Raw genomic sequence first — 72,089 nt, 5'->3', positions numbered from 1 at the left:
CGCTGGAACCATGTAGCCATCTGATTTGACATCTCATTTTTTCCTGCTTGCTTTCCTCTCTCTCTGTCCTTTGATTTCCAGTGTGGTTTCATCCCCTCGCTCTCATTCCCTTCTTTAGAAAAGAAGAGGGAGAGAGGGGAGAAGGCATTGATGCCCTATTCTCTTTCCAGTTTTCAGTTCTTTTGAAGACAAACCCTTTTCTAAAAGTACTGAGCACCATAGTCCTGGCTGGCCATTAACAGTATCAGAGAAGTGAGAAGTGATGGGAAGGCGTTAAGGGGCTCATTAGTTTCATAAAAGGGTATTTCAAGACAGGCAAGTCTGACTGAGAGGAATGCAGAAGGTGGTGGGTGAGGGCCCACTTAGGGTAGGGCAGGTCTTTCTTCTTTGTCTTTCCTGAGCCCTTACTCCTTCATCCCAAACTTCGACCCCAGCCTAGCTTAAAATGTTGGTCCTTCTAGGTCCCCAATAGAGAAATCAAAATGTTGCTCTGATCCCCTAGAAGGAAGAAAAGATGGCATCTGTATTCTACATCTTAAGGTTTAAGGCTAGAAGGATCATCTGTTGCAGCTCCTTTTATTTTACAGATGAAATGACTAAAGACCAGGCAGGTTAAATGATGTTTACAAGGCTCTGAAGGTTGTAAGTAGGGTGGGTCACTGGCAAGAAAAGGGTCAGGGGACTCAAGGACACAATTTAAATCCTCTTCCCAGATAAATTGGTCCTTCTCTGCCCCCAAAGCTGGTTTGGTGGCTTTGTCTCAGGAAAAACAGCCCCCTCCCCAACAACTGAGCCATTCTTGGAAGCCCTGTTAACATTCACACACCAGCTGGCCTATATCTCTTTATTTTTCTCATCCAACTTTCTGTTCCTGGCTGATGCTTCTATCTCATCTTCTGAACTCCAAGCAGAGGCCTAGATGGGCACTGGGTTCTATCCTCCTTGCTCCCACTTTCAGGAGTGCCAACTTCCATTCTGGGCAAGAAGCCACCAGAAGAGAAGGGACATACTCTCCCTGTGGGGGCTGGGAGAGGGAGAGGCCTCTGTGGAGGGTCTGTCTGTTCTGGTCTTAGAGCACTGGAGCATTCTGCACTAGGTGTATGAGATCAAAGGTACCCACCAGTGTCTGCTTCTTCACTCCTCTGGTTTTCTGGACTCTGAAGAAGCAGGTGCCTCTCGGGCCAGGCAGCTTCCAATCCTGGACACTCGTCTCACTCTCCTTTATTCTGGCCGCACTCGGTTGCCCAGACTCAGGTGAGATAGCAACACACTGAATTCTGCTCAGGCAGGGTGCCCTCTTGGGAATGACCAACTTTCAGTTTCAATCAAACTGCTCTGGGATGAGGGTTGGGGGAGGGGAGTGGGGGAGGTGAACATGATAGAGAAGGAAACATTCATCAACATCACACCTGGAAGTCTTTGATCACTGGCACTTATCTCTGTGCCTGACACACAGCAGCCACTTCACACTTGTTGACGGATGGATTAATTGATTTATAAAATCCTGCAAGTTTTAATCCTATACCGACTTTCCATTTCTACATCTGGGTTTCTACAGGGTGCTTCTAGATTTTCCAAGGCTCTCTCGGTATTCTAGAGAATGGTAAGGCAAACTAGAGCCCACAAGCCAAATCTAATATACTGCCTGTTTTTGTATGCCCAGGAGCTGAGTGGTTTTTACATTTTAATATTAAAGATAAATATATACATTTTAAAATTAAGTAAATGGAATTTTATTTTAAGATATAAAAATCATTCTTAGCTCACTGGCCATGCAGAAGGAGATGGCAGGCTAGATTTGGCTCTCAGTGAAAGCCTGGGGGGTCATAATAACTCATTCATCTATTCATTAAATCATTCTTTCATTTTAAATTCTACTCATTCACTTCAGCAAATATTTATTGAGAACTTGCTCTGTGCATGACACCCTATCAAAATCAAGCAGGACTCCCTCTTGCCCTCCTGGAGCTCACAGTTTAGGTTCAAGAAAGAAGATATGGGCAGCTACATGGCCCAGTGGATAGAGCACTGGCTCTGAAGTCAGGAGGACCTGAGTTCAAATCCAGCCTCAGACTAAACACTTGATACTTACTAGCTATGTGACTCTGGGCAAGTCACTTAACCCCAACTGCCTGGAAAAAAAAAGAAAGAAAGAAACAAGATATGCATGTGACCCAATGAAGGAACAAAACCATGTGGTGTGTGCTAAGAGACAAAGGAAAGTTCCAACCAACAAGGGTTAAGAGAATCAGAATCTAAATGTTCACTGAAGCCTCCAAACTCCTTTTGGACTCTTCTCCCCCTCTAGGAGTCCATGTATAGGTTTCAAAGGGTCTGTGAACTTAGATGAGGGGGGAAAAAAATTACATCTTTATTTTCACTAACCTTTGGTTTCCTTTGAAATCCTACATATTTTATTTTATACATTTAACAACATAATTCTGGGAAAGAGTCCATAGGTTTAACTAGACTGCCCAAGGAGTCTGTTGTGAGGGTGCACACACACACACACACACACACACACACACACACACACACACACACACACACACACACACATACACACACACATGCTAAGAACCTCTGCTCTGGTCCAATATAACGCCAAGCTTCCTCAGGAGTTCAGAGAGGAAATGAAATAAGCATTTATTAAGTACCCACTCTATTCCAGGCTCTGTGCTAGGAACTTTACAAATATCATCTCATTCAATTTTTACAACAACCCTGTGAGGTAGGTGCTGTTATCATCTGCATTTTATAGTTAAGTGACTCGCCCAGGGTCACAAAGCTGGTAAGTGTCTGAGGCTGGATTTGAACTTAGGTCTTCCTGACTCCCGTACCACCTAACCACCCAAGGATCGCTATTGGTTGAAATAAAAGTGAAAGGCCTGTTGAAGGAGGAGGGACTTGATTTGGACCCAAAGCATGGGTACTTCAGGAAGATTAATCAGGTACCTTGAATAGGTTATGAAGAGGATTCCTGAAGGCTGTGAGACCAGAAAGGAGGCCTTTATGAAGTAATGAGCACCTAGACTATGGTGGTGTCTGTGAGGATGAAAAGGAGTAGATACAAAAGCATTGTGAAACAGGAATCCACAAGACAGGTTGCCTATCTGGACATGGGGAGATGGAGGAGAGGAAAAAAGACAAAGAAGGCTCTGGATTTTCAAGTACCAAGTGCCTCATGGGCTGCTGCTGCTGCTGCTGCTTCTTTTTTGTCTTCTATCTTTTTAACAGTTTCTATGTTGAATTTTTATTTATTTTGTTAAATATTTCCCAATTATACTTTCATATGTTTTATCTCATTAAATACTTCCAATCACATTTTTAAAAAATTTAATGTTCTTTTTTTTTAATTTTGAGTTCTACATTCTCTCCCTCTCTCCAGTCCCTCCCCCACCCCTTGAGAAGGCAAGCAATATGAAGATTATACATGTGAAGTCATGTAAAACACATTTCCATATTAGGCATGTCACAAAAGAAAACAAACTACACCTAAAGAAACATAAAAGAAAACATACCGAAAAAGGAAAAAATAAAGAAAGTGAACGAGTGTGTTTTGCTTTGCACTCAGAGCTCCTCAGCTCTCTCTCAGAGGTGATCAGCATTTTTCACTGCGGATTCTTTGGAACCATCTTGCTTCCTTGTGTTGATCAGAATAGTGAAGTCTTTCACAGTTGATCAAGATTACAACATGGCTGTTACTGTGGACAGTGCTCTTCTGGTTCTGCTCACTGCACTTTGCATCAGTTCATATAAAACTTGCCAGGTTTTTCTGAAACCATTCTGCTCATCATTTCTTATAGCACAATAGTACTCCATCACAACCATGTATCACAACTTGCTCAGCCATTCCCCAATTGATGGGCATCTCCCCAGTTTCCATTTCTTTGCTGCTACAAAAAGAGCTGCTATAAATGTTTGGTACAAATATGTCCTAGACTTTTTATTGAGAAACATAACAACTTCTGCAAGTAGGCCATATTCCCTCAGGGACAAAGGTTTCTGTTGGCCAGTGTAAAGTACCAGTGGCCACCTTGATCAAGGATGATTTTTCATGCACTTTTTTTCAATATTTTGTCCAAGTTGAGATTAGCCACAGAATCAGCTGCTATCCATTGAAGGAACTGAGGGTGCTTAGCCTAAGGAGGAAAACACTAGGGTGAGACAGAAGGGACAGTGATAGCTATTTTCATGTATTTAAAGGGCCATTCTATGCAAGGGGGATTAAACTGGCTGTTTGGCCCCAGAGGGCTGAAATGGGAGCAGTGGGTGGAAGCTGCAAAGAGGCAAATTTGGGTTTAAAGTCAGGGAAAACTCCCTAAAAACTAGAGCTGTCCCAAAGTCAAATGGGCTGCCTCCTAAGGGGAAAGTAAGAGTGGGGAGGGGGAAAAGTAGGAGTGGGGAGGGATCTTGCTTTTCTCTGAGGTCTCCAAGAAGAAGCTGGATGGTCACTTGTCAGGTATGTTGTAGTAGGGAATCCTTTCATGGATAGGTTGGAGTAGATAGTCACTGAGGTCCCTTCTAAACCCATAAATTCTGGGATTCTATGTTGGTTTTGTGGATTGAGTTGAGGGCAAGGGAAGGTGGTTAGAAGTAGCAGATGGGGGCAGCTGGGTGGCACAGTGGATAGAGCGTCAGCCCTGAAGTCAAGAGGACCTGAGTTCAAATCCAGTTCAGACACATAACACTCAGTAGCTGTGTGACTCTGGCAAGTCACTTAACCCCAACTGCCTCAAAAAAAGACGAAGAAGAAGTAGGGGATAGTGCAAGAAAAGGGAAGAAAACATGGCCAGAGGAAACAAACGGCCATCAAAGTTGTATCTTGGGCACTACTCTCTGGGGTGTGCACACCAGCCACCATCACTGGGTGCGTCACTCCAAATATGCTTCCTAGAAGATGTAGATGGCTTCTCCAAAAGCATTTTTTTCATCTGTTCTAAAAAGCCTTAGCTGAATGAAAACAGAATACAAGCAGTGCCTCCAAAGTCAGGGAAAAATAAGGCCTCAGAGCTGGCAAGGACCTTAGAAGTCCATCCTTCCAGGGATTTGCTCCAACAGGGTCACAGGGCAGCTGTCTAGGAGTGCACGTGTGGTCTCCAAGCCCAAGCCAATCTCATAAGTTAGATGTGCCAATACCCTTAACTTCCCTTTCATAATCCATGTTGAACTAATCATCTAAGAATTTATCTAAACTTTCATTACTTTGCAAATCTAAACCTAGGGTCATTAAGGAAGGCACTAAACTCTGTTGCACCCATAGGGCATAAAGGAAAAGGTTCTTCCAATTGCCTGATGAATCATTTCAGTGCTATTCATGGCCCACTGCAAATCAACAAACACATTGGCAGCATCATATGCAAGAGCCCTCACTGGGGCTGCTAGGGTGCTTGGGTGCTTGTACTTGGACCCCAATTTCTCCCTAGCCTCAGAAACACTGTCTCTGGCAGTTTCTCCCCAGCCCAAGGACACTGTGCCTAGCAATTACTCATGAGTGGGCCCCAGCAAGACCTTTATCTCTCTCACTGGTGCAATTACAAACAGCACCTGAAGGAATTATTAGTTTGAACTGGCTTTGCACTGGGTCATAAAGACATTCTTACCCACTGGACTATCTATGCTGCCGCCCTACCTCATTATCTACATCTTGGACTCCTCATTATATCTGCATTCTAGACCTAAGACATATGGATACTCCCTACATCTATCTTGTCAAACAAGACATTGACTGGTGGCAGACTGGACAACTCTCAGTTACCCTGAACTCTGGTTGACTTAGTGACGTAGCAGGCCTAAAACCACACCTCCATGTGGCCCCCCTTGTGGGCTTTTCCTAGTGAACTCTGGGTAAAACGTCTGTGCAGTAGGTACAAGAAGTGCATGTTCCCTTAAGAACTGACCACTCCTTAACCACTCCCTAACCCCACCCTGAATCACCTCATTAGCATATTTGACACATGTTTTATTATATTTTATCCTATATAAACCTTAACTGTACCCCTCTAAGGTTGCAGGTTCCTCAAGAATCCTTGCCCACTGAAAAGCATAACAATAAATCTTTGCCACCTTGACTTAGAGAATGCTTGAGTCTGTGAATTCATTCCAGATGACCCAGTCCTGTACTTCGGTCTTTAAGAGGTCTCAATCTCTCAGACCTCAACAAGGCGACAATTAAAAAATACCAAATATGCAAAGTAATTTCAGGAGGGAGAGAGTGCTAACAACTAAGGGGCTCATCTCTCATGCAGGAAGGACAACATGGGCTGTGTTTTAAGGCAGCTGGAGTTCTACAAGGCAGAGAAGGAAGGGGAATGAATTTCAGAGGACAGGAAGCACTTATGCAAAGTATGGAGATATTGGATGGGTATCATATATGGGAAGAACTATTGGACCAGTTTGTCAGTCAGTCAAAAAGCATTTACACATAGTAAATTTACTATGTGTAGGGCAGTGTGCTAAGAAGTGGGGATATAAAGAAAAGCAAAAAACAGTCCTCAATGAGCTTACATTCTAATGAGGGACATAACATGGAAATCACTAGATACATACAAGATAGATACACAGTGGATGAAATGTAATATGGGAGTGGAAGGCATTAGCAACTGGGAGGAGCAGAAAAGGTCTCCTGAAGAAGACAGAATTTCAGCTGAGTCTTGAAAGACGTCCAACAAACTAAGAGGTGAGAGGGTAGCCTACTACAGGCCTTGGCGCCAGCCATTCAAGGACATGGAGACAAGGGATGGCTATTATGCTTGTGGAGCAGCAAGAAGGCTAGTGAAGCTATATTGCAGAGTGTGTGAAGGAGAATAAATTGTCAAAAGTCAAAAGTCTAGAAAGATCAGAAGAAGCCAAGTCATGAAGGGCTTTAAATGCCAAACAGAGAAGTCCATATTTGTTCCTGGAAATAACAGGGAGCCACTGAAGCTCACTGAGCAGAGAAGTGGGAAGGGGCATATAATTAGACTTGCATTTTAGAAAAATTACTTTGGCAGTTGGATAGAGGATGGACGGGAGAGGGGAAAAACTCGGAGGAAAATCAGTTAGATTTATTGAAGACTATTGCAATAGCCCAAGTGAGAAGCAATGAGCTCCTGAACTAGGGTAGTGCCTGTGTGCGTATAGAGAAAGGGATATACACAGGAGATGTTGTGAAGGTAAAAATAACATGACTTGTCAATGGATTGGATTCATGGGGCAAAAGTGAGGAATTAAGGATGACCCTGAGGTCTCAAACCTAGGGAGTGCTAGAAGGACGGTAGTGCCCTTGACAATAATGAGGAGGTTAAGACATGGGAAGGATTTTGGAATGAAAGATGATGAGCTCTGCATTGGACATGTTGAGTTTGACATGCTTATAGGACATCTAGCTCAAGATGTTCAAAACAAAGGCTGTTCCGATGCAAGGCTTGAAGAAATCAGATCAGCTCCATCTTGTAAATGATATTTATTTTGTGACTTAAAGTTTGGTACTAGCTTTTGTTCAAGTGATTTCAGAGAAATATTGTATCACAAAATGTTCTGGGACAGCTTTTGCAAGAATACAGAACTTAGCACAAACCACAACTGTTCTGGAAATGTTCTGTACATCGCGCAGTTGTACCCTTTGGTTTTATCATGCTCTGGCCAATCAGAAAAATGAAATGCCCTTGTTGCTCAAAATTATGAAACTTTATTCCTCATTATTGACTATAAGAAAGCTTTGATGACTTTCATTCAGTGTCCTTGGGCCTACTGAGGAGCCTTGGATCCAGTTTGTTGTACAAGTGCTTAGCCTCGCTAATAAATTGATTTGATTGGATTTTGTTTCCTCAGTCCTAAATCAATTATATTTGCAACAGACTGTAGCTCAGGAAAGAGACTAGGGCTGAATATACATTTAACATGGTTAATTGAACCTATGAGAGGTGATAAGATCACCAAGTAGATGGCACAGAGCAAAAAAAGAAGAAAACCTTGAATGACACCCATGGTCAGTGGGTGTGACATTGATGCAGAACCAACAAAGGAGACTGAGGAGCAATGGGATGGAGAGAAGAACTAGGAGAGAATAGTGTCACAAAAACCCATGGAGGAGGAAATATCCAGGAAATAATCAACAGTGCCAAAGACTGCAGAGAGGTTAAAGAGGATGAAGATGGAGGGAAAAGCCATAAAAGTAGGCAATTAAGAGATCCTTAGTAACTTTGGAGAGGACAGTTGCAGTTGATTAGAGAAATGCAAATCAAAACAACTCTGGGAGCCAGATTGCAAAGGTTTTAGAAGAAAGCCAGAGGTGTGGAGTCACTGAGTGCAGATAACTTTTTCTTTTTTCTTTCTTTCTTTTTTTTTTTTTGCAATATTGCAGAAGATCTTTTATTATTTTTTTCAATTTTATTAATTTATTGATTTATCAACAATCACTTCCATATGCTTTTGAGTTGAAAATTTTTCTCCCCCTTTCTCCCCCCAACCCTCCCCAAGAGGGCACATAATCTGATATAGGTTTTACGATTACATTCCTATTAAACATTTTCACATTAGTGAAGTTGTAAGTAAAAATTAAAACCAATAGGAGGAACCATCAGAAAGATGAAACAAAACTCAACAGGAGGTAAAAATAAGTGATAATGATTCAACTTCCATAGTTCTTTCTTTGGATGTGGACAGCATTTTCCATCCGAGGCCTCTGGAGATGTCTTAGATCCTTGTAATGCTGAGAAGGGTTCAGTTTAACAATATTAGTCATCGTATAACATGGCTGTTATTGTGTACAAAGTCCTCTTGGTTCTGCTCACTTCACTCAGCATCAGACCATACAAGTCTTTCCAGGTTTTTCTGAAGTCAGCCTGTTCATCATTTCTTATAGCACAATAGTATTCCATTACATTCATATACCACAACTTGCTCAGCCATTCCCCAATTGATGGGCATCCTCTCAATTTCCAATTCTTTGCCACCACAAAAAGAGCTGCTATGAATATTTTTGTACATGTGGGTCCTTTTCCCATTTGTTTGATCTCTTTGGGATATAGCCCTAGAAGTGCTATTGCTGGGTCAAAGGGTATGCACATTTTTGTTGCCCTTTGGGCATAGTTCCAAATTGTTCTCCAAAATGGTTGGATCAGTTCACAACTCCACCAACAATGTATTAGTGTTCCAATTTTCCCACATCTCTCCAACATTTATCATTTTCCTGTTTTGTCATGTTGGCCAATCTGACAGGTGTGATGTGGTACCTCAGAGTTGTTTTGATTTGCATTTCTCTAATCAATAACGATTTAGAGCATTTTTTCATATGACTATAGATGGCTTTAATTTCTTCATCTGAGAACTGTCTGTTCATATCCTTTGACCATTTATCAATTGGGGAATGGCTTGTGTTCTTATAAATTTGTCTTAATTCTCATATATTTTAGAAATGAGGCCTTTATCAGAGAGACTGGTTGTAAAAATTCTTTCCCAATTTTCTACCTTCCTTCTAATCTTAGTTGCATTGGCTTTGTTTGTGCAAAAACTTTTCAATTTAATGTAATCAAAATTATCCATTTTGCTTTTCATAATGTTCTCTATCTCCTGTTTGGTCATGAATTCTTCTGTTCTCCATAGATCTGATAGGTAAACTATTCCTTGTTCTCCCAGTTTACTTATGGTATCAGCCTTTATATCTAAGTCATGAACCCATTTTGACTTTATTTTGGTATATGGTGTGAGATTTGGGTCTATGCCTAGTTTCTGCCATACTCTTTTCCAGTTTTCCCAGCAGTTTTTTTCAAAGAGTGGGTTCTTATCCCAGAAGCTGGGGTCTTTGGGTTTATCAAATAATAGATTACTATAGTCATTGACTACTGTGTCTTGCATATTTAACCTATTCCACTGATCCACCTCCCTATTTCTTAGCCAGTACCAAGCAGTTTTGATGATTGCTGCTTTATAATACAATTTAAGATCTGGAATTGCTAGGCCACCTTCCCCTGCATTTCTTTTCATTAGTTCCTTTGATATTCTGGACCTTTTGTTTTCCAAATGAATCTTGTTATTATTTTTTCTAACTCTATAAAATAATTTTTTGGTAGTTTGATTGGTATGGCACTGAATAAGTAAATTAGCTTAGGTAGGATTATCATTTTTATTATATTAGCTCGGCCTACCCATGAGCAACTGATGTTTTCCCAATTATTTAGATCTGATTTTATTTGTGTGAAAAGTGTTTTGTAATTGTGTTCGTAGAGCTCCTGGGTTTGTTTAGGTAGGTAGACTCCTAAATATTTTATAATGTCTACAGTAAGTTTAAATGGGATTTCTCTTTCTATCTCTTGCTGTTGGGCTTTGTTGGTAATATATAGAAATGCTGATGATTTATGTGGGTTTATTTTATAGCCTGCAACATTGCTAAAGTTGTTTATTGTTTCAAGTAGTCTTTCACTAGGTTCTCTAGGATTCTCTAAGTATATCATCATGTCATCTGCAAAGAGTGATAGCTTTGTTTCTTCTTTGCCTATTTTAATGCCTTCAATTTCTTTTTCTTCTCTTATTGCTAAAGCTAAGGTTTCCAGTACAACATTGAATAACAGTGGTGATAATGGACATCCTTGTTTCACCCCCAATCTTATTGGAAATGTTTCTAGCCTGTAATGATTGCTGAAGGTTTTAGATATATGCTATTTATTATTTTAAGGAAGACTCCATTTATACCTATGCTTTCTAGTGTTTTTAATAGGAATGGGTGTTGTATTTTATCTGCAGATAACTTTTTCAAGGAGTTTAACCATGAAGGGGAAGGGAAATTTAAGATGATAGCTAGTAGGATCAAGTAAGGGTTTGTTTTGTTTTTGTTTTTTAGACTGGGGGAGCCATGGGAGTGTTTATAAGCAGGAGAGAAAGAGCTAGTAGAGAGGAAGATAAGAGTGAAGATGATAGTAGGTGCAATCTGATAGTGGAGAAGATGGAAAGAATAAATCACTGATGTATGGGAGTTTGCCTTGGCAAGGAGAAGGTCTGCCTCTTTATATAAGACCAAAGTGATCATGGAGGAAGATGTTTGAAAGATGTAAGGTAAGGAGGAGTTTTCAATGAATGAGCTCAATGTTTTTTTCAATTAAATATGAGATAAGATCCTCGGCTAAGAGGGTAGGGGTGCTGTAGAAGGTTTGTGAAGAGACAGGAAGGTTTAGAATAGCCACTGTGGAGAATGGGATAGTCAATCAATTGTGGAGGAACAGAATGTTTGCTTTGCCATAATGAGTACCCAGTTAAGGTTGGATAACATAATTTGGTAATGTGAACTATCAGTATGGTTTTGTGATTTCCTCCAGCTCTGTTCTGTGGCACATTAGAAAGAGGAAAGGAGGAATACTCAAAAACTGAAGTTCAGGAAGGTATGATCAATGAGATAGAACAAAGGATTGGAGAGTAGAAGATAGTGTAAATTCAACTGTTTCACCAGTTCAGCTGGTCAAGATGGGAAAGGGAGGAGACTTTAGCCCATACAGGGCTAATGGCCTGGGAAAGAATTGACGGGTGGAGGGATTGTAGGTCAAGTGAGGTGAGGATGAAGAACTGGATTAGAAGTTGTAAAACAGAGGGAAAGGTAGAATGATAAAAGATCACAACCAGATAAAAGAATTTCATAGATCATGAACATAGAAGTGGAACATTTGTGGGTAGTGGCAATGCCAAAGGGATAACCATCCCTATGTGTAGCTGAGATGGAGTGTTAAGTCATGGGAACTAAGTAGATTGAACAGCTGGAAAGTTAGGGAATTTGAGGGAGCATCAATATGTATGTTGGAGTCCCCTAGTACAAGAGTAAGAAATGGGGAGGAAAGAAAGTGCTGAATTCACTGAGGAAAGGAGAATTTCCTTGGGAATAACAGATATTAACCACTAGTTTCTGAACTAGGTAATACATTTATAATAATAATAAATTTGTATAATAGTAATAATAAATTTAACAAGTAATAAGTACTAGTATAATAAATTTATGATAGTAATACATTTGGATAGTATGAACCTCAAAGGAAGAAAAGTTGTTTGGTTAAGGTGGTAGAGGGAGAGATTGGAAGTGGCCACGGAAAGCAAGAGCGTTTCAACTCCTCTACCTTGGCAGGTGCTTAGAGAGTAGACTAGGAAAAGGCAATATGAAATAGCTTTAAATATGAAACCAAGGATTTTGTACTTTATCTTAGAGGCAAAGAGAGCCACTGAAGGTATCTTGGGGGACAGGGGAGGTGTGACACGCTCAGATCTGTGTTTTGGGAATATCAGCTTGGTAGCTGTTGAAGGATGGATTGGACTAGGGAGGCTACAAGCAGAGAGACCAATTAGAAAGCTATTACTGGAGGATGTTAGGAAGCTATTATGTTCTGATCTCAAGGAACCTTAAGGATGTCCTGCTAATCCTCATTATCATCCCCTGAGGAGGAAAGGAACAACTATGTTATCTCCTACAGTGGAAAGCTGCCCAAGATGGAATTGGGCATGGTGCGCGGCACTGGCCGCATGATGTAGTCTCCGTTGAGATTCCCTTTTGGCCCCTGTCCCGAAACACCAGACACGGGGGCTGCTACCTTGGGGTTCTATTTCAGACTGCTGCCAACTTGCTGTGTGATGTTGCCCAAGTTGCTTTCCTTCTCTTTGCATCTAGGGCTTCATCTGAGAAAGGGAACATGTGCTACTTCCTACCTCCCCCTTTTCTGGATATGCTAGTGAGGGTTTCTATGAAACCCTTAAAATTTCTGAGGGTTTTGTCTTTGTTAAGCATGTGACCTAAGGAGAGGCTGAGAGAGAACCTGGCCAGTAGGTCCCTACTCACTAAGTACAAAGCTTTGCCCCCAAAAGTTCTATGACAGACATATCCCTACCTTAGGGAGCTTATCTCTAACGAGGGAGTCATCACACACATATAATACTTTAAGGACACTTTCAACACTGTTTATTAGCAAGTGCAGATTAATAAAATGCAAATGAGGCACACCAGAGGTAGTGTGATATGATGGAAAGAACATTAGATTTGGAGTCAAAAGCACTGCATGGGCTGGAACGCTGACCCTGCCACATATCACCTGTGTGACTCAACAACCCTTTTTGGTTGTTCAGTTTCCCCATATGTAAAATGCAGGTTTAGGATTACAAGGCCTCGATGATCTCTTCCAGCTCTAAATGCCATGGATGTTTGTAGAGATCAAGCCATACAGATTGGAGCCCTCTCCAGCTCCTGTCTCCATGTCTTGGCACTGGCTGCCCTCGGTGCCTGGAATGCTCCTCCTTCCATCTTCCACCTGCTAGAATTCCCAGCTTCCTCCAAGACTCGGCATGACATCTTCGGGAGGAAGCCTTCCAGTCTCCAGTGCCTCCAAAGTTACCTTTTACCTACTCTGTAGGTATCTTACATGTACCTATTTATATATGTCATCTCCTGAGGGCAGGAACTGTCTCTTGCTTTTCTTTGTATCATCAGCTCTTAGCACAGTGCCTTGCACACAGTAGGCACTTAATAAATGCTTGCTAACTGATTTCCCAAGTCATTTTAACCTGCAAAGGCCATTGCAGGTTTAACTCTGTGACCCTATCCAAATCCCACTAATCCTCCCAGGCCTAGATTCTTGGAGTCCATTTAAATCTCCCTTCTCTGACTCCCCACATCACTTAGTCTAGGCCTACATCATACACCACTTTACAGCAGAGATGCTACTAGCCCTTCTCTTAAATAATCCATATTGAAGTTAAACCTTTATTAACTCTCCAGCATTAGTGCAGATTTGCTGGATAATGTCATCCAAGGTACTCTCACGGCCTCCAAGCATATCGTTCCATGTGCCTTCTTTGCTTCTCTAACACTAAGTTCTGAAAGGGCAGGAAGCAGGACTTCTCTCGCCTCCTCTATCTGTAGCCCGTGACACCAGCAGAGTCACTGCCCATGGCAACATCTGGGCTAACGAGAACCCAAAGTGATGTGACTTCAGATTTCTTGTTTGTCTGGAGTGGGATGTGCTGAATCATCCTGAAGAGGGACTAAGTGTCTTAATGCTGCGGCATCATCTGGCATTCAGATCTGTGGCTTTCATATACATACCCTCTACTTCCCATCTAATATACATCTGCAGCCCTGGGCAGTTGGGTGGTTGGGAAGCTAATTAGCAGCAGCCCATCACAGACAAAATCCTCCTGCTTAAGTTACTTTTGCCAGGACTCATGGTCATTGCTCCTTTAAACCGCACCCCCACACACACACCCCGTGAAAAAAAGGAAGCATAGCTCAAGCTATGAGGACAGCAGGCAATGAGTCAGGTGGTAAACAAGAATTTAAATGTTACTATGTGCTAGGCTAGCGCAGCGTGAGGCATACAGAGGCCAGTCTCAAGAGACTAGAAAGCATCAGTCTCAGCTCTACCACTGACTTATCAGTATTTTGATTTCCCCATAATGGGTCAATTCAGCTGCCACTCATGGTCTTTTGGAAAGGTATGGATTGGGCAAGGGGGAGGTGATAGAGATGAAGGGAGGAGGAATAGTCACTGGGTGGATGTGCTATAAGTTCCTTGAAAGAAGATCACTAGCAATTTGGGATATTATTAATGAAGACCCAAAGAACTGCTCTCTTTTTTATTGCTGAGGAGAACTAAGGCATGTAGAGATGAAGGAAATCAGGCAAAACATTTTTTTTAAATGAGATCTACAGGAGAGAGCTAGGTGAATTTGTGATTTTTCTCCTAGAGAAGAAAAGTCTTGCAGGATGGAGGGGCTATTTCTACTAAAGAAGAGCATCAGATGCAGGATAAGACCACCCAGGCCCTGTCATTCACTATCTGCATGACTTTGGGCAAGTTTCCATCCTTGGTAGTGCTGACCCAGCTCATTAAAATTCGGTGTGTTTTTTTGTCTGCTCTTTTCAGCCACAATCTTCTCCCCACTCCCCACCAGCTCACTGCTTCTGTTGCCCTCCCACACCCCTTCACCCCTACATGCCCCCATGCCAGCACCTTCTCCCCTCGCCCCTTTCAGCTTTTTGTGTGCTGCATTCCCCCGTTAGACTGTAAGCTCCTTGAGGGTGCTCCAGTCTGTGGATGTCCCTTCTAGAATGTGGTGTGCAGAACAGAACCCCATATTCTGAAGGTGGTATACCCAGCACACACTGCACCTCCTCCAGAAGCCCTCCCAAACCACTCTGGCCAAAGAGTCTCTCCCCTTCCTCCGAAGCACTAATGCACTGAGAGCATCTGAGTGTTTTCTAACTGCCTCCTTTGACCCCTGGGGGTCTGCATTGATGCCAAGCAGCAAGGTCCACTAAAAAGCGGTGAATTCCCACTCAGAGAAAGGACCTTTAAATCCTGCCTCACTTACTGACCTGTGTGACCTCAAGCAACTTACTTAAAGGTCCCTTCCAGCTCTAAAACTGAATTTTTCACATTCATGGCATAAAATTAATACAGTTTTAACTTGGTGGTTACCTGAGAAGAGCCTGGAAGTAGATGCATAAAACAACAACTCATGTTTATCTAGAACCTTAAGATGTGCAAAGCCCTGTGACATTAGGAGAGTTTAAGTACTGTCTCCATTTTATAGCTGAAGTCAAGTTACTTGCCTTTGGCCAACAACTAGCTTTGAACACACCCTGAGGGAGTGGAGGGGGTATCAATTATTTTATCCACCTGCATCATTTTATCAAGATGAACCCAAGGACCCAATAGCCCAAGTCTGCCTTGTTTGGAGGGAAGGGGACAAATAAATTGTGTTTTGAAGAGATCGCCACTAGCCTGAGGGCACCACAATTCAAAGTTGGGGAGCTGACCACAGAGACAGAAAAAGATTGCAGAAGTCTCACACTGCTAACTCCCATCCCCCTGTCCTACCATCAAACCCCATCTTCCTGCTAGACACAGCAACAAACCATTGCGTTAGAATAGCCCCTATGGAGGAAAAGAAGCTTAACAGAAGTAGAGGCAGGACCTACTGTCACCTAAAAGCTCCCTCTGACTCACCACAAAGTATACACATTTTCCTTTTCTTGTATTTGGGGTTTTTCTAAACACAAATTTATTATCTCTCCCTCACCTTTTCCTCTACCACCAATTGAGCAACAATAATAATAAAACGAGTTAAAGCTGTCATAGCAAATATGTCTAGTCCAGCAAAACAAATTCCCAAATTGTCCGCATTTCACTCTGCATTTTAATTCCATCAGTTCTCTGGCAAGAGGTGGACTGCTGGTTTCTTCTCCAGTGCTCAGGCTTCCTGGTTTATCACTGCATTTATCAGACCTTCTAAGGGGTTCTCTTGCATTTGCAACTTGGTTTTCTAATAGACAGTGAGAGAGGGGTGGCCAGGCTCCTCCGGAAGCACTCACTCCCTTGCAGTCACAGCCCCTCCACCTCTTTTCAGCCTGGCCACAGCTCGGCACATGCTACACATCCATTTGTACTTTTCAGAGTAAAACTACATGGTTCTCTTCAGAACAACCATTTCTTATTTGAGTTGTTTTTTTTAAAGACTCTTCAGGTTATTTTCTCCAGTTTCCTCTCCCTCTTCATTCCAATATTCTCCAAGTCATTTCCAGATGAGGGGCACTCCTCAAACAGTCATCTTCCCTTACTGGAGAAACACTTTTGGGCAGCTCTCATTGACCCTGAAATGCTCCCAAAGGACAGGCTGAGAATCCCCAACCTGAGGTCTGGCAGACGAGGAGCTCAGCACCACTGGACAGAATCACAAGGCCGATCCAAGCTCTCAGCTGATTCCAACTGTCCAGGACCCAAGAGATTATTAGCTCTGCTTCTGCCCTTCCAGGGTATCTCAAAGGCCTTCCTCCCCAGCGTGCACTGCATCTGTCTCTGTTGGCCACCAACCTCGTTGCTTTATGAGACATCAGCAGCTCCCCTTTTGCCCGCACAAAGACGAGGCACCTTTGAACTTTCACTGTGCTTCCAAGAATCCCAATTATCTCATGGGAGTCTGCTACAGGGTTCTGTTATGTAGGTCAGCAGGCAAAGGGGCAACCATGTGATCTGGATAGATAAGCTTGTGGTGAGATTAGCCTGTTCCAGCAAGAGGGCAATGTGTTTGGGAACCACACTTCTGCAAGACAGCTCTGTGAACTTCCAAGCTCTTCAAGGTATCAACTGGTGGCCCCGTGTGGCCCCTGAGACTGGAATGTGCTGCCACTGTACCCGTGCCCACCCACTGCAGCCAGGCCAAGCCTTCCTCTAATGGCAGAAGCGAGGCCCAGGCCCAATGCATTGCTTCAGTGACATGTGCAATGCCTTATAGAAAAGTGTGGCTCTACCAGGAAGCCTTCAGCATACCCAGTCATCCCTCACCAGGGTTTGCTGGTCTGACTCCCCAACTCTTCCCTCACATGCAATTTCTCAACACTTGGTTTATCTGCTGTTCTGGAAACAACAATAAATGCTCAAAGGAAGATGAGGAAAGGGAGAGGGGAGGTAGAACTAGGCACACACACTTATCCGGGACCTTATAAAGAGCTACCTGCCAGATTTCTCAGATAGGCTTTAGGAAAGTTGGATTCTAATAAGGTAAGCGCACTTAGAGTCAGGTCACGGGTTCTACAGGAAGAGGGGTCCATCTGCCCCCCTTTACAGAGACAACTGTAAGAACAACACACAAGCAGGATGCTTTTTTGTCCAATTTCCAAATGCCACTGATTTTAGTGGAAGTGACACTTCGGTACGCTCCCACAGTCCTCTTCTTAACCCAGGCCTTAGTCACCTCACACGCAATCTTTGCTAAGTGAGACTGCTATGACAGCCCTGGCTGGCGTCCCTGCTTGCTCAAAGTCTCTGTCTGTACCAAGGATGCTTTAACTATCCACAGACTGGTCTGCAGATATCTTCCTGAGGGTTCATGAACTTAGGAGAAATGTATATCTTTGTTTAACTATATTAGGTTTTCTTTGTAATCCTTTGCATTTTATGCATTTAAAAACATTATTTTGAGAAGAGGTCTATAGGCTTCTCCAGACTGCCAGAGGAGTTCATGATCCAAAAAAGTCTCAGAAGCCCTGATTGACGCCAACTTTCAAGACTCCTTCAGTTTCCTCATCTCCTACAACACAGGATTAGCTCGGGGGAAGAAGCTGAGCCCAAGTTGAATGACTTGTCCAAGGTCACACTGGTGGTATCACATCCCCCAACTCCAAGTTCAGAGCTCTTTCCACTGCCCCATGAAAATCTCCAATCTTTCAGCTGTTTTTCTCTAATACGCCTCCAAATCAACTTGCCCAATAACCACCAAGCACCTCCCCAACCCAAACAGGCACCTTCCATTCAAGTCAGGCTAGTCTTTACTGTTCATTCTATTGTCATTCCTTCAGATGTTCCTCTTACCTGGAATGCCCTCCTTTTCACCTCCACTCTATGTCAATCCCACCCAGACAAGGAGGTCCAGCTCCATTCCTAGCTGCTCCCCAACCACACCAGCCCTCCCCCTCTGAACTCCAGCTTTAATAGAGCACGTGATTAGATATACTCCAATAGAGCTGTGATCTCATCTTGTGGGTATTGCCTCCAGCAATGCTGGTCAAAATCCCTCTGGGTTCACACTTCCTGTCTTATCTTGTTTCCTAATTTGTGAGTCCTGTCACTCTGGCTAGGCTTTAAGGTCCTCGAGGGCAGGGACCACAGCTAATATTTCTCTAACCCAACAGTACCTAACAGAGCTGAGGGCTTAACAGGTGTCCACTGACACCGTGTGACTAACCAGCTCCAGCTCCCTGTAGGTACAAACAGATCTACGGCTGCTGCCACTGCCAGAGCTCCTCAACGACTCCCCTGCCCTGACGGAAAGTCACAACAGTCATTTAAAAGGACCTTTGTGCTCATATCAGCTTTCCCAGGTAGGGTCCACAGAAGTATAGGAAGGGCCCACATTCACAGAGAACATAACTTCTCTCAATTCTAGGACGAACTCAGCATTAGCTGAGATATTTTGCAAGTCATAGCTAATGCCCTGGGCCTTGGTTTCTCTGTACTCAGAATGCAGCCAAAGCCTTTGGAAGAGAAATGACATCAATAAAAAGGATGACTGAGAAAGAAAGCTAAAATGGTGGCTCCCCCCAGTGACTTTCAGCGCCAAAACTCAAACACAGCCTGGATGCCAGCTGCTTCCCCAATCACCGGACCCTCTTCTCATGCAGCAGTGGGGTCCTCCTGACATTCACCTCCATCTGAGGAACCCCCTTGGGGAATGTTCCTCTCCACAGTTCCAACAGGGCCAGTTCTTAAAATTAGTGCTTTACAGTGGAGGATACTATAATGACCTTTCAGTAATTCAATCAACCACCCTTTTCTTTGCCCATTTAGTGTGGAGATGGGTCTGAAAACAATGCTCTCCGAAGAAGGGTTGGGAAATCAAAGGATGGAGCCTTAACCCTAGAAAAGAGAAGCCACGAGAGTGACACAGGACCGCTGTCTTGAGACACCTGAAGAACAATCACGTGGCAGATGGTGTGGCTCCAGAGGGTGCAGGTCCACAGAGTCCCTGGGCCAAGCACTGAAGAACCAATAAAAGTTGTGTGGAAGCCAATTTCAGCTCAATGGAAGAATCTTCTAAAATGTGGGGAGCTATCCCACAATGCAATGAGCTTCCTTATGAAGTTAGTGAGCTCTCTGGCCTCGGAAGAACACGAATGCTGTGCAGATATGGCACTTGTCTTGGGAGTCAGGAAGACCTGAGTTCAAATGTGATCTTAGGCGCTTAGTAACATAATGTGTGACCCTGGACAAGTCACTTAACCTCCCTTAGTGGTAGAAAAGGAATGTGCATATGCCTGTGAAATTTTCAACTTAATAATTCTTGAGATAAATTCTTGGAGAGAGGAAGAGAGTTTGGAACTAATATTGTCATTTGGAATGACACCTCATCTTCTATTTCATTGATCCATGTGTCCTCTTGCTTCGGATCATTAAGTTGACACTCAGTGTTCTTTCCTAATACTGATTAGGAAGTCAACGTTGTTGTTGATTTGTCTCAAACAAAAGCATTGGATTCTCCCTTCATACTTGTGCCCTAAGATGATTTTATTCTACTGGTACAATTTTATTAAGCAAAAAAATAGAGAAATAAAAGCAGCTGAAAGGGGTACGCTGCTGTGGACAATGCTGATTTCCCCACATGCCTACCCTGATGAGGCCCCTTGGCTACTCTTGGCCAACAAATCTTGTGACTGAATCTTCTGTTATGGTCACCACAGCTCCCACCTCTGGGACCAGAAGTCAGGAACCAACAGTAAACTTCAAGAGGAGAGGAATGAGAACAAGACCTGCCCTACAGTGGAAGGACAAAAAGCAGAGAGTAGCAAGTGGGCTGCTGGAGAAGTTTGGGGTCTTCTCTGCATTTTAGCATAGCTGGCTTTCTGTGTGAGGTATGGGGACTAAGCCCACTGAGTGTGTGTGCTATGGGGGAGGCAGGAGAAAAAGCAGTGATGCAGAAGGAATGGTGAATACAGAGGACCCCAGTGTAGGAGTCCTGGACTCTACTCCTGACATGCCAAAAAGGCTGAATCCCCTGCCTGGTATCTGTGAAGTGAACATTTGAGTGCAAAGTGTGGTAAGGGATTTAATCCTCACCACAAGATTTTCTTTCTCTGGTTTTCACCATCCCCATTCCCTCTCATTTTCCCAAATCTCTTCCTAAAGGGTAGTACAATTGAATACAGGTACTATTTTGATGGAAACACAGGAAGCATTCACTTCCAGGAGGGCCACTGTCCTAGGCATTAAGAATGTCTGCCTAGCCAACCCACACTCTTCCTTGGGCCAGAGTTTATCAGGTAGGGTCAAATCTGCAGACTTTGTAAGTGACCCATAGACACACATTGCAAAGAAGGAATGAATGATATTTTTCATTCCAGTTAAAAAACTGTTGAGGCACTGTGCTGGGCACCATGGGGCTATCAGGAGGTACAAGGCATAATTTCTAGCTTCAAGGAGCTTACAAGAGAGGAAAAAGATGAGAACAGAAACACCAAGTTCCCTGATCTCAAAAGGGGTCTGGGCCCTTGGGCTGCAAACCCAGACACCAACCAAACAGCAAGGGGTTCAGCTGCCCTGTGGATCTCTAGACCAGAATGAGTCTAAAGCCAGCTCTTACACGACACACATAACTCTTTATCACAATTTCCCAACCCTCCAATGCATATGAAACACTGTGATGAACACCCGCTTCCCCACATTTCAGGAAAACAGTCCAAACCCCTATGAGAGACTGTCCTCCACAGAGGCAGTGCTGGGGTGAAGTGGCTGGAGAGGACTGCCATCTGTACCCCCACCGGAGCCCCAAGAGAGAGCCCAACGGCCCCGGATCACAGCTCCTCTGTCCTGGGGCCAATCTGCTCCTGGGAAGGGCACAATGCTCTACACTGGCCCAAGCACCAGACCACTCCAGCCGAGTCTTTGTCAGTGTTACTGCTGCTTCTCCCTGGAAAACTGGCTGAGCACACCTGGTGCGTGAACTGTTTCTTGGGTCAACTCTGGTGCAGCAGCTCCCGCTCCAAAAGGACCTCTTTCACTTTCCCCACAATCGTCCAGACTTCAGCCATGGCCCCCAGACCTGAGGAGCAAAGCCATCCAAAGTGAAACCTAGGATAATGCACAGGCGCTGCAGCCTTGGTGGCCTTTAACGAAGCCACATGCGTATCCCCAGATATCAGAATTGGAAAAGGAGCCAGGGAAGCTGTAGTCCTGGTGCTAACCAGGAAGCCTGTGAAGAAGGTGAACCCTTGCAGAGACCAGCATGGAGCCCACCTGGCCTGACCATCCCAGATCTACCCCCTCCCCACCTCTGTGACATCCCAAGGACTTGAGGCCCCATCTCTTCTGGGATGGGGGTAGAACAAGCTTCCTGGAACAGGCCAAGTGGAACAAGTGGCTGGAGTAGGGCCTGAGTTGGGGGCTCGTGAGGCCTTACCTTCATCTCCACATGCAAGTTTCTTAGCCACACAGGGGACTTCAGTGTAGCCAAAGCCCTTCAGCTGTTCCACATGCTGGGCCGTGATGGGATGCTCCCACATGGCAGTGTTCATGGCTGGACAGAAGAGAAGAGGCTTTGCCCGATCCCAGGCCCGGATGACGCAGGTCTGTGAGGAAGGGGGACAGGGTCATTCAACACTAGTTCTTGCCAGAAGACCTTTGATTCCAGCCAGGTGCCCCCTATCCCCTCCTCAGGCAGAGGCCAGTTCCATCGCCTAGAACGTCTTAGCCTGGCCATATGACACTGCTAGTTAAGGTCTTGTCTCTTAGTTGACCTCTTTGTTTTCATGTATATTAGTCCCTTCAGCCCATAACACCTTCTCCTCTTCCCTTTGCTTATCCCTCAAGGGCTGGCTCAAGCCACACCTAAGATGGCAGCTCCTTTAGATCTCCTAATGCATTTAGGGTCTCTAATCAATCATCTGACACTTAGTAAATACTGTCATACTATTTGTTAACTATTACATGAGGATCACATCTTGTCATCCCTACTTCACAGTGAGTGCCTCAATAGTAATTTTCACTAATTTACCCAGAGCTTTAGAGTCTGCAAAGTGCCTTTCTCACGACCACCTGGGAGGCAGAGAGGCCACCTCTATAACCTGCCCCATATATACAAGGAACCTGAGGCACTGAGAAGTTCAATTACATAGCTAGTAACTGCCCAGATCAGAATTCAAACCCACACCTCCTGACTCCAAGGGCAGAGGTATTTCCACTGTGCCACAGGGCTTTTCTCTTTCCGTCTTTCCACAGTGCCTTGCTCACAAGACGGTATGGAAGCTCAATAATTACTAGGGGATCAGTCTCTTCTCCTCCTAATCTCTCCCCTAACTTTGTCCTCAGCTCTGAGGAGGCTAAAAACTGTGCAGGATTCCCAGTGGGCGACAGGGTACTTGCCCCAGGATCTCAGCTACAGAGTTGAAAGAGACCTTGGCCCTCATTCATCCAATCCTTGCACTTTTCAGATGAGGAACTGGTGATGGAAAGAAATTGGGTCTCACAGGAAACACATGGCAGAGGCAGGATTCAAACCCAGGGCCTTGGGAACCCCCATCCAGTGCTCTCCCCACTGTACTATACTGCCATTCCCTAGAGGCCTCTAGCTAAACCATGAAGGGTCATGGCTAAACTGGTCAGCTAAGCCAGTCGACTGCAAGCCACACAATTAAAGGCAGGGTGTCTGACAGGTCTCCACACCATCTTACCAAACCATAGCCAAAGATGGGTAGAAAACAGGAAAGATTCCCAAAGGAAAAATACTCAAGGGACCAGGGGCTTCTCTGGTAGAAAGGGAGGCTGTGACAGTTCCCATTTATCTATATGTTAAACTTTATAATTCTCTTAACAACTCTGAAAGGGAGATAATGCATTGCAGAGGGAGAGGAAATGACCTGCCACATTCCCATGGCTAGCAAATAGCAGGAGCCATGACTCAAAGCCAGATCTTCTGAGTGCCAGGATTGTCCTCAGGGACACACTGTGTCTAGTGCACAACCCACCACACCACACAAGGTGACACATCACTGCTGGTTTGCAAACTGTTGTTGGTTTTTTTTTTTAAAGATGAGTCTTTTTGTAGTCACACCTCATATGATGTGGTTATTTTAAGTTACAGATAGTACATGCCAAAGGAATTTGGGGTGGGGATGGGGACAGAGAGAGATAGCCACAGACAAAGAAAGACAGCAATATTCTTAGTGAGGATTTCACCCAGAAGGTGGGACTTGAACTAGCCTTTGCAGGCTGGGTAGGATATGGCTAATCAATCAATAGCCATTTACTAAGCACCTACTATATGCCAGGCACTGTGCTAAGTACCAGGGATACAAAAAGAGGCAAAAGAGAGTCCCTGCCCTCAAGGGGCTGGATGGCCCCTTGTTGCAGAATACTAGAGCAGGGGATCTCATTTATGTACAGACTGGACGAGATGGCCTTTGAGGTCCCCTCTGACTCTGAGATCCTGTGACCGGGAGCGCCTCCCTGAAGAAGAGGATGCTCCTCTGTCCAGGGAGCTGCCCAGATTCGTTTTGTACTTCTTCAGTCCTGGCTTCAGGGCCCATGGTGGGAAACAGCGGTCTGTAGGCTGCTTTCCCTGATGGGAAGGCTAAAGCGTGACATGCTGATGAGGCAGTCACTGGTCCTGCTCTCAGGGCTCCAAGGTTCCACCCTGCAGGAGGGGAGGGAAGAACTGCTACCTCCGCAGGCCTGCCTGAAAAGCTACCTCAAGCACCAGAATTTCCCTCCGGTCTCCACCAAGGAAACAACTGAAAGAGGTGCAGGGAGTGAGCAGTTTCAGTTGCATTTCCTCTTGGCTTCCAGCCAAGCTCCTTCTGCAGAACCTGACTGTGGGCCTGAACAAGCCCTTTCCATTTGAATTGGCTGGCCTCAGCTTCAGGACCAGCCACTTAGCACATGCCATTGCTGGCAGAAACACAAGACAACCCAAGCATCTGCTTTAATCTCTGTTAAACCTCAGGCCCCCAAATCCAAGACCTGCTCACAATCACATGGTACACAGAGGGCAGAAAGAACTCATTACCACTATATCACCTTCTGAACAACCCCCCTCCCCAAACAGCAGGACACCTTGTCTCTGCTAGAGGGAAGCTTGCTAGGCCAGTGGGGGGTGCAGGGGTGGGGGGGGAGGTTTGCTCACCAGTTAGAAGATCTAGATTCTGGTGTGGGCCCTGCCTTCCCTGTTCCACTGTGACCCTGAGGACGTCACTTACCCTCTGAGGATCTCAGTTAATCTCTTACGTGGCATGGAAGGAACTCATTGCTACTAACCTAAATGAGGGGATAGGGATAATCTCTGGGCAAAGGCTCTGATCTACTTACCAAAAAATAGGGCTAGATGAACCTAAGGCATGTTAAACTATATTCACTGTTTCATGGCACCTCTTCACACACTATCAAAGTCGGAAGGGACCTCGGAGGCAGCGTGGTCTAGTCAGACTCAAATGAGCTCATCTGCCACAATGGCCCCTAACAAGTGGGCATCCAGTCACATGGCCATGTCCTGCCTGGCCTACACCTTCTGGGTGAAGCCTTCCCTAGGAACACCAGGCTACTCTTTCCAGGGCAGCAGTTCCTTTGAAGCCCTTGGGTCTCTGACAAGCCTCACTTCCTAAAGTCGGCATGTCTTTGCTTTTACTCCCCCCAAAATCAGCTGACACCTCCATTTCTTTCCTTCCCCTCTTTACCATGCCAAAGCTATTCTAACTGACAGAGAATCTGCACCATAGACCAGTGGCTAAAGCTTCAAGTTAAACAGAGAGAGCAGTTGGGCTTTGAGTGAGGGCCGACAGGAAGTAAACACACTTATCTGATCTGACATATGTGTTTTCAGGCCCTACTGATCAAGTGGAGATGAAGGGGGAAGCCCAGAGGGTGGGGAGAAGAGAGGGAAAGAAAGGTGGGGAGTTATAAGATGATAGAAGGAAAGAAATGGCTAGGCAGGGCTGCCCATGTCTGTTTTCCTGGCTACCAGAGAGGTGGAAGGTATAGGATGAGCTCAGAAATCCTGAGCTACTGCGGCCTTAAGGGCTAAGCGAACTGCACTGGGTGTCTGCACTAAGTCTGGCATCAATATGGAGAGCCCTCCAGGGGGCAAGCCTCCAGCCTCTCTGAGGAGGGGAAACTGGCCCAGATCAGAAACAAGCAGGTCAACAGCCCTTGTACTTTCACTCTGATGGAGACAGGGAGTTCTAGACTTTAAAAAAAAGAATGAAATGAGGCACTGAAATATGAGCAAAAGAGAGAAGGGGGGGTGAGAAACAGGGAGAAAGAAGAGAAAGCCATCCAGGATCCAGAACAGAGCATGGGTAAAAGTGACAAGGGATGACATAAGATGCTTTTAACCAGTGTCAAGCTCTTGGTATGTCTGCCTATCACCAGTTATTCTATCTACCTTCCTGCACACAAAGGAGACAAGGTCTGAGGAATGAGTCCCTTCTCTCGAGGCAAGAAGAAGCACCAAGAACCACAGGATCCTGGGCCACCCTTCCTCCCACCACGGAGCCCACTGGAAAGCGAGAAGGCCTGACACCAGCAGGAGTGGCAAGGCCAACTCAACAGGACGGCGGGGCACAAGCGATCACTCACCAACAAGTTGTCACAGATGCCACTGGCCACCTTTCCCAGCGTGTTAGCATCCAGAGGGGCGACTACCATGAGGTCTGCCCATCTCCGAAGGTCAATGTGCAGGACAGGGTCAGAGCGGCACTTCCACATCTGAAAACAGGAAGTCGATTCAATTCAATCCAGCTAACACTTATTAAATGCCTACTGTGCTAGGCAGACAGAAACCCTGACCCTGGGGAACTTACATTCTATCCGGATGTGGAGGGGCGCAGGGGCTGCTGCCTCCACCAACACAGACCAGTAAGGCTTTGACAGGCCACACCAGAAATACACAAGCCTGAGCACAGAGAGAGATCACCCAGCGACAGCACAGGCTGGCGGACCAAAGGCCTTAGAGCAAGTGCTCTTCACCTGGGAAGAACTCTGAGGACTCAGATGGGAAAAAGGACATCTTTGTTTTTACTGACTGCTAACTGAATTCAGCATTTCCTTCAATTATGAACACCTTTCTAAGAAGGACTCGGGCCTCCCTAGACTAGGTACCAAAGGCATCTATGACACAGAAGTTCAAGAACCATCCCTTAAAGAGATGGGGCTGGGAGCCCAGACGTGCTGCACCTTACCCTTCTAGTCCCTTAAATTCAGTTGAGGGAACAGAATTGTGGCATTTCCTTCGACAAAGGGAACATGATGCCTCCATTCAGTCTTGGGTTTGCATTTATTCATGTGCTAGGGGCTGGAGACAACAAAGACAAAAGACAAAACGCCACAGTCCCTGGCCTGGGGAAGCTAACACTCTCCAGCTTTGGGATTTTGACCATCAGGGAAGGCCACTCCCAGTGGGACACTGGGTTCTGCAGCCTCACAGTGCCTGGTTCTCAGAAGCCACCAAAGGAGGAGGAGAACAAAGGGAATGAAAGGACAAGGGAAGGGAGGCAGAGAACACTGTTTAGTGAGGCTGAGGCAACTGCATATTTTGTGCACCAACTAGAATTTTTCTGGGTCTAAAGATTTTAAAAAACTATTGGCAAAGTTGCCTGCAGCTTATACTTTATGGCTGATGAACCAGACTGTGGAATTCCCTGCTGCAGGATATTAGGATCCTGCAGACAGGATGAGGGAAAGAACTGGATAAGCTCGTGCTAGTGAAGACAGTGCTCTGCCTGGAAGACAGACTGGGTTTCTGGTCTTTCAGCTGACTTAAGGCATCAGAGCACAGCTGGTCGACAGCTTGAGAAATAGTTTCCATGTTTCTTTTGCTCATGAGGTTCTGACCACTGACACAAGTCTGGACCTTCTGATCTGGTCTGACAGAGCCCAGGAGGATGGCCAAGGGTAGAAAGGGGCAGGCAAGGTAAGGAGTTTGGGCCCAGGGCCCCAGAGCACTGACCTCCCATTCATCAGTGTCACTATAGACTGTGACAGGAACATCACAAGAGTTGTAGAAATGTTTTGCTCTCTCCGTGGTCACCACTGCCACTTTCAACTGCCAGTGGAAAAAAAGAGGAAGAAGGAAGAGAGAAGAGAAAACAGTTACTCAAAGGTCTGAAGGTCCAAGAGGGGTTGCAGGCTGAAAAAACAGGTTTGCTTCAGCCACGGCCCTTTGAGGATGATTTCCTCACACTCCCATCATCCCATTTTTCACATTTGCACAGCACTTCTCCTCCGCTGCCCAAAGGTTAGACCCCAGCAGGTGCCTATGGTTTCAGTTCCCTCTCTGAGGGAAGCTGAGTGGGTAGGGCTGCTGAGCTGTTCAGGATGAGTCACCAGGTTCCTGCTGTATATAAATCAGCAGCAGCCCATCACATTAGCAGAGGGAGGCAGAGAAGCAGAAGCAAGGAGATGAGAGAGAGAGGGGCACTGAGAAAGGGAAGCAGCTTCTCAAAAAGTAGTATGGAGGGGCAGCCAGGTGGCTCAGTGGGGAGAGCACTGACCCTAGAGTCAGAAGGACCTGAGTTCAAATCCGCCCTCAGATACTTGTGAGTTGTGTGACCCTAGCCATGTCACTTAACCCCAATTGCCTAAAAAAACATAAAACAACAACAAGAAGTGCGCCTACGGAAAGAGGTGGGAGCCTCACTACTGAGACTTCGGTCTGTCCGCTCTGCAGAAGCAGAACAGGCCTAGCAGACAACACTGGGGTCTGCCCCTCTTGGACATCAGTGGTTGAGGGGTTGTAGAAAGACAAGCACACAAATGTACTACTGGTGGGACTGCGAAAGGATTCGACTATTCTGGAAAGTAATTTGGAATGGTGTAAAAAAAGTGACTAAAATGAAATTCCACTGCTAAGCACAAACCCCAAAGAAGTCAACGATAGAAAAGAAAAGCTCCCACAGACACCAAAATATTTACAGAAGTACTCTGTGGTAGCAAAAAACTGGAAAGAAAGTAGTTGCCCATCTATCAGGGAACAGCTAAACAAACGATGGTACATGAATATAATCGATTACTGTGTTGTAAGAAACAATGAACATGGGAGCAGCTAAGGGGCACAGTGGATAAAGCACCGGCTCTGGATTCAGGAGGACCTGAGTTCAAATCTGACCTTAGACACATAACACTTAGCTGTGTGATCCGGGGCAAGTCACTTAACCCCATTGCCTAGCGAAAGAAAGAAAGAAAAGAAAAGAAAGAGAAAGAAGAAGGAAGGAAGGAAGGAAGAAGGAAGGAAGGAAGGAAGGAAGGAAGGAAGGAAGGAAGGAAGGAAGGAAGGAAGGAAGGAAGGAAGGAAGAACATGATGTATACAGAGAAGTCTGGAAAGACACATAAACTGATACAAAGTAAAGTAAGTAGAGCTAAGAAAACAATATACACAATGACTACAATAATGTAAGTCGAAAGAACACAGAAACTGAGTAGGATAATATCATAAAAGGCCAGCTTAGCTCTAAACAGATATGAAAAGTTGTCTCCCCCTGCTCCTTTGCAGAGATGGGGGCCCATGGGCACAGAACACTGTGTAGAACATCAGACTTTTTTAAAGATATAAATTGGTTTTGTTGAACTCTTCCCCCCCTTTAGTCTTTGTTTAAGGGATAGTTCTCTGAAAGGGGGAAGAAGGCAGAGATACAGAGGGAAATGTGAGTGACATAAAGCAAAAGATACTCATTAAAAACCTATTTAAGGGCAGCTAGGTGGCACAGTGGATAGAGCTCTGGCTTGGAGTCAGGAGGACCTAAGTTCAAATCTGGCCTCAGACACTTGACACTCACTAGCTGTGTGGCCCTGGGCAACTCACTTAACCCTGACTGCCTCACCAAAACAAAACAAAACAAAAAAAAGAATGCATGAACAAAACTGATTAGGATAAGAAGGGAAACTGTCAATTCAAGAAAAAAAGATCTTTGCATCAAATACCTCTGATAGGTTTGATATCCAAAGTACTGAGGAACCTAACACAAATATATGAAGTCAAGAGCCATTCTCCTTGATAAGCAGTCAAAGGAAATAAACAGTTCTCCAAAGAAGAATTAGAAATTATAAGCAACTATATGAAAAACGGTTCCAAATCACTAATAGAGAAATGCAAATCAGAACAAGCCTGAGGTATCACCTCCCATGAGTGTCCTTTTGGCAAAGACAACAGAAGACAGGAATAGTTAATGGTATAAAAGAGTTAGAGTAGGATGGGGATACTAATACACTGTTCTTGGCTGTGAATTGGTCCAAACATTCTGGAAAGGAATTTGAATTTATGCCAAGAAAGTGACTATAATGTCCATACTCTTTGACCCAGCAATACCACTGTTAGGCATCTGGCCAAAGGAGGTCAAAGATAGAAAGAAAAGTTCCATAGGTACCAACACTCTTGAGGCAGCACTTTTTGTAGAAGTAAAGAACTGGAAACAAGGTAGATTTCCATTAATTAATTTAATTAATAATAATTTCTAAATAATAATAAAGAATTAATTAATTGAACAATGAATTCAAAGAATATAGAGAGGCATGGGAAGACCTATAAATTGATGCAAAATGACAGAAGACATAATGACTATAATAACAGAAATGGAAAGAAGAATGGAGAGCACCTACAAAGTCACACTCAGGACTTAGATAACTACAACCACAAAACACCCCTTAAAGCACTCACTGTATGCCAGGTACTATGTTAAGTGCTGGGGAAACGAAGAAAGGCAAAAAATACCCTGTTCCCAAGAAGCTCGAAGCCTCCTTAAGACCTCATGGGGGAGATAACATTCAGACAGCTATGTGCACGATATACTGGGATGAGTTCATTAAGGGGGATCAGGAAAGGCTTCTTGCAGAAGGTGGGATTCTGGCTGGAGCCCCAAGAGAGCCAAAGAAGCTGTGAGCCAGAGGTAAGGAGAGAGAAGACTCTATCGCAATACAGAGAGCGAGTTTTGTTTGAAGAACAGCAAGGAAGTCAGTGTCACTGGACTGCAGAGTATCTGGAAGATAGGAAGGCGTGAGAAGATTGACAGGTAGAAAAGGGCCAGGTGATCAAGGGCTTTAAAAGCCAGACAGAGAATTTCATATTTGATGAGCCGCTGAAGTTTAATGAGTAAGTAGGTGACATGGTTAGACCTCCGCTTTAGGAAGATCACTGGCAGCTCTGTGGAAGATGGACTGGACTGGGGAGAGAGTTGAGGCAGGACGACCAAGAAGAAGACTGTTAGAATAGTCTGAGTGTGAGGTGATGAGGAGCCTGTATCAGGGCGGTAGCAACATCAGAGGAGAGAAGGGGATTTATACAAGAGATGTTAAGAAAGTCTGATCAACGGGACTTGGTAACTGATTGGATATGGGGAGTAAGCGAGCATAAGGGATCAAGGAAAACACCGAGGTTGAGAGCTCGGATGATTGGGAGGAGGGAGGTGACCTCAAGAGTATCAAGGAAATTAGGAGGAGGGGAAAGTTTGGGGAGACAGATAATGAGTTCCGTTTTGGACATGCTGAGTTCAAGGTGGATAACAGGACATCCAATCCAAGAAATAATTGGAAAGACAGTAGTTGTTTGTGTTTGGGCCATGATAATAAAATAAAAACAACACTACTACTTATATGAATTTACGGAGAGAGACTTGGAATACTAGACCTCAAACTACACTACAAAACAGGAATCATTAAAACTAGTACTGGTTTAAAAATATGGAAAAGTTGATTAACGGGTCAGCAAGACCCATGACAACTGAACACAGCAGTACTGTGTTTGATAAACACAAGAACCTGAATTACTTAGGTAAGGACTCTCTATACGACAAAAACTGCTGGGAAAACTGGAAAGTAGTCTGACAGAAAACTGGTTTAGACCAGTACCTCAAAGCATGTACCACAATAAGCTCCAAACTGATATATGACCTAAATATAAAAGTTCATGTCATAAACAAATTTGAAGAGGGGAGATACTTTTTATAACTGTGGATGGAGAATTCTTAACTAAATGTGGGACAGAGATGATCTATTAAATTAACATTTTTATTACATTGAATGAAATTTACATTTATAAAATTAAAAAGCTTTTACACAAGAAAAATCAATGTAGTTTGAAGGAGAATTAGAATTAGAATAATCTGACCATTCTGGAAAACAATTTGAAAGAAAATTCATTAAACTTTGACCCAACAATACCACAAGTAGGCATATACAACAAAGAAATGAAAGACCAAGGGGCAACACCCACATGTACAGAAATATTTATATCTCCACTGTGCATTTTGCCAAAGAGCTGTCTGCTCACCAGCTGGGGAATGGCTATTATGGTATATGAAGGTAAGAGAGTACTACTGTGCTTCAAGAAAGGACAAATATGACAGACTCACAGAAACCAGAATACACTTGTATGAAGTGAGCAGAACCAGGAGAACAATGACCACAGCAAGGTAAAGGAAACCAGCTTTGAAAGGCTTCAGAATCCTTACTAATGAAATGACCAATGATGACTTCATAACACTGATGATGAAACACACCCCCCACTGCTTGGCAAAGAGTTGATAGACTAACGGTGCAGAGTAAGACACATTTTCAAACAAAGCCAATGTACTGATTTGTCTTTCCAGACTATACTTACTTGTCACAAAGAAAAGGCTGTATATTTTTAGGTGGGGTGAGAGAGGGAATAGGCAGTGAGAATAATTCTAAGGTTTGGAATTCAAGTGACTATTCTCAACAGAAACAGAAAAGTTTGGATGGGAAGAAGGTTTGGGGATTTAAAAAGAACACCTGGACATGTTGAGTCTGAGATGCTAATGAGACATCTTGGTAGAAATGTTTAACAAATCAGTGGCAATGTGGGGCTGAACTGTTGTGATAAATCTACCAAGGTTTCCAGGCATTAAAACTGTATGTATACACAGTTTTCTTTATTTTTTGTACAAAAAATACGTTTTTGTAGGTACCCTGAGTGTGGAAATTCTCTTCACAGATCCAGAACATCAACTCTTCCATACCGTAGTCTTACTTGCCTGAGGCACTGGACAGTTAAGTGACTTGGCCACAGTCACACTACTGGCATTTGTCAGAAGCAGATCTTGATCCTAGATCTTTCTGACTTAAAGGCTGGTTCTCTATCTGCTTTGCCAGGGGGCCTCCCAGGTAAGGCTGTGATAATCAGACATGGAAAGCTAAAGTTTGCCTTCCCACCAGTTAATAAAGAGAGGTTTGCTATGCAAATTAAAAGTGTAAAAAGGTTGGGAGGGAGGGATTAGTGTTCAATCTTCTATACATTAGAGAGGTAGAACTAGTGCTCCTCCATCATTTCCCAGCCTGTACAATTATTTTAATTTAATTTGTACATATTTTCTATTGACTTATTTGTGTTTACGTAGTATCTCCACCCTCCTCCCCCAGAATGTAAACTCCTTGAAGGCAAGGCTTGTCTCCACTCTTCTCTTGACATCCCCAGGGTCCATCAAGGTGCCTGCTAAATTAACAGGTACTTGATAAATGGCGATTGAAGAGAATCTCCAAGAGGACCAAAATAAACTCACTATGCTAGAGTCAAGATACAGTATGCTTGACTGTGACTGATCAGACCAATATGAGCTTGGAGGACTCTACCACAGGTTGGGCACAAATAGCCCACATAAATATTTGGAATGGAGATGTCTCTAAATTTGCACATCTCGTGTTTCTTTTGAGCTATTGCAATTCTGCTTCACTCATAGAGCCCAGCGCCTTCTTAGATGCAGGCACGCCATGCTGGGCATATCCCATGTCATGCAATCAATTCTAAAGTTCTTCAGAGAGACCTTGAGAATGTCTTTGTATCACTTCCAATCACCATGTGAGCACTTGCCTCGTGTGAGTTCTCTGTAAAATAGTCTTTTAGGCAAATGTACATTTGGCATTTGAACAATATGGCCAGCCCATTAGAGTTGTACTCTCTGCAGTTGAATATGAATGCTTGACAGTTTAGTATCTGGCACCTTATCATGCCAGGTGATCTTCAAAATCTTCCTAAGACGATTCAAATGGAACTGATTCAGTTTCCTGCCCCAATGCTGGCATACTGTCCAGGTTTCACGGGCATACAACAATGAGGTCAGCACAGCAGCTCTGCAGACCTGCAGTTTGGAAGGCAGTCTAATACCTCTTCTCTCCCACGCTTTCCTTCAGAGCTTCCCAAACACTGAGCTTGCTCTGGCAATGTGTGCATCAACCTCATCATTAATGTACACATCCCTGGAAAGTACACTGCCAAAGTACACGAACTTATCCACGGTATTCAAAATTTCTCCATTTGCTGTAATCAGTGGTTCCATGTATGGATGGTGTGGTGATGGCTAATGGAGCACCTGCGGTTTTTTTGGTGTTAACTGTTAGGACAAAATTAGCACAAGCAGGAGAGGAATGATCCATAGTTTGTTGCATCTCAGCTTCAGGGGCTGCATTGAGTACACAATCCTCTGTGAACAAAAAATGCACCAACTCTCCCTCCACTTTAGTCTTGGCTTGTAGCCTTTTCAAGTTAAATATTTATCCTCAGTGTGGTAACTGACCTTGATGCTGTGTTCGTCCTCACTGAAGGATGGAAGGATGAAAACCTCCACCATTTTACAAGTGAGGAGATGGAGGCTGAAAAAAGCTGGGGGATAGGACAGCATGTCTTCTGACCCCACAGCTCTTCTCACTCTACTACACTGGGAACCATGTCTTAACATGTGATTTATTGAGCTGCTGTATCACAAAAACTCATCTGGTGGTCTTCTGGCAGTCAGTGGGCTTTTCCTAACTGATCTAGGCAAACCCTTAGATATGTCCTTCCCCAGGCCTTCCAGCTTCCTAGGGACAGAGCCTGTGGCCCAATAATCCAGCCTTTGGAGCTTAACAGGATGGAGCCATGATGCAGTAACAGAGGAGGGCACTGGAAATGTACTTTCAGAAGAACTGAACCTTTTATTAAATGAAAGCTACATTCAAAACTGTATTTCTTTTGAAATATTTTATATTTAAAACTAAATATTAAATCAAGCTGGACTCAGCCCAATTTCATCAAAATCAGTCCCAAATAAGTTGCAAATTCTGTCGGAGTAAGATCCAGATATTTTTTTTTTTTTTACAATACTCATGGTCTAATAGAACAATGAGGAGGGCCCGTGGTACACAGGACTGGCAGTCACAGGTGGTTGGATTGTGCCACTAAAATCTTGCTCTGACGTCTCTGAGTGGCCAAGGAACTCACGAGAGCTCACTCTACCAGAATCCATCAAGCAGGAAAGCCAGGCACAGGCCTAACAATGGACTTGGAGCCTTACTAACTGCAGAAGATTCATCTCTAAAAGTACTTATTAATTTTTTTGACCACAGTGGTTCACACAACTTTCCACTAAGGTGTGGAGGGGACATGCTAAAATATAGTGGAGGAAGTACCTACAAAATATCATAAGTTTTCTGACAAAGGATGATTTAGTTCCTTTAGGCCAGGTGTTATTAACCTGGGGTTCATAGACCCCCACAAATAGATTTCAGGGGTCCATGAATTTGGATAGGGAAAAATTACATCTGTTTTCACTAACCTCTAACTGAAATTCAGCATTGCCTTCAAGTGTTTAAAAGCATTATTCTGAGAAAGGATCCATGGTTTTCACCAGACTGCAAAAAGGGGTCCAGAGCATTTTTAAAAAGACTAAGAACCCCTGCTTCTGACAATAGGTTTCTTTACAACTGAGAGTTCCAGGTGTCTGCTATCCCAGATTACTATGAGCAACTTTAAAACAACTGTTGGCTTTTTTTAAATGGCATCCCTTCATATGAGCTGCTGGAGGTCTAGGAGAATTCATCACCCTTCCACCCCTCCCCCTACATTTACAGGAGTACACTAATTTTTTTTTAAACACTTTTGATTTTTTCTTTGGAGAAAATCTTTCATGAGATCAGTTTTTAGGTCTCATCACCCTCACTCTGGTAAGCTAGAGTCAGTTATCACAGGGAAATGAAGGACCCTTGAGACTCTGGAAGAGGAAACAGAAATTAAGTCTGGGAGGATACATCTATCTTCACTTCTGGCTTGCTTCTGATGCAGTTATACAGCCTATAGAGAGTGAATTGAATGGAATGCACCTGTACCCCAAAGTCTGAACTTTTGACTTCTATCTTCTACCAGGCACTAAGCCTTCATGACTCCCTGCCTTTCAAGGAAGCAAGCTTCCTCTGAATTTTGAACAAAGCAAAAGAGACGCTGACCAAAAAAAAAGTGAAAATGGCTTCTAACCAGGATCATTGCAAGATGTAAAGCAAAGAAGAGCAAGTCCTGAAAACTACAGAAGTGTAACTTGAGAAAAGTGACCTGCTGCATTCATTGTTTCCAGAAGAATTGGAAGTGTATATTGAAAAGGAAATGCCACCCTGATTTTTGGAGCAAGAGAGTAGCAAGGAAAAGAATCTCGAGCCTCAGGAGTGTGAACCGCCAAGACAAGCTCGGGTAACCACATGGAACAGTATGAAACCCAGATCCAAAGACGTGGTGCATTGACACTGGCAATGCCCACAAGGCACATGCTGCCAGCTCCATGACATGCTGGGAACATGTACCCTCTGGGAGGAGGGAGTGGTAAGCCAAGAGGTCTGAAAGGAGGAGCCAGGGATGGATGGTCCACCCAGCAAACTCCCAGCACACTCCCAGTGGTCATGTCACACCGTCAAAGCCTTCTGATTCAGAAATCTCCACAGCAGCTTTCCTTCCTCCAACATGAATGCCACCATTCCCCTCAGTGGTTTGAAAGTCAGGAAATCTGGCTGAAGGAGAAGTCCCAGAGGTCTCGGAATCAGAAGGCCTGTGCTCCAGTCTTCACTCTGCTGAGCCACCTGGGCCTGGGGCAAGTCATTCAGCTTCTGTGTACCTCAGTTTCCTCATCTTTAACATCAAGAGGTTTGACTACAAAATCTCTGAGATTCCTCCTAGCTCTGACCTCATTGGAACCTTGTTGTGTGATCTTAAACAAGTTACTCAAGGTCTCAGATACCTCACTTGAAAATAGCAAACTTCAAGGCAGCTAACTGACACAGTGGATACAGCACTGGCCCTGGAGTCAGGAGGACCTGAGTTCAAATCCAGTCTCAGACCAGATACTTGATACTTACTAGCTGTATGACCCTGAGCAAGTCACTTAACCCCAACTGCCTCGCAAAAAAAAAAAAATTAGCTAGCTTCCCTCTGTCCTCTCTCATCTTTATCCTATCCTCTCCATCATGCCTTCCTTCCTCTGAGATTAGGCTTAGTGGTCCTGAGACCACCATGACAGTCTCCCCCAAGGGAGGCTGTAGCTTATAGAATCTACTCATAGAAAAATCCTGACAATAATATTGTTAAGGTTAGTGCAGTTACATACTATTTTTCCCACAGTTAGCTCACTTTTCTCCCTTCACCTGCGTACCCCCTAAATCCCGTGTACCCCAAACCTTGACAAGCAAAGGGGCTGGCACCAGGTGGCCACCAAAGTCATGGTAGATGTATCCCACTCTCAGAAGAGCACCCTTTTCCAACTGACTAGACCTGGTCTCTATGCTCTCCAACTCAGTGCTGCCCTCATGTGAGTCTTACGTTAGTGTGTGTGCGTCTGAGTTGTATGCTAGGGCCCCTTCTCTTCCTTCCCCTTTCCTTCTTCCCCACTGCTTGCCAATAAAGGTTTGTGTGGAACTGACTCTCCCTGCTTCACACCCAAACTCATGAAGGAGTTGTTTTCCCTGATGTCTCTGGCTGGTCCACGGCCTTGCTTTCGACATAAGCTGGGTCCCCACCCAAGGCCTTCACCTGTTGGGAGCCACACCTCTGCCGGTGGAGCACAGCACTGGGAGCCCAATCACAGAAAGCAAGGAGTAGCAGGAGAACCTTGTGTCCTCTGAGGACAGCCTCTCATGCCAAGGGCCTGTCACAAAGCACCCAAAACACTCATCACTGGGAAATCTCATTGTCCTTGGAGATTGAATCTGTCTAGTGTTCAGATCTCCTCAATCCCCTCTGCCCCTAGATCTGGACCCTGTGACTGGAGGGCAGGGGAGGGGTTCCAGGGCTTCCATTTTAAGGCCAGGCTTAGCCCAGTCTTCTCCCCATTTCTCAGCACCTCCACTGCTTCCGGACTTCTCTGGAATTCTCCATCCCGCCCCTGTGCCCAAGCACCTTCTTCGCATCCCCCAGCCCTCTGCCCCTCCACTTTGTAATTTCCTTTTGTGTGTCATCTTCCTCTGTTAGCACAGTGCCTGGCACACAGTAGGCACTTAATAAATGTTTTTTGGCTAAATGACTGTCTGAACCATATAATCTCCAACATAATTGGACCCTGGCACACAGTAGGCGCTTAATAAATATTTTCTGGCTAAATGACTGAGTTTGGACTGTATCATCTCCAACATAACTGGGTTCCTAGAAAGTCCTTTCCTCTAACACCCTAAGTTATTTACCTAGTAGTAAAGTGGCCCTTTACCACTAGGGCCATGCCTGGGAGAGTTCCCCTCCCACTTACCTCAAGATAAGCCCCTGGCAGAAATGAAGAGCAAGATAGATAGATAAAGCATTTATTAAGCTCCTATTAGGTGCCAGGCACTGTGAGGAGGGTTCTTAACCTGTTTTGTGTCATGTACCCCTTCAATAGTCTGACAAGACCTACGGACCCCTTCTTGGAAGAATGTTTTTAGAGACATAATATAAAATACTCAGAGTTATAAAGGAAACCAATTATACTGAAATACAATTATCAAAATATTTTTTAAAAACAAGTTCATAAGTTCAAATCCAAAGTCTCAGACACGTGACACTTACTAGCTATGTGACCCTAGGCAAGTCACTTAACCCTATTGCTTCACCAAAAAGCAAAAAATAAAAAAAGAAACAAAACAAAACAAAAACAAGTTCATAGATCCAAGTTAAGAACCAATGATCTAAAGATAGGAAGTAGAACAACAATCTAAGTCCATATTTTTCTGTATCAAGTGAGGTTCTTCTTAATCAAATATAATGCAGCTACTTACCCTCCTCCAAATCCTCCAAAATCCAAGGGAAAACACAGAAATCAAAATAATAGCTATCAGTATTTATATAGAACAGCTGTTCCCAAACTTATTTGGCCTACCACCTCCTTCCAAAAAAAAAATTACTCAGTGCCCTCCAGGAAATCTTTCTTTAACCTTTAAATGATATTTTAAAAAATGTATGTCATTTCAAAAAAACATAAATTTTTTTAAAATGATGCATCTTAAATTTAATAATTTATTGTAAATTCATGGGGTTTTCCCTGCATTGAAATTTTGATGCCACAATATTGCATCATGTAACCATATAGTATCATGATGTAAAAGTCATCACATGCATGTATTCCTGCCAATGCATGCTGGACTTCCCAAAATTGCAAATGCTTGCCTGCCAACACCTGCTTGTTAAGATCTGTCGGTGGACTTGACCACTGATCAGTTATAACTTGCATTTTGTGTGCTTATTTGGAAAATAATGTAATCACTACGACTTCAACTCTGCTACACAACAGATGAAACAAATTTTTCTTATCTTCTCTTCTCTCCTTATGCTTGCACTGCCCCCTTATTTTTATTCAACGCCCCCCAGTTGTACCTGGGACTACTTCCACCTACCCTGCCCCCATCATTCTGGCACTCCCCAGTGGGTGGTATTTGCCCACTTTGGGAACCTATGATAGAACTTTAAAATTTGCCAAACACTTTACAGATGCTACCTTATTTGAGCCTCAAAAGAAAACTGGGATGTGGGTGCTGTTATTATTCTCACTTTACAGAAGAAGAAACTCAGTCACAGTGGTTAAGTGACTTGTCCAGGGTCACAGTAAGGTCATCAGTAAGGATCTGAACAAAGTCCTCCTAACTCGAGTGCTAGCTCTGTCTACTGCACCAGACCTGGATAGCCTACTCAGCTAAGCTATCATATAACCAGGCAAATGGTCTACAATTTTAACTTGAGCCTCACTTGTATGGCTTTCTCTGAGCAATGCAGATGATGGCAATAACAGAAAAAGAAGGAGGAGAGGTGTGCAGGGTCCCAACTGGCCATGGGGCTACTGCATTAGGGTCCAGTGCCTACAGAGGGAGGTGTGTGGCATGAATTGAGGTATTACTGCAAAGCTGCTCCGAGAGAAACTACAGAAGAAATGTGAATGCCACAGATGGCTCTGGTCTTAGTGGGCTGCTGCCAGAGACGAGCTACCAAGAAGGATCTGAAAGATTACTGCCAGCCTCAGTAACAAGTTCGTAGTGTCAAGCAGGTGGCACTCTGATCTGGAAAAAACAAAAATCAAAAACAACTCTATGCAGCCAATGCGGCTTCTGCTCTCTTATTCCCTCTAAGGGCACTCTGCACAGCTGTTCTCAGCGCAATCCTTTTCTAGTCTCTAAGTGTTTTTCTCTTGAGCCTTGCATGAAAAACTGGAGTCATCTTTTTTAAAACCCTTCTCCTGGCTTCTCCGCCTCTACAGCTGGTTACCTCCCTGGCCACATGTATTGCCATAGCCAGGAGGAGCTCACAAAGAACACCTGTTCATTCAGACATAGATTGTCAAGAGTAAATTGTGCTGAAGAGCTCCTGAGCCCTGATATCTTGCCCAACAGTCCAATCCAGGATTTGATCCCTTGGTATTTGTTGAGGTGGGCTAGCCTCATCTGCACTTGCTGGGCTCCATCTGGGAAATCAGAATGCTAATTCCCAGTAAGGGTAGCTTCACCTTGTCCCATTAGAGAAAAGGTGAGAAGCCTGTCCTAAGCAAATTAACACTAACTCTCTCCTGTCTCCCAAGTAGAGACAGAAAGCCTCAAAGCCAAGAAGAACTGGGAAAGATCTAGAGATCAGTGACAAGGAAACACAAAATGGGGAATAGGCTGATTTCTGCTTCTGCCTCCCCTCCTGTTTGATTTGTTTCATTAGGGCACAGCATAGACGTGCTACCTGCCAATTTAAGGCAGCTGACAAGATTGCCTCACCTTATTATGGGCTAGCCAAGAGTACTACCAAAAAGATAAGCAAGCACTCCAGATCAGCTTCAAGCAAGTATCGCAGCAAAGTGAATTTTGCAATGACTGCAGAAAGTGCTGGTTTGTGCTTCTACCACCATTGCGCAGCATTTACATTCACACTGACTACAAGCAGGCCTCCTTAGTCAGGGGCAGGGGTAAGAGGCTACAGGAACTCTACCCTTCTCTTCAAGTTATGGTGAAATGAGATGCTCACTGAAAAAGGAGCAGTGTTTCAAGAAGGAAACAAAGAAGAAAGGACCCCAAGATGTAGAAAGGCCTCTAACCCAAATTAGGAGGTCAGAGGGTAGACACAATGAGGGATGTGGTACTGTATGGTGTGAGAGGCTTCTTGTAAAGGACAGCCGGATAATTTCAGGAGGAAGCAGTTTCTTGTGCGGTGAGGGATGATGATGCCCAGCCACAGGTGTCTCTTGGTGAGAGATTATACAATAATGGTCAGAGGGAGAAGAGATAAGCAGTAGTTGTCAGTGGCTCCCTGATGAGGGGCACAAAGGTGACTGTCAATCTGACAAAAAAAATGGAGAGATCTGCTATCTTGCCAAGGCATATATCCAAGATGTAACTGAAATCCCTCCTAGACTTGCCAAAACTGATAACAACAACAACCCACTCACAGTGAGTCATGTAGGAACAAATTATACCATTAAAAGGAACCTCAAAAGAGCACTAAGGAATTCACGTCCTGTGCCCAGGTGGTGTTACCATTGTTTCTGCTGACTAAAGATACGAAACTTGGAGAAGAAGTGAAGCTGAAAACTGAAATTCAGAAGAGAAGGTAAAGGTTTTGGCTAAGAAGATGGTGCTAGAAAATGAGATTTCAATTTCTGGATCATAGCTTATGGCAAAGACATGACAGACTCTTGAGGCTATGTTATGCTATGTGCTCAATAAGGACCACTGAAAACACATCACTTGGAATTTCTTCAATTTGACTAAGAGGATTTTAAACTAGAAAGGGAAAGGAAAGGAGAAAAATGCCCACGTAGGTAAATCATGCCTGTTCCCCCAGAGGGTAGAAGGTAGAAGATAAGAAGAACAGAAAAGAGGACCAGTAATTCATTAGAGAAATCAAGAGAGTTGGTGTAAAAAAAAAATCATGGCCTCAGTTATCTATGTCCAAATGCACTAAGTATGGGGAATAATCTTTCAGATTGGCCAAAATGACAAATGCTGGAGAGGCATTAGTATATTAATGTGCTATTGGTAGAGCTGTGAACTAGTCCAACCAATCTGGAAAGCAAATTGGAACTATGCCCAAAGTTATTAAACTGTTCATAATCTTTGACCCAGTGAGATACTTACTAGGTCTATAACCTAAAGAGATCAAAGAGGAAAAGGACCCATGAGTACAAAAATATTTATGGCTGCTCTTTTTGAGGTGGCAAAGAACTGGAAACTGAGGGAATGTCCATAAATTAGGGAATGATTGAACAAGTTATGGTATATGAATGTGATGGAATGCTATTGTGCTATGAGAAATGATAAAGGGGATGGTTTCAGAAAAATCTGGGAAACTTGTATGAACTGATGCAAAGTCAAGTAAGCAGAAATGGGAGGGCAATTTATATACTAATAGCAATTATTGTAAAGATAATCAACTCTGAAAGACTTAGTAACCCTGATCAACACAATGACCCACTATAATTCCAAAGGACTCATGATGAAACATGCTCCACCTCCAGACAGAGAACTAATGGACTCAGAATACTGATTAAAGCATATTTTCTTCTTTCTTTTTCTTGCCCTTTTTTTTTAGAAGATGGCAAATGAGGAAATTTGTTTTGCATGACTATACCTATTTGTAATGGGTTTTATTTCTCTTGTCTTCTCAGTGCAGAGGAAGGGGAGGGAGAGAATTTGGAACTGAAAATAAAATAAAAGTGATTTTTTTAAAAGAAGTATAGGTAATAAAAAGAGTGAACTTGAGGCCCTGACATGAGGAATCAAATCTGACTTGAAAAGTATCACTGAGACTTGGAAGACGGTTGGTTGGTTCATGGCTGTCCTTCGTTCTCGAAGAGGACCAAAATACCATCACTGCTAGAGTCAAGTTAAGGTGTGTCCGACTGTTGGGGGCAGCTAGGTGGCACAGTGGATAGAGCACCGGCCCTGGAGTCAGGGGGAGCTGAGTTCAAATCCGGCCTCAGCCCAAACACTTGACAATTACTAGCTGTGTGACCCTGGGCAAGTCACTTAACCCCAACTGCCTAAAAAAAAATTTTTTTTAAAAAGTTGTGTCCGACTGTGGCTGATCAGACCAATACAAGAACGCTCCACCACAGGCTGTGCACAAATAGTCCGTGTGAACATTTGGGGTAGAGTCTCTAAATTTGTACATCTCACATTTCTTTTGTGCTACTTCAATTCTGCTTCACTCATAGAGCACAGTGCCTTCTTTGATGCAGCACGCCATGCTGAGCAGTCCTGTGCCAACGTCTCCCATGTCACACAATCACTTCCAAAGTCCTTAAGAGAGACCTTGAGAGTGTCCTTGCATCAGTTCTTCTGACCACCATGTTAACACTTGCCCTGTGTGAGTTCTCTGTAAAATAGGCTTTTTGGCAAGTGTACGTCTTACATTAGAACAAGGCAAGACCACGGGGGTGGTGCCGTCTGCGGTTGAGTTTGAAGGGTTAGCAGTTCAGCTTGAAAAAAGACCTCAGTGTCTGGTATTTCATCTTGCCAGGTGATCTTTAGAATCTTCCTAAGACAATTCAAATGGAAGTGATTCTGTTTCCTGGCATGGCTCTGGGAGACTGTCCAGGTTTCACAAGCATGCAACAATGAGGTCAGCACAACAGCTCTGTCTGTAGACCTTCAGTTTGGTAACCAGTCTAATACCTCTTCTCTTCCACACTTTTCTTCAGAGCCTGCCAAACACTGAATTAGCTCTAGCAATGTGTGCGTCAACCTCACTCATACCTGGAATATGGTCATTAATTAAAGGACAGAATGGATAAAAGGGGCAGAGGAGATGCACTGTATCCTAATAGGTTCTTCACATGTGAATGAGGGGCCAGGAAATGAGCGGCAGTGGAGGAATATGAATGGCAGTGGCTGTTAATGCTGCTGTTCATCCTTGCTTTCCATGAGGACCAAGGACATCATGTGGGGGATGTCTTGATTTGCACATGAATTGGATTTAAGTGAGGCTGAATTGCTTGAAGTCATTGACCTCACTGTCTCTTCTGAGTCACTGAAGTCCAGTGGCAGGACAAAAGTCAAGATGACTGGCAATGGCAAAGGATGCAGAGAATGATCTTAACACCTTTGATGTCTGACCAAGCTCTAAGCTCTCCATAGCACCTGGTTCAGCCACCTTAATGGATGTTGGAACAAACTGTTCTCATCCACCCATTCCACCATGGAAAGTCTTCACATGCTTGGGGTAGACATTCCCTCAATTCACTGACAGGTTTGAGGGCCATCAGTAACCTTCAACCTGGTTTAGCCCATCTGCTTAGACATTGTACTGGGGTGTGGCTGCTGTGAGTGCTAGTTTTTTGGTCCACAGGTGAGAGTTGGGTGAGGGTGGACACTGAAAGTAAATGAGCAGCCCTGAAATAAGCTTAGTAAGCCCTCATACGAGAGGTGCTAGTCCTACACAAACACCCCATACACCCTGGGTATGAACACCTGAGTAAGAATCAAGGGAAAGAAACATAAGCCATATTTTCTTATGCTACAGACCACTGGTTAGGAGGAGAAAATTACATGACAAGTGTGCAAAATAGCTCAAACACAGATGCAAAATAGTATCAATAAAAAACCTGAAGATTTAATCACTCAGTCAAACATTTATTAGGTGCTTGCTATGTGGCAGGCACTGTGCTAAGAGCTAGGGATACAATGAAATGCAAAAAAAAAAAAAACCAGTCCCCTCTCTCAAGAAGCTCACAGTCTAATGGGGGAGACAAAATACAGACAACTCTGTACAATCTATAGACAGGTTAAATGGGAAGTAAACAAGACGCAGAAGCAATCAAACATAGCAACACAGTGTTCAATAAACACAAGGACGCCAACTACTGGGATGAAGAGACACTTTCTAACAAAAAAGCTAGGAAAACAGGAAAGAAGTTTGGCAAAATTTACATTTCAACCAACGTCTTTGCCATTTAGGCAGTAAGTTCCAAATAGATATGAGGCCTAAATACAAAAGGTCCTGTTAGTACAAATAATGAATCCTGTGAGGTGACCCTATTAGTCAAATTCACAGTGCATTTTTCCAGTGAGCTAGAACCAGTTACCATGTTTTACATTATTTTAACTTTTAATCATGGGACTCAGTGTTTATATTAATTAGATAATAATTATAATTATTATTATAATAAACAAATTAGAGGAGAAGGGGAGGAAATACTTTTCACAACTATGACTAAGGAGAAAATTTTTAACTAAACAAGATTGTAGAAGAATAAAATGGATAATTTCAACTACATAAAATTGAAAAGAAAAATCAGTATAGTTAGATGAGAAATATTTAACTGAGAAAAAACTTTGGAGCAAACATCTTTGATAAAGATCTAATAGCTAAGGTGTCAGGAATATGCATATTACACACACACACATATATACACACACATATAATATGTATACATATATGTGTGTACATATATATTTATACACACGCACACACATATAATATGTATACATATGTGTGTACATATATATTTATACACATGCACACATATACACACATATAATATGTATACATATATGTGTGTGTACATATATATTTATACACACACGCACACACACACACACACACACACACATATACACACACATATAATATGTATACATATATGTGTGTACATATATATTTATACACACACACACACACACACACACACACACATATATATATCTCTTAAAGAGCCATTCCCCAATAGATAAGTGGTCAAAGGATATAAACAGACAGGCAGTTTTCAAGTGAAGAAACGCAAGCTATCAAGAACCGTATGAAAGGATGCTCCAAATCACTAATAACATTAAAATGCCTCTGAGGTTTTACCAAAAATCCATCAGATTGTCAACTCTGACAAAAGATGAAAATAGCAATGGCTACAGAGGTTTGGGAAACACAGGCACATTAATATAATTGTGAAGCTATGAGCTAAGAAGCAATTTGGAACTGTATCCCAAAAGTCACTGAACTGAGCATACTTTTTGGCTCAATGGTACCACTATGAAGCCTATAACTGCCCTTCACCTCCATCCCCCCACCCGACATGGGGTCAAAAACAGAGAGCAAGGACTCATATGAACAAAAATATTAGAATTATAATAATAATAATTAACATTTGTATAGTGCTTACCATATTCCAGGCACTGTGCTAAGTGCTCTACAATTATTATTTCATTTGATAGCAGCATATTTTGTTGTAGCAAAGAACTGGAAACAAAGCAAAAGCACATTAAATGGAAAATAGCCAAACAAATTGTGGAATATGAATGTAGGGATAGGAATAGGAATTGGAACTATGGTTTCACTAGTAAAAGGAATTCTCAGGTAAGGAAGCTCCTGCTACCAAAAGCAGATTGGCACCTTCTGTGCAACTTTTAAGAACCTTAGAGTAAAAGGTTAAGAGATTTGCCCAAGATCACACAACTAGTATAGGTCAGAGGTAAACCAGGACTTCCTGGCTTTGAGGTCACTGTTTTTTCCACTACTTCAAGCTGTCTTCATGCTGAATGCAAAGGAATATTACTATACCACAATAAAAGGTGAAAATGAAGAAATCAGAGAAACTTGGGAAGACATAAACTGATGCATATTGAAATGAGCAGAAAGAGAACAATTTACATAATGACCATAATAATGTGCAAGAAAACAATTCTGAAAGACTTCAAGAGTTTAATCAATGTCGAGACCACTCATGACTCCAGAAAACTGATGATGAAATGTGTTTCCCACCTTCTGGGGAAGAGCTGTACTATTGGTGCAGATGGGACATTAATTTTTTTGATTGACTATTTTATTTGTTATAAGGGCTCCTATGGGGACTAAGGGCTGAATTAGCCTGTACTAATAGAGATATCCAAAAAAGAGAAGGAAAGGGGCATTAATAAAATATTTTTTAATATACAGGAAAAACAACCCCAAAGTTCAAAAGGAGATACAAACAGGCCAGTTTGCTACAGTCTTATTTTTTAAAACACTGTAACAAAAGTTTATGGTTTCATATACAATCTTCTTTTTCGTACTTTGTATATCGAAATGTCAGTCAGGCAGTCCGTCACCCAGCATTTATAGCTTACTAGGTGCCAGGCACTGACAAAGAAAGGCAAAAACATGGTCTCTGCTCTCAAGGAGCTCACATTCTAACAGGTTATTTCACCATTCTGATAATTATGTATGTACAAGATGTACAGTATAATGGAAGGCCATATCAGAGAGAGAGAATTGAGAGGAAGGGGAGGAGAGAGGGTAGGAAAAGCCTCCTGCAGAAGGAAAAGTCTGAGGCTGAATCTCAAAGGAAGCCAGAGAAGCTGGGAGTCAGAGGCAAGGAAAGATGTGAAGAAAATTTTGATATCTCTACTCAATTTAATCAGCATTAACTCAGTTCATGGTGATTTTATGGGTATCAGTGATTAACGTCAGATTGAACAGAGTTGAGATTAATAGGTATATTGTTAGATTAAGAGTTATATATGTTAGGGCCAAATAACCTCATATATATCTCAATATATATATATATATATATATATATATATATATATATATAAGATCATAAGATAAAATCATATGACTGTCTGTTATAGAGAATGACATTACATTAACCCTGGCGTTTGTTACTGCAGCATCAATACTCCTCAACCCTTATGAATCATTATCACTGTTCCCTTACGACATTTCCTTTTGCCCACCACTTCCTTATTTCCTAGGATACTGCTGACCAAAACACCAGATGTTTGATTTCCCATAAAACTCTCTGCCAAGGTGGTAGGTGGAATGCCTTTTCCAAGAAAAACCTGTGGTTAATAACATGGAATTAATGACTTAAAAGCCCACTAACAAAGAGATTATGATTAATGTTTATGTCCCTCAACCAATCACAGAATTTTCCTCATTTCTGGTGTTAACCAATCATGAAATTTTACTGTTTCATTCTATTTTTAGTGTGTTCCCAATCTATATAAATACTGGCCATCTTCAAGCAGTAGGCTTCACTGGCTTCGAGGAAGGTCTTGGATCTTGACTACTTAGGGACCATCGGTCTCCCTAAATAAATCCATTATTGCTTATCCCTCAGTTGCCCATTGTTGCTGATTTGAAGGTTTATGAGGGAAAGTTAAGGAGTTCTGCTCTGGGCAAGCTGAATTTAAGATGCTTATGGGACATCAGATTCAACATATTCAAAAATCAGCTGGTAATTCAGAACTGGCACTCAGTAAAAAGATTAGGGAGTTATATAGCGATCTGGGCATCACCTGCATACAAATGGTAGTTGAACCTAGGGGAGTTAATAAGATTACAAACAAAGCCAGTATAGAGGGAAAAGAAAAGTGGGTCTAGTACGAGCCTTGGGGGACAGCCATGGGTAGCAGCCTAACCTACAGATGATGACCTGCCAAAGGAGATGGAGGAGTGGTCAGACAGGTAGGAAGGGAGTCAGGGGACAGTCATGTCACAAAAACCTAGAGAAGAGAGACTATGTAAGACAAGAAGGTGATGGGAGACATCACAGAGGATGAGGTTGGAGAAAAGGTCTTTGGATTTGGCAATTAAGAGGTCGTCAGTAACTTTGGAGAGAGTAGTGTTTGCTGAATGACGAGACTGGAAACAAGATTGCCAAGGGTTCTAAAGGGAGTGAGAGGAGAGGAAGGAGTGTTACTTCGATGGATTTCTCCTAGAAGGTGAGCCAAGAGGAGGAGAGATATGGGATGACAGCTGCTGGAGTAGTAATGCAGAGGGAATGTTTGTGTTTGTCGATGATTGTCAAGTTCATATTACTCCAATACTCCAATGATCTGTGATCTCATCGATCTGAATGTTCCCTCTTCTACTCACAGATCACAACTCATCCATGTCTGCCCACCCTGTGCAATTCTTGTCCATGTCCTCCTACAAGAACGGACTGTACCCTAAGTTCAAGAGGCCTCCCTCAACTTCAACACTGGGAAGGTGGCAGTGGAGCTCTCTGGATGTCCACCTCCACCCTTCATTCTTGACATGTGTCCGTCTTCTCTTGCTATCATGCAGTTCCTCGATGACATCTTTTACGAATGTTCTTCTTCAGAGTTCCACCTTGGTTATAGGCGACAGACAGCCTGCTCACACTCTACGTGCCTCTCCGTCACCTTCCGTATGACACTCATCTTTTGTTCTCTAAAGGTAGTGTTATCTTACTCCAAACTCTACTGCCACAGGGTGGTACTCTTGGGATATTAGTATTTTTTTAATGGGATTTTAAAAGCACCTTACAAAGCAAATGTCTAATTTATTTGCATAAAGGAGAAAGATGGCTGCCAAAGGTAACACTGGGTTAGAATATAAACATGTTTGTAAATCTTATGAATGAGCAGTATCATCTCATAAAGAAGAGAAACAGTGGAGAATAAAACAAAAAGTATTTTAAAGAAAAAATGGCAAGGCAGACAACTAAACAAAGTCACCCCAAGGGCATTCAAAGATAAAAAATGGAAAGAGGACTACCATCAGAAGAAAACATTTAAAGATTTGCAAAAATAATTAAAATAAACTGTTTTCTCCAACAAGGACAATGGAACCGCCACAGTTGGACCCTAACATAATAGTCTCGGATGTGCTTAAAGAGTAAGTAGAAATGACGGGCAAAGCAGCCAGCCTGGACCAAGCAGATAGAAAGAAAATCCCTGCTAGAGGTAACAAAATTTTGATGTCATCGAGGGACCAATATACAAAGTATTTTAAGGAGGAGAAGACATGAAAGGCTTGGAAAAAGAACCCAGAACTTATTGATAATGAAAAAAAGGCAACCAAGAAAACATCAACAACTACTGCCCTTTATGCCTACTCTCCCATCAATACAAAATCTTGATTCAAAGGTATCCTTGATGCAGGCATTAGGGAACAAGAAGCCTTTCAAAATCAATATTTAATGACGGATCGCATCTTCACCATTTCACAATTAGTGGAAAGATGTAGGGAATATAAGATGTACCATCCCATTACACCTATTGTTTGTTGATTACAAAAAAGCATTTGTTCAGGCAGAACAAAATGCTGCCTTAGCCATACAGGCCCTTTTACAACCAGGTGTCTCCCATCCATACATCAAAATCACTCAAGATTCTTTGAAAGATATAACAGAAATAATCCTTTGATGATAAACATCAGGAAAAACACAAACCAGGAGATGTATGATCCTTAGGAGGAACAGTATTATAATAATGGGTGATGGGGGAAAGTTGAGTTAATTTGTTCATTCTTCTTTTGAGACTGGGTTTGTCTCTTAGGCTAGAAGCACACTGGCCACTGAAAGGTCTGATCCTACCAACAACTGGCACAGAAGATTACCACTTTCTCCTGTTTCACTTAAGAGCCCTGTCCAGGGCATGCCTGTACCCTCACAATATCTCCTGGTGCCTCTCCCCTAACCTAGTCTAGTCTTATCTTGCTTCTGTTTTCTCTTCCACCAGAATGATCATTGGACTGGAAATGAGAGAACAAAAATGATTAACAAGAAGTTACAACCGAACAAAAATAAGGAGATGATGACAGCACTTGTCTGTCTTCAATGAGTTGAAGTCACCAGGGATGGAAGAAAAACATCCTAAGGCCCTGAAATAAATAGTAGGTGTAAATGCTGAATTTCCGTCAATGATCTCTGAAAGAACATGGGCAACAAGAAAAACACCACAGGCCTGGAGCAGGGCAAATGTTCCCATTTTCATTAAAGAAGAAGGTAGAGTCCACAGACTATAAACCAGTTACCTTGACTTTCATTCCCAGCAAGATTGTAGGGCAAGTTATTAAAGGCATGGTTTATGAGCGTTTAGAAAGAGAAGCAGTTATCCCACAAGCCACTGGAGTTTCTTCTAGTAGAGGTCATCCCAGCCTAGGATCATGCACTTTTCTGAAAGGAGAAGCAGGCTGAGAGAGATCAGGGGAATGCTGCAGACGTAGTGAGAAAAATCAAATTGACTTTGTTTTGCAATTGACTCTATTCTAGATCACTGCTGATATTTTGTATAACTGCTTCAGTCATATTTCTTTGTCTTTCAATTAAGTTCAGAAGTTCATTCTTCCTCTCTGAGTTTAGAAGTCATTTCCCTATAAATCATTTTAATTAAAAGAAAACTGTTATCTCTCTACCATTAACTGTCCTTCTATAATTAGAAGTCTGTTATCTACATGCCATTAGTCATTCCTGCAGGTAGATTAAACCAATCAGAACTTCTTATCAACAAGATAGAAGGAGAGGTTGTTGCTAGCCCTTCATCCCCAATTTCCAGCTAAACATATTGTCTTCCCCATCTATGATGATGCCTTCTAGTTTTTAGATGCTTCTTCTGTCTCTAAAAATGATCTGTCAGCCTTCATTCAGAGTCTTAGCTTGCTGAGGAGGCCGAAACCCTTTTTACTGGCAAATTTGTGCTCTGCTAATAAATTGATCATGCTCGGAGCTTAGATTGCCTTAATTTCACTCTTGACAGTCTGCTTAGAGTTCAGGAAAGCATTTGATAAATCTCTCATTCTGAATAAGATGGAGAGATGAGAGCTGGAAGACAGCATACCTCAGATGGCTTCAGAACTAGTTAAACGACTGAACCTAAAAGAGTAGTTATTAAAGAGTCAACATCAGTTTGGAGGGAATTCTCTGGTAAAATACCCCAGGGATTTGCCCTTTGCTGTCAGCAGCTCAATATTTGGGACGAAGCCATAAACGGTACACTTATGAGAATTGAAGATGACACAAAGCCTGGAGAGATAACTGATACACAGGATGACAGAGCCCAGACCCAAAAAGCTCTTGAGGACCTAGAACAGAGGTTCGTTACCTCTCTTGTGTCATGGACCTCTTTGGCGGTCCCGGGAGCCCCTTCTCAGAAGCACATTTTTAAATGACTGAAGAAAATGCTCAATTTTAGTTAGAGGTCAGTGAAAATACAAATGAGATAATTTTTTCCACATCTAAATTCACAAATCCCCTGAAATCTATCCCTGGACTTTCAGGGGTTGCATGAACTTCAGATTAAGAAGCTGGGCCAGCACAATATGCCAAATCTAGTATGAGAAAATGTAATAAGGATAAATGTAAAGTTCTATACTTGGGTCCAAAAAAATCAGCTTCATGATTATAGAATGAAGGTGTAGCTAGACAACAGTTTCTATGAAAGGGATCTGGGGGGTTGGTGGACTGCACACTCAACATGCAACAACTTAACAAACATTTATTCAAGTTTGACATGGCAGCTAAAAAAGCTAGTGTTGGCCCAGGTTACATAAAGAGATACAGAATGCCCAGAAGGATGGCCTTGATCTGCTCAGGTTAGATCACCCCTAGTGTGCTGTGTTGAGTTCTGGGCACCAGATTTTAGGAGAAATATGGACAAGCTGGGAGGACATTCAGAAGTAGGGGACCAGAATGGTAAAGAGTCTCTAGTTTGTGACATATGAAGTTCAACTGAAGGCACTAATAGCTATATTTAGCCTAAAGAAGAAAGAACTTAGTGAGTGGCATGAGAGCAGTCTTCAAATATTGGAAGGGCCTTCATATGGAAGGGCTTAGACTTCTGTGTAGTCTCAAAGGCCAGTGTGTTACAGAAGAACAGAGGGTGGATTGATTCTCTGCCGCTTGTGTTAATTTTGGTCTGACAATTAACATTAAGAAAACAGAGGTTCTCCACCAGCCAGCACATTACCATCCATAGGTGGAACCATCAGTTATATTAAATGGAGAAATTTTGAATGGTGTGGTTAAGTTCACTCATCTTAGCAGTATATTTTCCAGGGATGTACACATAGATGATGAGGTTGATGCAAGCATTGCTAGAGATAGCTCAGTGTCTGGGAGGCTCCAAAGTAAAGTATGAGAGAGAAGATGTATTAGGATGCCTACCAAAGGTCTACAGAGCCATTGTGCTGACATCATTGACGTATGCCTGTGAAATCTGGACAGTACACCAGCACTATGCCAGGAAGCCAAATCACCTCCATTTGAATTTTTTTTTTGGCACATAAAACTGCAAATCTATTCTGTACAACTTGCTCTTTGTTTTAAATATCTAATAAAGTTATCATGTAATTTTCTTTTTTTCCCCTTTTTCTTTTCTTGCCTCCCTCTCTCCTTACCCTAAAGATGGTTACCATTAGACACAAACATGTATGTGTATGTGTGTGTGTATATGTTTGTGTGTGTGTGTATGTATTAGTTCTTTCTCTCGATGTAGCTAGTGTCTTCCTTCATAGGTCCTTTGTAGTTAATTTGGGTATTTATAATAGTAAAAATGACTTATTCACTAATAGTTGTTCTTAAAATAATATTGCAGTTATTGTAGACAACGTTCTCTTGATTCTGCTCATTTTTACTCTTCATTATTTCGTGCAAGTCCATCCATGTTTTTCTGAGATCACTGAGCTCATCATTTCTTATAGCACAGTAGTATTCCATCATAATCATATACCACAACTTGTTTAGCTATCCCCCAATTGACAGGCATGCCTGCAGTTTCCAGTTCTTTGCCATCACAAAGATGGGGTGTAGGGTATGTTCAGGGAAGACTAGCACCTCTGGTGTGAAGGCTGCTGAGCCCTTTGCAGGGCTGCTTTCCAAACCTTTGGCATCCACCTGTTCCACCCAACTCTCACCTGTGGCTCCAAGAAGCAGCAGCATGCACAGCAGCCACACCCTGGGAAACCTTTTGGCAGACAGGCTAAGCCACGGTTGAGGGGAACCAAGGGGTCTCAAACCCATTGGTGGGTTAGGGGGTTGTCTATCCCAAACATGTGAAGATTTCGCTGGTGGAATGGGCGGATGAGAACAATTTGTTCCAACAGCCATGAAGACAGCTGAAGCAGGCACTGTGGAGCGCTTAGAGCTTGGTTGGACATCGAAGACACCAAGGTCATCCACTGCATCTCGAGCCACATGAGTCCTGCCACTGGACTGGGATGACTCTGGAGGAAAGAGTGAGGCCAACGACTTCGTGCAACTCTGCTTCACTTAAATCCAATTTGTACATGAATCAAAGGGCATTACCCATACCATCACTATTTTACAGCCACCACAAAGATAGCAGCTATAAATATTTCAGGCCATATAGGTTCTTTTCCTTTTTCCCTAATTATCATTGGAAACAGATGTAGTAGTGGTATTGCTGGGTCAAAGGGTTTAATAACTCTTTGGACATAATTCCAGATTGCTCTCCAAAATGTTTGGATCAGTTCACAATTCCACCAACAATGAATCAGTGTCCCAATTTTTCCATATCCCCTCCAATATTTGTCACTTTCCCCTTCAATCATTTTAGCCAATCTGATAGGTGTGAGATGGTATCTCAAAGTTGTTTTAATTTTCATTTCTCTAGTCAATAATGATTTAGAACATTTTTTTCATATGACTATAAATTGTTTTCATTTCTTCATCAGAAAAGTGCCTGTTCACATCCTTTGACCATTTATCAACTGAGGAATGACTTGTATTCTTATAGATTTTACAAAGTTCTTTATATATCTAAGATATGAAACCTTTATTTGAAAAACTGTCTATAAAATTTTTCCCAATTTTCTGCTTTTCTTCTAATCTTGGCTACATTTGTTTTATTTGTACAAAACCTTTTAATTTAATGTACTCAAAATTATCTACTTTACACTTCACTCTGCTCTCTGTCTCTTACCTATTCACAAATTGTTCACCTATCCATAAGTCTGATAAGTAATATGTTCCATGTTCTTCAAATTTTCTTGAAATATCTCTCTGTATATCTAGGTCATGTATCCATTTTGACTTATCTCAGTAATTGGTGTAAGATATTGGTCTACACTCAATTTCTGCCTTTCCAGTTTTCCCAACAACTTTTACCAAATAATGAATTCTTATCCCAAAAACTTAAGTCTTTGCAGTTGTCAAATATAAGGTTGCTATATTCATTTGCTACTGTTAATTTTAAGTCTACCCTATTTCACTGATCTACCTTTCTATTTCTTAACCAGTACCAGATAGTTTTGATAATTACTACCATATAATATAGTTTAAGATCTGGTATATGAATTATCTTAGGAAGATTCTGAAGATCACCTGGCAAGATAAGATACCAGACACTGAGGTCCTCTGTCGAGCTGAACTGCCACGCATTCAAACTCTACTTCAAGAACACAACTCCAATGGGCTAGCCACATGGTTCAAATGCCAAATGTTATGCTTGCCTAAAATACTTTTCAGAGGACTCATACAAGATAAGCACTCACATGGAATCGATTGGGAGACATGAGAGACACTGGCACAGGACTAGACAGCATGGCATGCCCACATCAAAGAAGCTGCGCTCCATGAGCAATGCAGAATTGCAACACCTCGAAAGAAATGTGAGCTGTGCAAATTTAGAGATCTCCACTCTAAATGTTTATATGGACTATTTGTGCCCAACCTGTGATCAAGTCTTCCAAGCTTGTATTGGTCTAATCAACCACAGTTGGACACATTGTACCTTGACTCCAACATAGTGATGTCACTTTTCAAGTACAGTAGATAACCATATTTTTGGATCTTGGATTCCTGCCAAAGCAGGAATTTGTTTTGCTTAACTATGCATATTTGTTAAGGGGGTGGTGGGAGGAAGAGAAAGTAAATTTTTATTAATTAAAAAAAGTTTAATTTAATTTTTAGAAAGCCACCAAACCTAAGTGACACAGGCTGCCTCAGGAGCTTCCCTCTCACTGCAGCTGTTCAATGATAGGCTGAATGACTTCTTGTCAAGGATATTGTAGAGACTATTTGCTCAGGCCTGGGTTACACTAGAACGTTTCCAAGGTGTCCAGCTCTGGGCTTCTGTGATTCTCCCGGCCTGGCTAAGTTCCACACCCAACCCCTTTGCTATGGCCAAACTACATACGAACTGTATTTAAGGACTGGTGGCTGCTCCTTGGTTTGATTTGGGAATAAGAACTCATATTTACATAGCACCTTAAAGTTTATGAAGAGGCCTCCTAACAATAACCCTGTGAAGTAGAGAATATGAGTATTATTATACCCATTTTAGAGATAAGGAAACTGAAATGCAGAGAAAAAGTCATTCTACTTGTAAATACCAGAATACTGAACTCAGGCATTCCAGAGTGTCAGTTCAATGTCCATTCCACTATACCGTGATGCTTCTGACTTGTAGGCACAGAAAAGGAATAGTGCATAGACAGTTTCCACCAGCAGACTATGGGAAATCTGGCTATGTTGGTTCATTTAACCAAGCAGGTTAAGCACTTCACTATTCAGCAGGCTACAATTTCTTCCAGGTTAAAGCTAAAGCATCTGAAGGCACTTCCTCCAACCACAGGATGACAGAAGCATAGACAAAGAACCAGAAGAGACCACCAAGATTGTCTGGTCACAGAGTGAGAGTTGGAAGGAACTTTGGAAGCCCTCTATCCAGTCTAAAGTCCCATTGCTTCTTTTCATAAATGAGGAAACTGGGCCAACAATCAGCAGTCAGAGATGAAGTGGCTGAGGTAAGCCCAGGTCTTCTCACTTCAAGTGCTGTGCACTCTCCACTCTCCCTACCAGGCTCTCACGGTGCAAAGCACCATGACCCGTGTGCAGGAGACATCAGCGTAAATCAGAAATCAACCTGGCCTGTGAGAGGCTTACAATCCACAGGGAAGATAAGATAAACACCTACGCAGCTATTCTGCAAAAGAGGATAGCATATGAAAGTACCCAGGAGAGGTATAAAGTACCATGAGAGTTTAAAGGAGGAAGAGATTATTCCTGGCTGGGGGTGATCAGGAAAGGCTTCACAGAGGAGTTCTCAACTGAGCCAGATCCTAAAGAGTAAGGTTTTTCAACAGGCAGGGGACAGGCAGGAGAAAAAGTGAGGAAAGGAGGGCATTTCAGACTCAGGAAACAGCATGAGCAAATAAATGGAAGCAGTTAAGTCCTGGCATGTGCTTACTGCCAGCTGTCAGTCCAGTTTGCCTGGACCACTGCGTATCTGAGAGGGCACAGTGTCAGATAATGCTAGAAAGGTAGGCTGATCGCTGAAGACCTTGGCATGCCAGGCTAAGGAATCTGGGCATCATTCAGTAAGCAATGGGGAACTATTAGCCTTTCAAGACACTCACCTGAAGGCTAACCCAATTACTAGGCTTTCTTCCCACCAGAGTAACCGCCACCAACCACACCAGAGGAGGCCACTTCCTCCTCCAGATATCCCTTGCATCTCAAAGCATTTCAGACAGATGGGAATGGGAGTAGATGGACTTCCCCTCCTCATATCCCAGTAAATCCTAATGAGAACCTAGCAAAGCAGGGAGGGAAATAGGGCTGGGCTGATGTTTCCCACTGACTCCCAGACTCAGCTACAGTATGAACTGCCTGAGTATTTCCTGGGTCTTCCTTTGTCTGAACTAAATCCTGGAACTTCCATGCTGGGGAAAATTAAATGTAGCCCTCACTCCCTCCCACCACGAGCAGCAACAACTGTGCTCAGTAAGATGTAAACAGCCTCCCCCTTTAAAATCACACACACACACACACACACACACACACACACACACACACACACACACCCCAACTTGTTACCACTTCCTCAGAAACTTCATTGGCACAAACTAAATCCCTTGGAGACTGGGGATCAGCAGGGGGAACCCCTCGCAGCTCCAAACCAACCCCTGGAGACATTATCTAATGATCACATCACCACAGACCTCCATCACGCACTTGACCTACATTTCAGATCTGCTGACCAGCTTCCTCTCCCTGTCTTGCTTCTTGTCTGGGCAGCTCTAACTAGTTGCAACTGGGGCCAGGGGCAGGGAGAATAAAGAGAAAGCCCTTTATGGCTGAATTAAGTCAAGTTTTCATAAGCAAAATGACGTAAAGCCTCACTCATTACACTTTCCCAATTTGGAATTGGTGGGGCTTTGGACAGGAGTTTTGTGCTGTCAGTGAGGAGTCTGCTAAGCAAACAACCATGTGGGCAGTTTGGGAACACTTTAGAAGCTCTTATGTACTTACAATCAGTGACAAATCCCTCATATTCACAAAAGCACAGCCTTTACTTGTTAACATAATGTACTAGCTTCTGCTATTGAATATACTCAGAATAAAGGTGTAGATCTTTCAGCACAGTCTCTGTTAATTCTAGAGGTTTGGCACAATGTAGAAGAAGGAGCACTGGGTCTGCGGGTCAAGAGGTGAGCGGAACCTAAGGCTAAGCCAGACGAATGAGCGGAGATAGGCTGCTTACAGTCAAACACAAAGGGAGAGGAACAGACCAGGGACACTTGTTTAAATGACTCCTTGTAAAGGCACATGTTCTTAATGACATGGAACACAAGGACCTGAGACAGCTGGTGGTACAATGGATTAGAGCACTGGGCCTGGAGTCAGAAAGACCTGAGTTCAAATCTAACCTCAAGCACTTACTAGCTATGTGACCCTGGACAAGTCAGTTAACATGCCTGCCTCAGTTTCCTCATCTGTAAAATGGGGATAATAATAGCATCTGCCTCCCAGGGTTGTTGTGAGGATCAAATGAGCTAATATTTGTTAAAAGAAAAAAAAAGACACTTAGCACAGTAGCTGGCACCTAGTGGGAACTACATAAATGCTTATTCTCTTCCTCCCCTTTTCTGCTAAGTCAAGCTGCAAGTATTATAGTAAAAGCTCAAAGCCTCTAATGGATCAACAATGACCCACTGGGGCACCATTTTCCAACTTTGCTTATGACACTGTTAGACTCTGGTCAGAAGAACCGATTCCTAGTCCTAACTCTGCACCAACTAACTACGTGACCTCGGCAAGTTACTTGTCAGTTTACCTGACTTGTAAAATGAGGAGGTTGGGCCTCAGGTGATTTCTAAAGAGACTTCCACCTCTAAAATCTTAGGAATACGTTTCAGTGAAAGGTGAAAGGAAGGTTTGGGGCTGGCTGCTTCAGCATGCTGTGTTCACCCTTAGATCAACACTGCCACCTACTGAACACACACATTGTGGTCAAGTAAGAAGCAAGGGGCAAAACAAGGACTGAATCAGCAATGCATTCATTTGTTCATTCATTCATTCATTCATTCATTCATTTATTCATTCATTCATCCAACAAATATTTATTGCCCACCAGCCAGAAGTAAAGTTTGTGCTATACGTTACTGGGAATAAAACAGAAGGCGACAATCCCTGCCTTCAAGGAGCTTATAATCTAGTTGGAAAAACATGTAACTCATAAGGCAGCATCTTATGCTCTAAATGAGTCTGGAGCAGGGAGAGGGAATTACATATGGTCTGATGGAGTCAAGAAAGCTCTATCAAGGTGAGAAGATTTAAACTAGACCTTGAACAGAAGTTAAGATTTGGTTGGGGAGAAGGTGTGCTACACTAGCAATCAAAAGGGGGATTCTAAAATATCCCTAATCTCACAAGTGTTTTAGGGCTAACCTGCCCCCCACACTCCCCTTCTCAACTAACTAGCCTCCAGGCCCGAAAACATGAAGGAATCAGAGCTCCCCAGAGGCCAGATAAGATCGGTGACTTGCACAGAGCACATCAAGCCTGGGTCACAGACTCAGCCAGTCAGTATTCTCCCTGTTTCAATCCTACTTGGAGATATTTCTTACAATAAATATAGTATGAACTTTCCTCCCCTCTTTTCAGAGGTGGAGAATTAGAGTTGTGGAAGAATACTGTGAGACACAATTGATACGCTGATTAGTTCTGCTGAAATGCTTTTCTTTCTTTTTATTATTATTATTAGTATTATTATTTTGGTGAGGTAATTGGGGTTAAGTGACTTGCCCAGGGTCACACAGCTAGTGAGTATCATGTGTGTGAGGCCAGATTTGAACTCAGGTCCTCCTAACTCTAGGGCCAGTGCTCTATCCACTGTGCCACCTAGCTGCCCCTTCTTTCTTTTTTAAAATCTCTGTTACAAGGGACAGCTCACTGGGTTGCAGGAAGGCTATGTTGGGGGGGGGGGGGAAATGATGTAATAACAAAACATATGAATACAAATAAGATCTCTTTAAAAAAGAAATATGGCATGAGCAAAGGCTGGAAGATTAGTAGGCCAGTCTGGTTAAACCAGAGTTTATATAAGGGATCAGAAAGGGATGGGGATCAACCAGCCAGACCATGAACACCTCTCACCTGAACTACTGCAATACCTTCTTAATTGGGCTCTCTGCTTCCAGCCTCTCGCAGGGGCGAGGAACCTGCAGGCTCAAGGCCACATGTGGCCCTCTAGGTCCGCAAGTGTGGCCCTCTGACTGAATCCAAACTTCAAAGAACGAATACCCTTAATACAAGGATTTGCTCTGTAAAACATGGACTCAGTCAAAAGGCCACACCCAAGGACCAGGTTTCCACCTCTGCCAACCCTCTCTAACCCATCCTCCTCACAGCTGCCAAAATTAACCTTCCTGACAATGTCCCTCCACTACTCAAAAATTCTTCAGGCCTCCCGATTATTTCTAGGATAAAATTCAAACCCTTCAGCCAAGTGTTTGATGACCTGCACAATCCAGCTGCAGTCCACTCTTCTAGGCTTAACTCACCTCACTCCCCTGCACATAACTCACTGCATTCCTGCCACATGGTCCAACTGTCATTCTCTGAATTCACATTTCGTTTCCTTCTACCATGCCCAGAATGCATTCCCTCCTCATTTCTGCCTCTCCCATTGAGGTTCGGTTCAAGTGCTCCCTCCAGTGGGAAGCTTTTTCTGATATTTCTACCTGAAAGGGCTCCCTCCCTCCCTGTACTGTTTGTTTTTCCATTTTTATCCTTGCACCCTCAAACACCTACATAGAACAGAGATTTGCACATAATAGGCACTTAGTTACTAAATTTTCACTGAATTTAATTGGAATCATGTTCAGGAGAGCCCTGAATACCAAGCTAAGGAGTTTGGTGTTTATTCTGTTATAATAACAACAATGATAAAAATAATAATAATAGCAATAATTGTAAAATGTCAGCTATTATTATTGTATAAAGACAATAGGGAGTCCCTGGAGATTTCCAAGTAGAACTTTGCATTAGGAAGATTAATCTGATAGCTGTGTGTAGGATGCACGGTACAGCAGAGAGCATGTTGGACTTGGAGATGGAGGTTCAAATCCTGGCTCGGACCTCTCTTCTTCCAAGCTCCAGATAAATATTTTTCAACCGATTAATGAAAGGCTTCCTACCCCCACTTAACCTTGGCACCTAAACAGTTCATAAAAAGTGATGTAGGGAGAGGGACAGGGGCCTCCTCTTCCTCATGAGGTCACCCAAGACTTTATTTGGTGACACTTACCCCTGGAATCTCTAAAAGGCCAGCAACCAGAAGAGGCAGCTTTAAGGCAGCCACACTCCCAGTGACTCCCACAAGAACATTGACATTTTTCTTCCTTGATGATAGAGCTGTTCCCGATGCAGGCACTGGCTCGGAATACAGGCTGGCTGCAACAGCATCAGGTTCTAGGGAACCACATGCCCTCGGCTCCATGACATACCTTGGCAGCAACGTACAGGACCTACAGACAGAGGAAGGTGCATATTCTCAGTCTGTATCCCTGACAACTGGGGCTAAAAATTGGTGCCAGGAACCTTAACTAAGAAGCTCCATTGTTTATATTTGTAAACAGCATATTTAAAGAGAAAAATGCTGTACAGAGAGGTACTCTGCCACCAGTGCAGAGGCAAACACCACTTTTGGGGGGAAGCAAGCTCAGGCAGTCTTTCCTAATTCCTAAATTCCTCTGGGATGCCCTTATTGGTAAGGAGCTATCTTGTTGGGTTTTTTCCTCCCACCTCGTTATACACCATCCACACCAGTCCCACGTCTCCAGAGGTCCTAGCGCTCCTTATCCTACCATTACACCCTCTGAAACTCTTGTTCCATTACTAACAGACTGCCCTTCACATGAGGCCTATGTTTTCCCCCTAGAAATTACTTTGTTTACTTACATATGTACATGTAGTTTCTTCCCCAAAATAAGGAAGAGATTATTTCATTATCACTGTATCCTCAGTACCTACGATAGCACACAACAAGGGCTTAATAAACGCTTGTTGAATTGAGCTGAATTATTGTGGCTACAGAGGGTTTCTCAAGGGCTACCATGTCAAAACCTGCAAATGTTGCTGGAGAAAGACCAAGAAAAGTCACTCACCTAATGGACAACTCCTGAATGGCACTAGTAGGCCCTCTGAAAGTAATGAGAGAATATGCTTACAATACCCAGGGACACGATTCATACACATAAGAAATCATCTGTGAACAAGATGATATGGTCCACAGTGCTAAGTATGGAGCACAAGCTAAATTTAAGGCCTAAGAACTTGGGACTGGAAGAGCTGTGAGTGAAAGGAAGATTCTGACAGAACTTAAGCACCTTAAAGGTAGGGACTATTTCCTTTTTTGACTTTATATCCCTCAGTGCCTTGCAAATGGTAGATGCCTAATAAAATAAAATGTTTGTTGAATAAATGGAAACATAACACCATAGAAGTGAATCTAACAACATCTAAAGAACCTGCCATGAAAGATACCAGATGCTCACTGGAGAACCCACCTTCTCTCCTCATAGTCTCTGGCTCCCTATGGCCATCTGTAAGGAAGAGAAACCCCTGCCTAGCACCATCCCCAAACTTCTAATGAGGAATGACAAAGGCAAAGAGAATTAAGTACATGTCAATTATTTTTTGGCTCTTTGGGCTTCTGCAATCTACTCTTGCCCATAAAGACCCCAGCCAACAGAGGCCAGACTTTTCAAAGCAGTAGCTGAGAGTGCTGCACTATCAGTAGCACAAGCTAGTGCCAGCTTGATCTAACTTATCAGTGACCCCAAAGTACCATCTGCCTTTTGGCCTGGGATATGCTGCCCCAATGGCAGGGACATGGGTAGGACTTCCCAGTTGAAAAACTAAACTCCAAATGAATGTACTAAAAGATTACTGAGTAATAAGAAATGGATGGTATGAAGAATTCAAAGAAATGGATGCAGGATGAAATACATAGTACTACAAGAACAATATACTATATACAATGATATAAATGATATAAAATAAAAAGAACATTAAACTGAAGGAACTGAATAACTAAAAAACCAATAATGGTTTCTGAAAATCGATAATGAAACATCCCTCCATTGCAGACAGTTTACACCATCAGCTGAGGGGTTGCTTTTTTGTTCGGAGGGCTTTGAGGGGTTTTCTTTGTTACAAAGGAGGGTTCAGCCCTGCTCTAGACTAACTGGAAGGGGCGACACCCAATTCAATGTATAAGACTTGTGAAAGGCAGCGAGGCAGACAATGAAAGTAAAATTGAAAGTAAAAACAGGCCCAACCTGGAAGAGGCTTATATTCTTCTGGGGGAAGCTGACATGTACACAGATAAGAAAGAACAAAGTAGATACAAAGTAATGGGGAGGGGGAGACATGGTAACAATTGTAATCAAGAAAGACTTGGAATACAGACACGACTGTATTGTGATGATATAAAACCGAAAGGAAACAATCTATCTTATTTTTGAGCATAAGTAACCACTGCTGGGGTACAGGGAGTCATTCAACCAGCTGCACTGGGAAAACCAGTCTTGCCAGCTGGTGGGGAGAGCGTGCTTATTCCCAGCACCTCCATGGCCTGTCCTCCAGAGAATAAGCCACTCCCCCTCCTTGCCATTCCCAAGGGACAACGTGGATTCTGTGCTTTAGGGGAGACAACCAAAGGCTGGACCCCAAACCTGAAGCCAATATCAGTGAGACTGAGCAAGAGTAGAGAGGAGCTCTCAGTTTCTGTTTGGGGACTGGGTTTCATCTCGGTGTCTCAAGAGTTTTCTCATCATGTTATCATCATCACCTCTGGGGAGCAGGTGACCCTGGAGAAATCAGTTCAGTTTAAAGGCAGGAAGCCAGTCATTTATTTCTTTTGTCTCCTCGCCAGAACTGGGCCCCTCCCTAACACAAAGAATGAGCAATACTATTTTGTCTCAGTCTCGAGGTGTGAGTGCTCGGCCCCATTTGGAACAAAACAAAACAAAACAAAAAGACGGATGTCTGCGCATATGTCTGTCCCTTGCCTTCCATCCCCCTACCCAGTAGAACGACTGCTCCTTGGGAGGCGAGGGCTGCTCATTTGTCTCTGTATCCTCAGGGCAGATGGGACACAGCTAGAGGATCAACTCTGAAGCCAGGAGGAGCATTCAAGGCCTGCCCTGAGCTGACCCCAGAGTGTGACCCCAGGAAAGTCACTTGCCCTCTCAGGGCTCTGAACAACTCTCTTAAACCAGAGAGGGTCCTGCCCAGGCAGAGGGACTTTCCTCATCCTGGACTTCTCCGTATCAAGGAAATCGCAGCTCCAGCCTCTACCTCTAGTGCTGTGCCTTGCACACAGCAAATGCTTAATAAATACTTGTTTCACCAATTCATAAACCAAAAAGGTTTTATTAAGTGCCTGCTATGTGCTAGACACTGTGCTAGGCCCTGGGGAAACAAAGACAAAAGCAAACCGTCCCAGAACTGGATTCCCTTTCTTGTAAAATCTGTCTATTGCCCGGGGCCCAATCTGCAGAAGTGGGAGTGAGGGATGGGAGTAGTTACCAATCCGTTGGCTTAAACAAAGATACCGCAACAAGATGCCCAAGACAAGGGTGCTATTCTGTCTGTGTGACCTTGGCCAAGTCACTGCCTTTGCCCCCAGCTCTCCCGCTATAAACAAGGCAGCTGGACTCAGCTGACTTCTTAATTCCTTCTAGCTCTCAGGCTGTTATCCTATGATTATCCTTTCCAGGTCACTGATCTAAGCAGCGGTTATAGAGGCAATAATGGAAACATGATTTCTACGCTCCCAGGCTGAGAGTTTATGGCCATTAGTCTATATTTACTTTAAATTAAAATTAAATACCAAATCAATAAAGTTGTTACTGCATCCTGATCCTGCTGGATTCATGTATTGACACAATGGGGCAAGGCTGGCATGCCCCAAGGAATTGAAGGTGGTACCTCGATTCCCTAACCTCTATCATTCCTCCCCCACCTCCACCCCAGTTCATGTCATAAAGACACAGGTTCACACAGATTCAAGTACTCTCACAACTTCCAATGCCACACAAGGGAAAATTCTTGGCTCAAGTTCAAACAACTGGCTAACTGGAATCAAGCATCTACTATGTAAGATTCAAAGCCAAAAATGAAATAGCCCCAACCCTCCAGAAGCTTCCATTCTATCGAGCTAATGAAGCCCTGAAAGCCATTGTGGGTCCTTAGTCTCAAAGCCCACTGCCACATGCTGATCCCACCTGTCAGTACAGCATAATTAACAGGGAGCTTAAACTGTAGCAGGTAGGATTTAGACAAGACACTAAGCTAATCACAAGTGTCTTGTAAAGATTTTTATGAAACAAGAAGAGGGCTAATTTTCAAGAAGTGAAGTTTTCCCAGTCATTTATTTAAAAGAGGTTTTATTGATCTTTTGTTTTCAGATCACAATAATTTCTGGAAATACTCCCTTGATCTCCTAAGCTGAACCCTCCTTTGTTACAAAGGAAAACAGTTAAGCACAAAAACTCAAGGGTATTTTAAATAGAATCCAGCCTGGAATCTATGGGCAACAAAATATAGTATAAGCTTAGTCAAAAATCCTGTTAGTAACTCTTGGTAACAGGTAACAAAGTAATTAACATATGTAAAGTGCTTTGCAAAGCATAAAACATTATGTAAATGTTAGCTACTAATACTATTAATAATAGTAATAAAAAGCTGACATTTACATAGTGTTTGGTAGTTTTTAAAATACTTTGCAGTTACCTTATATGAATTATTTTTGAGCCCCCCATCACCTGAAAAAGGCCTAAAACCTGGATTGGCCAATCAGGAGAAAGATATTTTGGCCCACTTGAGCTTAACCTCCCATAACGGTCTGGCATAATAGACATGCTTTGCTTTGCTCTCTGAGTGAACCCAAAATGCCCCTTCCTGTGTCAGCAACTACAAGGCCAGATGAAGCTGACCAGGAGCATTCTTCTGTTTATGACTACCAAGGATAAGGTGCCTTGAACTGGACACTTTCTTGAATAATGGGCCTTTTATTCTGTTTTCTTATGTTATATTATGTCATGTTAATAGTAAAAGAAACACAGACATCCTGGATCTATAATTTCAACTGACATCTTGACATCCTCTTATCTTATTGTATTTACAACCTATCCTATTAAGAAATCCCTTTCTCACATTACGGTTAAACACATATGGAGACTATAATTTTGGGTCAACACAGATATCCCGAGTTGGGATTGCTCTAAGTGTATAAAGGGTCTCCTTCAGCTTGTTTGCCTCTGAGTTCAAAATTATTTTCTGATATCATTATGCAAGAGTCTCTAGCTTAATGAGGATAAATAAGCACATTATATCACGTGTACAGCCTGATTCTGTTTGTTCCTTGGTCAAACCTTTAGTAAGGTGAACCCCAATCTGTTTCTTCTTGAACAAACCTTTGGTAAGGAGGACCCCATTCTGTTTTTTCTTAGGGTAAACCTTCAGTTATGGGAAAAACTGCTTCTGTTTGTTTCTTTGAACCAAACCTTTCGTATGCGGTTGACACTTAATTTGCAATACCCTGCAGAGAACACAGGGTAGATACTGTTAATTACCCTTAAAGATGAGAAGAAAACTAAGGCTCAGAGGTTGGATACCTGCCTAAGGCTTCACAGGGGGTAACAAAGTTAAAGAGCCAGAACATGACTCCAAGACTTGGGACTCCAAATCTATTATTCTTTTTTTTTTTAAGTGTAATGGCACAAAAAATACTGAAAAAAGAGTCAGATGCCTGTTTTTGATTTCTGGCCCTAACATTTACTAAGTTGGACTCAGAGACTGGATAAATCTAGATAAAACCTTTGAGATGAGTCACCCTCTCTGAACCTGTTTCCTGATCCATAAAATGGGAGTGATGAACCCTGCTCTGTGTACCTCACCAGGGACGTGTGGATCAAATGAAATAACACTATATATAAATTATCTGCTTTGTAAGATATAATGTGCAATATGAATGTTAGGCATTACTGTTAACTGTACCAAAAGCTAGTGTCTGCTGTGAGGTCTCTTCATATTTCCTGGCAGAGACAGCATCTGGCCTCAGAGTAGGGGTAAGCCTGAGAGCACCTGACTGGAGTGGAGAGGAAAGGGGCAGAGAAGAGCAGTTTTTGATAAGGGGAAGGGAATAGACTTGACTTAAATGACCTCTGGAGGTTCCTAGTATGCTATGAACAACAAAAGGTTAAAAAAAAGGAGAAGATGGATGATGCCTCCCAGTGGACCAGAGACAACTGGCATCCTGGGCTTCAGATAAGCTTCCTTTCTACAAGGAAATGACTTCGAGATCCAGAAATTCCAAAGGTGCAGTATCCTTCCTTAAGTCAATGTTCTATCTCATAGAAGCCCATTGGACACACAAAAATGTTTTTGAATCAAAACTACTTCCTAAATGAATCACTCTATGACGCCCTGGTACGAGGGCCACTCCTCCTACATTTACAAATACACATGAAGGGGACCTTCTCTCACAGCAGGAAGTCCTGGACCACCTCATTGGCCAATAAAAGGTAAGGCCAAGCAAATGACCTATTTCTTAAAGAGTCAATCTAAGGGCAGCTAGGTGGTGTAGTGGATAGAGTTCCAGTGTTGGAGTCAGGAAGACCTGGGTTCAAAGTTGACCTCAGACACTTGACACTTACTAGCTGTGTGACCTCAGTTTCCTCATCTGTAAAATGACTCTTTGATCCCAAAGGCCCCTCCCAGCTAGCTGAGTTCCCACAAGCTTCTCTAACCCAGCCCACCTCCATCCCCCTGCCCCATCAGTGTAGAGCTCACTTTTGGCGTCACTTAACCCCAAATGCCTCACCAAAAAAAAAATAGTCAGTCAAACCCTATATGTATGACATTAGGCGATGATGGTCTACCACCCAAACTGGAGTCTGATTCTTACCCTGCTGAACAGTATAACACATTATGAGTATGTAAAGATTACATTTATAAATGCACATAATTTGAGAATATATTTTTAATAATTCTGTTCTCCATGGCACAAGGAGGTTTATGTTGTGATAAATCAAGGCTCTGCTACTTAATACCAGGGTGACCTTGCTTAAGCAAGGCACTCAGCCTCTCACTTTCTTCATCTATATAAAATGAGAAGGTTGAACTTAATTTTAAGATCGATTTCTAACTCCTGGTCTATGAGGGGCAGGTATGCCACTGAAGGCTTGAAGTTTCAGGTGACAATAACAATATGTACATTAATTTCTAGGATTTGCATAAGATACATAAATGCCTTGCCCCCACTGACTAATAGGGCAGTGAGTAAGTTTTTGCTATCCAGCCTAGTCTAGTGGAAAGGGTACCTGGCTTGGAATTAGAAGTCCTGGTTATGAATCTGAGCTCTTATACACAGAATCTGTGCTTTCACTTCCAGTGACTCATAATAACTGACATTAAAAGCTCTTTATAAGTAAATAGTATGAGGGTAGAGACCATTTCCTTTTTGGTTTTGCACCTCCCAGCTCCTAAGTAGTGACTGGCACACAGTAGGGATTTAATAAATGCTGAACTGAATTATTTCACTTCAATCTCACATCTGACTTAGGTATTATGAGGCAACTGAGATACAGAGAAGTTAAAGTGATTTATTTGCCCATGGTCCCACTGCTACTAACTGTGGTTACATTTGAACCCAGGCCTCTTAATGCCAAATCCAGAGCTCTTTCCAGTTTTCCAGGTTATAGTCTTAGACTCACAGAGCACTCTTAATTTTCCCAAAGTACTTCCCCACATATATTCCCCAACCTTCTAAATCTGGGGTACACTTACTCCCAAGGGGGTAGTAGCTTGTCAAGAGAGTAAGGGGAATATTTGGTAAATAATTCTATTTACCAGGCAGCTAGTTCAGCCTCAGACCCTTACTAGCAGTGTAACCCTGGGCAAGTCATTTAATTTCTGTATGCCTCAGTTTCCTCATCTATAAAATGTGCATACTAGCAGCATATGCTTCAAAGGGTTGTTGTGAGGATCAAATAAAATGGGATCCTATGATTTCAATGTATACAATAGTTAACAATAACTAGCATTTTTACAGCTCAAATGGGATGTGTCAAGCACCATGCATGTGAGCCTTACAGCAGTATATTACATTGTCCCTTTAAGGTTTGCAAAGTGCTTGGCACATTATCTCATTTGCTATGAGATGATTATTTATATATATAAATAGTATATATAATTTATATGAGTGTACATGCCTGCATGTATGCACATGTGTATATATGCACATATGTGTATATATTTACATGTGCACATATAAAATTAATGATACATTCATCTCTATATCTACGATCTCATGGTTCCAATGGGATAATAGTTAATAAGAACTAGCATTTATATATTATATATGATAGTCAGATATTATTTATATTCTATATAAACTGAGGCCCAGCGAGGGGGCGCGACCTTGGGTGCAACCTTTCACCCTCTCCTGCCCCGAGGTGGAAATGAAGCCCCCCCCCCTCCCCGCCCTCCCTCCCACTGAGGGCTTCCGCTCCGTGGGTGACTCATTTCCTCTCTCTGGGCCTCAGTTTCCTCATCTGTAAAATGAATCTTTGATCCCAAAGGCCCCTCCCAGCTAGCTGAGTTCCCACAAGCCTCTAACCCAGCCCACCTCCACCCCCCCTGCCCCATCAGTGTCGAGCTCGCTTTTGGCCTCACCCCCAAGCCAGGTACGTCTCCCACCGGGCCTCCAAATCTCGCGACACTTTAGCTCCCCAGCCCGTAACCCCAGACTGGCAACCTCGCGAGAGACTGCGTGCGGCCGGTGGCGCGCAGCCTGATGGGAGTTGTAGTTTGTCACTCGGTAGTCAGCCATCTCCGGGAGAAGGCGGTAATGGCTGGGGTATCTCGCGCGTGGAAAGATCTACTGCGCAGACTCGGGCTCCCCAGTGGGTGGGGAGGGATCCACGCCCACCTGGGCTTCAAGCCCGGCTCTTTCTTTCCACCTTTATTAAGTGCTTACAATCAACAGGGAATTGTAGATAACAGCGTGGTTTGCTGAAGGTCTTGGACGGTTTATATTTTTAATAAGAGCACAAATCACCTGCGCAAAGTCATCTGTGACCGCTCTGCCTTTTGTAAATTATCTGCTGTCTACTCTGGACACATCTTGCACGTACGTGTAGTTATTTACATGTTGTCTCTCCCCCCATTAGACTGTAAGCCCCTTGCGGGCAAGGACTGTTTTTACCTTTGTATCTCTACTGTCTAGCATAGTGCCTGGCACATAATAGGAGCTGTTAAATGGTTCTTGACTAGCAGTCTCTCACTTCGCTCTCCCAACTCTGATCTCCTCCAGTATTTAGGATTCGGTCCACAATCCTTTACAGGTTTTAGCACTAGAATTAAAATTTAGCCCCAGGAAGATCTAAAATGCAAGGGATCCAAGCCTTCAGCCATCCTTACATTTAATTAGCATTTGAGGAACTTAGTAAATTCTTGTCCATTGAGTGGGAAACCCATGCTGCACGATTTTTGCCACCAACACCGTGGTTCCTACCGACATCCTCAGGTACTCGCAAGACCACCCACCCTCTTCAGGAGGCTCTCCCTAATTAACCCCTTTCAATTATCATGTCCTTGTACTTCTGCAATTAAACATATAGATATATACATGCATATATTTCGTATTTGTATATGTGCATATACATACATATATACATATATGCATACATACATATCTATACATATCTCTATTTCTGTGTGTATATATAGTATGTGTGTGTAATACATATATACATTTTTTCTCATGATCATACCATGATCTGACATCTCCCCATTTAGACTGAGCTCCTGGAGATCAGGAATGTTTCTGTTCTTTATTGTACTGCTCATGTTGCTGAGATAAAGTTCTGCCCCCAGCAGATTTTCAGTCACAAGTTAGGTTTTTTTGGTCTATGGAATGTACTTTCCAAATCCTTTGCCACGCTCTGCCCCACCCCACCCTAAGATGTTTAGTTCTTTGAGGCACCAGAAATGTCCCCTTGCAAAGGATACCAAGGAGTCCTGAATGTTCCAGATGGGTCTTATTTGTAGGGAATACCTATATACTGTCCAACATGCTACATGCAAGAGTCTACAGGCCAGGTCTACCCTGCAATGGAAGGACACAGGGCAATGGATTCTGCTGGTAGTATTTTTTTTAAAAAAAGGCCCTGCTCAATCCAACCATCCCTGCTGGCTATCACCTAATAGCTAACACCCCTTCTCAGCTGAACTGCTTGAGATAATCTAAACTCAGTGCCACCTCTACTTCCTCTTCCCTCATTCTCTAATCTGCCTTCCATCCTCAATATTCAACTGAAACTGCCTTCTCCAAAGTTACCAGTGATCTCTTAACTGAAAAATCCCATGACCTTTCCTCAATCTTCATCCTTCTCTGCAGCCTTTAATATTGGCCATCCTCTCCTCTTGGATACTCTCTTCTCTTGGTTTCCATGACACTGCTCTCTGCTGGTTCTCTGCCTACCTATCTGACCACTCCTCAGTTTCCTACACTCATTCTTCCCTCAGGTCAGGCCCACTCACCCTAGATGTCCCCCAGGGCTCTGTCCTGAATCCTCTTTTCTTCTCCCTCTATACTATTTCACTTGGTGCTCCCATCAGCTTCCATGGGCTCAATATTCATATGTGCAGATGATTCCCAGATCTATGTACCTAGCCCTAGTCTCTCTTCTGAGGTCTAGTTCCCACACCACCACCTGCCTTTTGGACATCTTGAACTACCCCATAGGTATTTCAAATTCAATATGCCCAAATGAAAACTCATGTCAAAGGCACCTCCTGGTCACCCAGGGTTGAAACTTTGATGTCATCCTTGACTCCTCAGTCTCAATCACCCCATTTACCAACCTGTTGTCAAATCTTGCTTCTCCCTTCACAACCTCTCTCATGTACGTGCCCTTCTCTTCATTAGCCACAATCCCAATTCAGGCCCTCTTCTCTCATCTGGACTCTTCCAATGTTCTTCTGGACGGTTTCCCTGCCTCAAGTCTCTCCCTAATTCAGTCCATCCTCCACTCAGCTAGAGAATTGATTTTCTAAAAGCTCAGTTTTAACTCTGGCATCCCCCCTACTCAACAAACTCCAGTAGCTCCCTATTGCCTCCAGCATCAAATATGAAATCCTAAACCTGGACCCTTCCTACCTTTCCAGTCTTTTTTACACTTTACTCCCACCATGAATTCAACTTGAGATTCCTCACACATGACTCTCCATCTCCCAACTCCATGCCTTCACCCTGGCTCTCTTCCATCCCTCCTTGCCTCTGACTCCTAGATTCCCTGGCTTCCTTCACGACTCATCTCAAATCCCACCTTCTGCAGGAGGCCTTTCTCAGTCTCTCCCCCATTCAAATAGTGCCTCTCCTCTGAT

General features: G+C 43.1%; 1 protein-coding gene across 3 annotated transcripts; it reads right to left on the bottom strand.

Moving 5' to 3' along the window:
• Positions 1 to 12,893: 12,893 nt before the first annotated feature.
• PPCDC (phosphopantothenoylcysteine decarboxylase) lies at positions 12,894 to 69,432 on the bottom strand. 3 transcript variants are annotated; one of them, XM_020994618.2, is made up of 6 exons: positions 69,375 to 69,432; positions 60,937 to 61,156; positions 27,436 to 27,531; positions 26,067 to 26,195; positions 21,898 to 22,066; positions 12,894 to 21,540 (listed from the first exon to the last, which is right to left on the bottom strand). In XM_020994618.2, the coding sequence occupies exons 2-6, from the start codon at positions 61,126 to 61,128 to the stop codon at positions 21,455 to 21,457; spliced, it is 672 nt and encodes a 223-aa protein (XP_020850277.1). In that variant the 5' UTR covers positions 61,129 to 61,156; positions 69,375 to 69,432; the 3' UTR covers positions 12,894 to 21,454. The 3 variants fall into 3 exon arrangements, with proteins under 3 accessions (XP_020850277.1, XP_020850278.1, XP_020850279.1); XM_020994619.2 differs by lacking the exon at positions 27,436 to 27,531; XM_020994620.2 differs by lacking the exons at positions 26,067 to 26,195; positions 27,436 to 27,531.
• Positions 69,433 to 72,089: the final 2,657 nt, after the last annotated feature.

This window comes from Phascolarctos cinereus, unplaced genomic scaffold (assembly GCF_003287225.1).
Source record: "Phascolarctos cinereus isolate Bilbo 61053 unplaced genomic scaffold, phaCin_HiC Scaffold_3;HRSCAF=262, whole genome shotgun sequence".
In the NCBI taxonomy this organism is placed as follows: Eukaryota; Metazoa; Chordata; class Mammalia; order Diprotodontia; family Phascolarctidae; genus Phascolarctos; species Phascolarctos cinereus.
The sequence above is the reverse complement of the archived record's forward strand: the minus strand, read 5'-3'. Positions and strand labels throughout refer to the sequence as shown.

Coding starts and splice junctions, on each gene's coding strand:
- PPCDC (XM_020994618.2), bottom strand. CDS start 61,128: ATGGAGCCGAGGGCATGTGGTTCCCTAGAACCTGATGCTGTTGCAGCC. Junction 26,196..27,435: donor GTGACACTGATGAATGGGAG/GTCAGTGCTCTG, acceptor TCCTGTTTTCAG/ATGTGGAAGTGCCGCTCTGA. Junction 22,067..26,066: donor GCATCTGTGACAACTTGTTG/GTGAGTGATCGC, acceptor CCTTCCTCACAG/ACCTGCGTCATCCGGGCCTG.